At 38.6% G+C, this 72089-nt stretch overlaps 1 protein-coding gene across 1 annotated transcript; it reads right to left on the bottom strand.

Moving 5' to 3' along the window:
* Window positions 1–38808: 38808 nt before the first annotated feature.
* Window positions 38809–40517, bottom strand: KCNA10 (potassium voltage-gated channel subfamily A member 10). Its single transcript, XM_051998284.1, has one exon. The coding sequence runs from the start codon at window positions 40468–40470 to the stop codon at window positions 38929–38931; it is 1542 nt and encodes a 513-aa protein (XP_051854244.1). The 5' UTR covers window positions 40471–40517; the 3' UTR covers window positions 38809–38928.
* Window positions 40518–72089: the final 31572 nt, after the last annotated feature.

Here is a 72089-nt window from a genome sequence, read left to right as displayed (position 1 = left end):
CTTTTCAAGCCCTCTGTGGTGCAGCCAACCTGCTTTATTTTATTTATTTATTTTAAATAATAGCTTTTTATTTTCACTATTCTTTAAACAAAACTTTCTCTCTCCCAGCTCAGTACCTTTATGCCTGGAATAGCCTCTCTCTTCATCGGTCTTTTCTGCAAAGCTTAGATTGCACCACCTGCTATAAGAGGTTTTTCCTCATTTGCCAAGTTGCTAGGTTGTACCACCTAAAATTTATTCTAAAAAGTTTTTTTAATTATATATCTTCAGCTAGGCGATACAGTGGGATAGAATGCTAGATTAGGAATCAGTAGTTTGAATAATGCTTCATACACTTGAGAACTGAATGATCTTGGTCAAGTCAGTTAATCTTTGCCTACCTGATTTTCTTGTTTATAAAATGAAGTTAATAATAGCACCTAGTCCCCAGGATTATTGTGAAGATTAAATGAATCTATCTTTCTCTCATCAATCTGTATATATATGTATGTATACATGCATGTTTAGATATGCATATTTGAACAAATACATGTGTATGTATTACATTCATACATACATATGTATATAAAATACTATATACTTGAAAAAATCCAATGGAAAGATTTATCTTCATATATCATGTATATATATGTAATATATATGTATATAAAATACTATATACTTGAAAAAACCCAATGGAAATATTATGTATATATATGTAATAATGTAAGAATGTATATATGTAAAAATATTTTATAATACTAAATACATGTTAGCTTTTATTATGGAATTATATGTGTCCATGTTTTCCTGATACAATGTAATCTCCTTGGGGGCAGGGAGGATTTCAGTTTTATCTTTGTATCTCCAGTACCTGCCATAAAATAAGTATTTAATAAAGGCTTGTTGACTGATAGATCTAACAAATTATTTCACTATCACATTTCCCCCATTAAAGGAAAGGTAAAAATTTATATATCTCTGATCAGATAAGAAGAAAAGGGAATGAAACCCTGTAGCAAGAGATAGCTCATTTGTTATTGTAGTTCAGTAGTATTTAGTACTTAGTAATTTAGTAATTAGAGTGGTATTTCAGAGAAAACAGGAGATCTCTAACTTTCTTCCTAAATTTAAAGCCAAAAAGGACCTCAGAAATCATCAAGTCCAATTTCCTAGTTTTACAGTTGAAAAAATCGAGGCACAGAGAGGTTGAAGTGACTTAGTGTTTCTTTTCTTTTCTTTCTTTCTTTCTTTCTTTTTTGTTTTTTTTTTTTGACTTAGTGTTTCAATAAAGAGGGTCAGGAGGGATTTCTATTTTTCTGTTAAATGACATATAACAAGTTTACCCTGTTAGTAGTAGCCAAGCTTATGGGACAGGTGGCCCTCAATTGCTCCACACTCCTCTTCCATATTGTTTTCATTTAGATTATTTATCTAGGAATATGTCAATGGTTATATTTCCTTCTTGACTCAACCATTTTTATCAATCATCCCCATTTCTTCCAGACCCAAATTTCATGATTAAAATCAATTTCATCAAATTAGCAGAGACATGGTAAAATTAAATCTATATACAAATTCAACACCCAATGGTTTTGATAACTGCTACTTTATAATATAGTTTTAGGTTTGGTACTGCTAAGCCATCATCTTTTGTATTTTTTTTATTAATTTCCTTGATATTCTTGACATTCTGTTCTTCCAGATGAATTTTGTTATTATTTTTTCAAGTTCTATAAACTAATGTTTTGGCAGTTTGATTGATATGACACTTAACGAGTAGACCAATTTAGGCAGAATTGTCATTTTTATTATATTAGCTCAGCCTAGCCATGAACAATTTATATTTTTCCAATTGTTTAGATCTGATTTTATTTGTGTGAGAAATATTTTGTGTCTTTATTTTTCTTGGGTTTGTCTTGGCAAATAGACTCCCAAATATTTTATTTTGTCTATAGTAATTTTAAATGGAATTTCTTTTTCTATATCTTGCTAATGAACTTTGTCAGTAATATATGGAAATGCTGATGATCTGTGGGGGTTGGGGGTTTATTTTATATCCTGCAACTTGCTAAAGCTATGAATTGTTTCCAGTAGATTTTTAGATGATTTTCTAGGATTCTCTAAGTATATCATCAAATCATCTGCAAAGAGTGATAGTTTTTATTTCCTCATTACCTATTATAATTCCTTTAATTTCTTTTTCTTTTCTTATTTTGCTAAAGCCAACATATCTAGTAGGATGTGAATAATAGTAGTGATAATGGGCATTCTTGTTTCACCCCAAAGGCTATACAAATAATAAAAGCAACTCCCATCACTCATGCCTCCAGCAATCCACTTCATCTTTTACTAATCTCCTATTACAAAAGATTATAAATCTTCTGCTACACCCAGAATCCCAGAATTTGAGTCTCCACTTAGTCCACTCCATCTCCCCAAATGAGTTCCCACTAAAACACACCTATCTGACAAATGATCATCTTGCCTCTGCTTGGATATATCCAAAAAGGATTTTTGAACATTGGATTTTTTTTCTGGACATCAAGTCCAAATTTGCCTCTGCATTTTACACCTATTGTTCCTAATTTTATCCTTTGGGCCCAAGCAGAATAAGTCTAATCTCTCCTTTCATTCCATCCGCAGACTCTCAAATACATGAAACCAGTTATTATATCCCCAAACCAAAGTCTTCTATTTTCCAGGACAATCCTTCTATGTGGAAAAGGAAAGAGAAAATAAAGGCAAGGCAATGTCTTTCTGGAAATCCATTAGTACATCAACATAGTAATAAAGGAATAAATTTTTCAGCCAGTTAGACAGTTAACTCACAACTAGTTGTCCACATGCTAGAATACTAGAACATTGTGGAAGCTCCCACTTATTCTCATGGTCGCAGCTGCATGAACAGCTGGGCTTTAAACGCCCTGGCTCAGGGAACTGTTCAACCCTGTTCATCCAGTTCTCAAATATCCCACAAGTAAACTTCTACAGGACACCACCTGACAATCATAAATCTAGTGGCTAAAGTGGCCCTACTTGACAGAACTTGGTCGGCCTTCTAAATTCTGAAAACTGAAACTCAACCAATCATTGCCATTGGTTGTGAAGCCAACAAGAAATTGTTCAAGTCCTGGAAGCCTTTGGGGAAATACTCTTCTCAAAGGCTCCCTTCCTAACGATGACTCTTTTTAAGGGAACATTTGGGGGATTTGGGATCACGGAGCCATGGCACTCACTCTGAACTTCTCTGCTTCTTTGACTCTTGCCATCATTCCAATGGGTTTATTTTACTTTTATTTTTTTCAAATTTTAGGTCATTTTCCTTTCCCCTTCCCCAAGGACTCTTGTCTTTTTGTTTTCCAAAAGCATAACAGCAAATTGTATGTGATGGTGAGTTATGTTAGAAGCAACACTACAGGGGACAGGCTAATAGAAACCATACTAAGGAGAGACCATTATCCAGTGGCTTTTTTTCCTTTGGACTTTAAGCACTAAACAGAGGCACAAATGATCTAAAATTGGGTATACAACTGGAATCCATGTTCTGATCCTGGATCTTCTGTAAAATAATTGGATGACCTTGGGAAAATTCCCCTCTCTGGAGCTCAGTTTCCTCATCTCTAAAATGAAAGGGTTAGACTAGACTATAACTCTAAATCTCCCTCCAGTTTTGTGTCTGTAATCTCTATCAGGTTCCTAGCACTACCAAGTTAAACAGAGGTAGAAACATTAGGCAGAACAGATCTAGTTTCATCCTTCTCCTTCTCTCCCTCCCTTGTTGCTCATCTCTTTGGTGGTTTTTTTTTTTTTTTCTCATGCTAATGAGACTGAAGCAAAATGGTCAGAGAGAAGATTGGAAGGAAATTTTTTTTTGTCATGGAAATGTTTTGACAAAATGATGGATTGTTTTTCTGAGCTGTACAGTTTATTTTGTTCATGCTGCAGAAGGGAAAAAAACTGAAGAGGAACTGCATCAGATTGGGAAGTCACAAATGGAAGAAGACATAAACTAACTTCACTCTTCCACCTCCCCCCACCCCAACCCTATTTTCCCAAATGGGATAAGGAGAAATTCTGCAGGCATAGTTATTGCCCCAGCAGCTCTGGCAATACTTGGTAGCCTATGGTGAATGGGTTCCATTAAACCAACTGAAAGATCCAGAGTCAGGGCTATAGGAAGAATTATAAATAATTCTTAATAATAAGGTTAATTATATATTTTAGTAATATATAATTATATAATAATATATAATAATTATTATAAATAATTCTTTCTAATGCCTTTGTATATAGAGAGATAGTACTACATATGTATATAGTTCTCTCTATGTATAATTATAGAAAGGCTATAGAAAGATTGTTCAGACAATAAAGGGGATTTGTATGACATTCTCAAATATGTCCCAAAGCCTGTAAAACTTCAGCAACATGAAACATTCACCCAATCCTTTAGACTTTCAGAAAGAATAGGCCGTGAGACAAAAAAATTTGCCAACCTGAAAACAATCTTATAAAAAATGTGTGTTATTATTCTGAGACATAAAGTGAAAGCAGAAAGCTTTGGGTTCAAATGACTCCTCTGACATTTATAGCCTATGTGACCATGAACAAGTAAGTCACTCTTGAACCTTACTCAGGCAAGTACCTACTAAGCTCTAGATGAGTTTGTGAAGCAAGTTGCTTCACTAATCACCTCAGGCTTATCAGACACCCGGTTTGCTGAGGATTAATTAAACCGGTAGAGGTTATTGTCTGTCCTTTGTTCTCAAAGAGGATCATGAGATCAGGGAGATGATGCTATAACATGCAAATGAATTGGATTTGAATGAGAGAAGGCTGTGTGAGGTCACCCACCTCACTTTCCCCTCCAGATACAGTGGCCAGATACAGATCAGGACCACTGGATATGGCCCTCGATGCAGTGGGAGACCTTGGACCTTTGATGCTCCGATCTTTAATAAGTCTCAATATGACTGAGGTCATACCCCTTCAGTGATTAAGTCTAGGGAAGAAATGAGACTGAGAATGGCCTATTTTACCTAGTCATCAACCAAATCAGACTTGTAGAATTCTACAGCTGGAGGATCATAAGATAAAAGATAATCATCTAATGTAATGTACTCATTTAATAACTCAGCAAACTGAGGATCTGGCTAGGTTGAAGTGATTTCCCTAAGACTTCTGAACAAGTCATTGGTAGAGGTGAGACTAGAACTCCCCCTTTCATTACAACACAAAGCCTCCAGTCTCCATAGTTCTGGTCTTTGTGGGTCAGGGGAGGATTATGTGTGCCTACTGTGTTTCAGGTACTTTATAATCCCCATTTCATTTGATGTCACAACAAATCTGGGAGGTAGGTGCTATTGTTATCCCCATTTTATGTTTGAGGAAACTGAGGCAGTCATGGCAAATGACTTGCCCAGCATCACAAAGCTAGGAACTATAGAAATTAAATTTAAATTGTAAATTAAATTTGTTAAATTTGAATCTATTGTATCACCTGATTGCTTCTGAATGGGGTAACCCAAAGTGGAAAGAAGGGTAGGTTGAAGCCTAGCAAATACTATCACAGAAACCCTATAAGAGGTGGGATCAAGATGGAGAGAAGGGGCAATAGAAATTACAAAGTGGCTTAGAGTCAGGATGTCTCATTTTCCTGAGTTCAAATCTGGTTCAGAGACTTACTAACCTGTGTGATCCTGGCTAAGCCACTTAACTGTCTGCCTCAGTTTCTTCAAATGTAAAATGAGCTGAGGAAGGAAATGGCAAACTCTTCTAGTGTCTTTGCCAAAAAATAAAACTGAAACGGGGTCACAAAGAGTTAGACAGGATTTAAACAAATGAACAACAAAACTCTCATTTTAGAAAAATAATATAATACACTTTATGTCAAGCTGCCTTTCCAAGCCTGTCCTCATCAGGATACCTGCTTTCAGCCATACAGTTTTAGGTAGCTGCTAGCCTTCTCCTCCTCACCCTTAATTCCATGGCTCTTAGAAGAACTTTCCCTGGGGATTTTTCTCGTTAATCCCAACAACAACAACAGTAACAACAACAACAGACACATACACACAGACACATATGACAGTGCACACATTACCAAGCAGGCACAAGGAATCATGAAACTCTGGTGTACATTCTTTCTCTTCTCCCATGAGGGTGACACTTTACCTTGAAAATACCAACTGTGAATTATTTTCCATAAGACCTTCAGAAAAAGGGACACCTCCATAGAGAAGCTCCTCATCCATGCATCCTTCTCTTTCTCCTAGGAAGCTCCTAGCCATTGGAGAGATGGGTAGGATAAAGAGAGATATCAAATGAGCTTTAGTTTACCTTTATAGGTGTCCACCATTAACCCACTTCTGATCCTCCCTCCTCTTCCTTTGCCAGAGACTCCAGCAGAGGAGGGTAGGGATAGATGAATCCCAAGAGCGGTCTTGGCTAAATGAAGGAGTTGGACTACCCTAAAATTCTTAAAAAAAAAAAAAAATAGTCCCCAAATCATTCCCAATAAATATCAGATCCAGCAAGAGTTCTTAATATTTTTTTCATGTCATTGGAAGTCTGGGGAAATCTGAGTATCTCTTCTTAGAATTAAATACATAAAATAAAATGCATAAGATTACAAGGGGAACCAATCATATTTAAATATAGTTATCAAAATATTAAATCAAAGACAAAACCAAGGAATGCATTTCAAATTAAGAAACCCTGCACCAGGGGAAAAAAGCCAAAAAAAGCCAAAACAAAGCAAAACAAAAAAGATCCCACTCAGATCAGAATGAAGATAAATTCAAGACAGATCAAGAACTCAGTTTATTCAGTTCTTATCCTGGAGCTCCCTCTAGTGATATAATTTTAAATAGTATCATTTGGAGCCCTTTTGGAGACAATGGTCAATGAATTAATTCATCAGTCAAAATTATTTATTGAGCTCCAACCTTGTGCTTAATATTGTAAGGGGATTTAGAAAGCCCAAATAATCTCAGGCAAATTTCTTTTCATTCTCTCTGAGGCCATTCTCCTAACTGGTATTCAAGGTTACAAGTTAGGGTGTCCACAGACAGGTAATTCCTTCCCTCTTCAGAATTCTGAGTCTGGGACTTTTAATATTGTAGATTCTGAGCTCCCACTAATGTTTTCCCAATATGGACAAAATCCATCATCTTTTAGAACACCAGATCTCCTGAGAAGGCATAACAACAAAAGTTGGTACAAAATATTCTCATTAAATTAGGGACACATTCTCCCCTTGAACAAACAGGGTACCTTAGTAGAACATGCTCAGAATTAAAGTACAATGGTAAGTTAAATATATATATAAAGATCACAGGAAGCTAATGGATACATCCCAACCATTGGACCTAGAAATATTTTTTCCCCTTCATAGAGTCTTCATGAAGTTTCTTCTTGGTATAGTTTTCTGTTGGACTCTGAGGATTCTCACCTTTCTAGAATTTAATTGGGATTTTCTCATTCACAAGGAATCACAATCCTTGAAGTTGTCACCATCCCCAAGTGACTATCTTCCACATCTGTCTTTAGGTACTTCCTCTTTTGTTAACTACTATAGCTGAGGCACATACTTCCACCAGTTTTATTTGCTGGTTCCAGTTAGGATTTACCAAATGTATACGTTAATCTAAGTACTTCCTCCTCTGAATACTCATTAACCTAAAATCAGGAAAGAATAAATGCAAAAGAAAAAAAATGTCATATACTTTATATACAATCAGTCAGACTTGTAGGATCCTACAGGTGGAAGATCACAAAATAATAGATAATTATCTAAATCTCTGCAATCAAATAGCCCTTTCTCACTTAAAGCCACGAAGAAAGAGAAGAGTGGGCAATCCCTTTATATTCACACTCTGTACTGGTTTGCATCATCAGTTCTTCCTTCTCGAAAGTCATTTAAAAGACTTCCCTATCATCACCCAATACCACCTTCTCAGGCACTCATAGTCAGAAATAGATTCACTAATGTTTCTTAATTTATATGTATTTGAATTGGAAGCAGTAAAGAATACTCTAAGGACTGAAAAAATTCCCTTATTATGCCTGTAACTTTTCCAAACCTTAATTTCTTTATTTCCAAACAGAGCTACTTTATCTGCTTCATGGGTTTCTGTCTGAAGACATTAACAGTGGAAGATGGGCTTGTTAACTAGAATACAAAGAGCCTGCATGGGTCCATCAAGAATAAATGATTCAAGACTAATGTCATTTCCCTTTCTCGACAGAGCTACTAAAATGGTAGATGAGAGGAATTCTTTAGATAAAACGTACCCAGATTTCAGTAAAGTTTTTGATAAATTACACCATATTATTCTTGTGGGGAAGATAGAGAGATGATTGGATGATAACACATAAAGATGGTTTTTGTACTGGTGGAATGGCTGGATTCAGAAAGTAGTTAATGGTTTGATATCAATAAGACAGAGTTCTCTAGGGGAATACTTTAGAGAATTTATCCTTGGCTCTGTGCTTTTTAATATTTTTAGCAGTGATTTAGATAAAGGAGTGGGATGCCCATCAGATTTGCAGATGATACAAATTTAGGAGGTATAGCTCATAAATTATATGTCTGTCAGAATATAAATCTTGGTAGGGCAAAGACACTGGTCTGGGTCTAATAAGATTATATTTAAAAGGAATAAGTGGAAAGTACTTGGGTACCAAAAAACCAAAACAAAACCAAAAACAAAGCACCCAAGTTCATGAGTACAAGATGGTAAAGGAATAATTACAGTCCAGTTGACCTGAAAAAGGATCTTGGGGTTGCACTGGACTATAAGCTCAACATGAATCAGCAGTGTGATGTGGCAGCCAAACATAGCTAACTTGATTAGCTTGGACTACATTAAAGAAGGTATAAATTCCAGGGATAAGGGATGTAGTCCATGATGCTCTGCTTTCCTTAGATCTTGTCTAGGAGTATTGTGTTCAGTTATGAGCATCACTGTTTAAAGACATTGATAAGGTAGAAAAAAATATAGAGTAGAGAAATGAAAATGATGAAGGCATTTAGTCCATGGCATATGAAGATTAGTTGGAGGAAATGGGGACATTTAGTCTGGAGAAGAGAGGATTGGACTGAAGGATTGAGTGAGTGGTGGAATGATCAAGTATTTGAAGGGTTATTATGTGGGAGGAAGAACTGGCCTGGACTGTGAGTAGTGAAAAGTTTCAAAGAGACAAGTTCAGACTAGAGGTCAGGAAAAACTTCCAAAGGAACAGAGCCATCCAAGTAGAAAAATCAGCTGTCTCAGAAGTCACTTTCCCTCCTCATTTATGTTTGAGCAGAGGTTGTATAGCCACATTTTGATTGCTATGTTCCTTTGCTATGTGAGTTAGACTAAATGGTTAATAAGGTCCCTTCAGCTTTCAAATTTTATGATTCTGTAATTTTAATTGAGTCTTAGAAACTTTAAAGTGATAGAGGAATTTTAAGTATTCTCAATATTATTGACAATTATTATTTAATTAAAATTAATTTAATGTTAATTATTGCTAATTGGAGGAAAGAGAGAAATTAAGTGATCTGTTTACCATTATATGTGTAAGTGTCAGAGATGAGACTTGGATCCAGTTCTTGGAAGATTTAGTTGATGGTTGATGGTTTAGTGCTCCTTTCAACAGGGAAGAACACTCCAGCTATTTAAGAGGACAATTATGGGGAAAGTCCTTCCCACTGCAATCTTGAGAATGACCTGTCCTTTAAAGTGATGGAGTATCAGAGAAGCTTCAAAGAGGTTAATAATGATAACATTGGTAATGATAATTAGTAACATAATGATTAATAATAGATAATATCATTAATAATATGTGCAATAAATATAATAGCTTAATAATTAACTTTTATATAGGACTTTAAGTTTTACAAAGCACTTAATTGTATACTATTTTATTTAGTCCTCGCAATGCATTATTTTCTCTCTTGTACAGCTCAAGAGGTTAAATGATCTGCTTGAGGACAAATACAGCGAGGCTTGGAAAGACTTACATGAACTAATGTTGAGTGAAATGAGCAGAACCAGGAGATCATTATATACTTCAACAATACTATATGAGGATCAATTCTGCTGGAAGTGGATTTCTTTGACAAAGAGAATATCTAATTTAGTTCCAATTGATCAGTGATGGACTAATCAGCTATACCCAGAGAAGGAACACTGGGAAATGAATGCAACAAGAGAACTGTACAGTTTTGCACACATATATTGTATCTAGGATATACTGTAACATATTTAACATGTATAAGACTGCCTGCCATTTAGGGGAGGGGCTGGAGGGACGGAGGGGAAAAGTCGGAACAGAAGTGAGTGCAAAGGATAATATAAAAAATTACTCTGGCATGGGTTCTGTCAATAAAAAAATATAATTAAAAAAAAGGAAAGAAAAGAAAGAAAGGAAAAAAAAAGACCAGACTTGAAAAAAAAAAAAGATCTGCTTGAGGTTTTCATCCAACCAGTTAGATGAGAGTATGTGTGTATGTGTGTACTCATTATGTATACATATATAAATTTTGTATATCTGTATAAAATAAATATAAAGAATAAATGAAAGGAAATATAGCACAGTTAAATGCAAATTTGGTTAAGAGGGCACCAGCATGAGAGGAGATCCGGAAAGGTTTCATATGGAAGATGGCACTTGAGCCATGTCTTAAAGGAAAAGTGGGATTCTCTAAGGGAAAGGTGATAATATCTGCATCCTAAGCATAGGGCAAAACCAGTGTGAAAGGTGAGATGATGTAAAGAATGGGAAGGGCAGTAACGTACAGTGAGTCTGAAAAGATAACTCAGGTCAAAGTTAGAAAATTTTTAAAGGTTTAGCTTTTGCGGACCTTGGTTTTCCTTATCTCAACCCCCACTGTCTCTGACAAGCCCACAGCCAGATAACCCTGGAGTCCTTATCTATGCTGCCTCTTCCCCCATCACTGACAAGTCAAATTCCCGTCTTCCTCTCGGGATTCCAAGGATAACTCTGAGCATATGTTTTCTAATGTTTTTGACTTACATTCTTATTTAGATGTGTTCTACCCAACATCAATTGACAGTTACAGTTAGTATCTTCTTAATACAATTGACTGATCCCATGGTTAACATCTTAGTATCATTAAACCAATGAACCTCTATTAGCTTTTACAAAGGGATGTTTACTGAGAATGTGTGGCAAGAACAGACATTACCCCCCAATAAGCAGGGATACACTCCTGTCTATATCACCTTCTTCCCTAGGGCAAATGGGCTCATACTTAAATGAATTGTCATATAAAACATTCCCCACAACCTACCAAATTCATCTCCAAATTTCACATAGCTGATGGACAAGTTATTTCCTCTTGCTTGCAGAAAACATCTTGGTTTCAATCACTGTTGGGTTGGGTAAAGTAGGTCATGGAAGGCTTGCTCCTTTCAGGTATTGGCTACCTATGTCTTAAATGGGTTGTCCTGGAGAAAGTCCTCCCAAAGCACTTCTCCATGAAGAGAATTTGTTAGCCCTAAGCTCAGAGAGTTAAGGGAAACAATCTAATTTTCTTAAGGATTAGTTTTAGGCTTGTAGCAACTGGACAAAGTATTTTGGGGAAGGGTATACAGGGTTCAGTTTTAGAAGCTGTTCCTTGCCTTCCCAGGCATTTTCTTCCGGGGATCCCTTTCTCAGATGCTTCTCTTGCCTCCCATATGGTCCCTTTCTTCCTCAGTCCCTCTTCTCTGCCTTCTCTCCTGCTCCACCTTTTCTCTTCTGGACACTTCTGTGGACTTGCATTGTAAACCAGACCCTGCCAGGTGAGAGGCTTCTGTAGACAGAGGGAAGCTTCTCCAGAGTAGCAGGCCACCAAGTTGTCATGAGGTGAGTTATTACCTCAAGGTCCCCCACAAAGTCTGGGAGTTGCTCCCTCCAGGAGCTGCCTTGCTGGAATCCCCATGGATCTTTTATATATAATTCTCACTGGTATTATATATATTAATATAATATATATGATAGACAATTCTTCTAGAATTAGCATCCCAGTGCTGAAATGTGCCCCGGAGATGGAGTACAACCCATATCTGAGCAGAATTGCCCTCCATAACATTCCTGACTAATGCTACTTCTGGGCTCTGGGGACCAGACCCTCTGCAGTTAGGGGTTGGTGACTAGGACAAGAGAATTTGGGAATAGCTGATGAGGACTGAGCTGATGCATCTCCAGGCTCCACTTACTTGGCTATTCCTCATCTGAGACCTTGATATAACCAATCTCTTCCCCCTCTCCCATCTCCTTAGCATCAGAAATCCAGGTTGTTTCTTGGGCTAAGTGAGGACCCAGTGCCTCCTCCCCCTTCCTGCTTGGCTTTCTGTCCTTGCTTTCTCTGCTGGGCCCAGCCAGGAAACTTGAGAACTCTTTCCTTTCCCTGGGCTCAGTTTAGCAGCAAGACCAGAATAACTGTGTTCTCAGAGCTTTATTTTTAGGGCTTTTGAGAAAAGGAACAAGAAGCCCTGAGTTGGGGGTGGGGGGTGTCTCCTGGGTGGAAGGGAGAAAAAGACTAGAGACCTGGTAGCAGAAAGAGATGAATAGAGGACTGTTGGGGTGGGGGGTGTTGGGAAGGAGGGGGGATTTAAATAGGCTGATTGAACCAGGGAGCTCAGGTACAGCTGGTACAGCTTTGATCTCCAGTCATCGCTCCTCTCTTCCAAATTGTGGGGATGTCTTCTGAGATTTCTTTTTGGCTCTGAATCTACAAAGATCCTATGATCTATGCTGTACCATGTAACCCCCACTTCCAACAAGTAAAGCAATTTGGAGAGCCCTGTGTGATATGGGAACAAGTATGGATGCCAGCCAGGATTTTGGCTGGATCCAGACCAAGCTAAGAAATGCAATGGGTCTAAATCAAAGCTTCTTAAACTGTGGTTGTAACCCCATATGAGGTAACTGAATGTGAAGGTCATGAAATTATTGTTTATTATCAGTAAATATTTGATTTGTATACCTATCTTATACACCCATATACCCAGAGTCGTGTAAAAATTTCTCAGGTGAAAAGGGGTCGTGAGGAGAAAAAATTTAGAAGCGCTGGTCTGAATCACCACCCACTAATGTTTCAGGCAAGTAACTGCTGTCCAATAAAACATGTCCTGGGCATGTGACTTTTCTAGTAGATACTAGTAATGGTATAGATTTAGCCAACCATAAGGTCTGACATCTTCAGAGCATCTGGTTTAACCCATTTACTGGAAGTGTGCCCTTGGACTATGCTACTTCATGGAGTCTCAGGTTTAGATGTATCTACCTCTCTAGTCTCTTCTAAGTAATAGACCCCCTCATTTGACAGAGGAGGACACTGAAGTCAGAAGGGACAAATATGAGCCAAGATTTGGACTTGGGCCTTTTAACTCTGAATTCCCTCTCTTTTCCTCTCTTTTTCAGATCTATAAATCTATAAATGTTCATTGGGGAGTTTGTCCCAACCTTATAGAAGAGCTGGCCAGCAGCTCTTCTTTGACCAAGGCAGTGATGTCAAATACATACAGAAACTGGGTTCTGAAAGCATTCATAAGGATCCCTGTAGACTACATATTTACTTATTTTTAAAATGTAAAGTTACTATTCTATTGTATTTGTGTTTACTTTGTTCAGTATTCTCCAGCTGCATCTTTAAAAAATTATTAAAAAGTACCAATGGGAGATAACATGGTGTATTAATGGAAAGGACAGTCTTGAAATCCCAGTGTGGAAAGCCTTCCTTTACTTCTTGCAAGCAGGGGAAAGAACTTTGTGATTCCAAGTACTACCTGAAATTCCCTGTCTCTCTTCTCATCTTGCTGATATCATGTTACTTTTCAAGAACTAAGGGCGAACAACAACTACTATATGTGTTAAGGAAACTCTTAAATTTGTTGGACCTCAGTTTCCTCATTCATAAGATGAAAAGGTTGGATTACATGACGTCTAGGGATTCTGCCAGCTCTAAATCCGTGATACTCTGTTTGGCTACAGAGATTTTCTGAAATAAATGAATGCAGATGGAGAAAGCATCTGAACACTAGATGGCATCCAGGCTAAGGTATTTAGTAATATTTTCAAGTCTGTGTTAATGTGGGAAAAGAGAAGGAGAAGCCATCTCACTTAACCTACCCTGTTGGTTTTGGCAGTCATGCTGGGTTCATGAGTTTTAGAGGTCGCAGGTACTTTAAAGGGCATCCAGTTCAATTCTGTAAGTTTACAGATGTAGAAACCGAGGTCCAGATATTAAATTTGTGCCCAAGTAGTAATTGACAGAGCCAGTCTTTGAATGCAGACTCCCAATCCAAATCCAGGGCTCTGGTGCTATGATCTCCAAAGCAGGGACCAGGAGGGATCAGACCTTTCTCCAGCTGGCTATGGAATTGTCCCCATCATTAGGACACAATCCCTTTCAACATCCCACCCACAACTCCAAAAGGTCAGCCTTCTATGCCTGTGATGGAAGTGGTCCCTAGTCTCTCTTCTGAACTCTAGTATTCCAGCATTAGTTACCTATTGGACATCTTGAATATCCCTTTGCTGTTGTATAATTATTTTGCAGTTATATTTGACTCTTCATGGAGTCAAATTTTCTTGGCAAATATACTTAAATGGTTTGCCATTTCCTTCTCCAGGTTATTTTACAGATAAAGAAACTGAGACAAATAGGATTAAGTGACTTACCTGGGATTGTACAATTAGTAAATGCCCTTAAGCATCTCCAATTCAACACAGTCAATAAGGAACTCTTTACTGTTGTCCCATAAATCCACTTCTCTTCCAAACTTGCTTCTCTCTGTTGAGCATGTCCCTATCCTTTTAATAACCCAGATTTTTCAGTCTTGGTGTCGTTCTTGACCCCTCATTTTCCTTTATTTCACATATCCAAGTAGTTGCCAGATAATACATATTTCTCTCTTATTTGCCCCCTTCTTTCTACCTGCACAGATACCCAGAATTCTTAGCTAAGAAGCTCATTATCTCTCATTTAGACTATTTCAGTAGTATTCTAATTGGTCTCCTTGCCTCAGATCTCTCTCCAATTCATTCTTTACACAGTTGCTAAAGTGATTTTCCTACCATGTTATTGCTCTTTCTCAATAAAATCCAATGTCTGTGAATTGATTCTAGAATAAAATATTCTATTTTATCTCATTCTTTTTGGATTTCTAGTTTTATATATAAATTTTATAATGTATATAATTATTAGCATAGAAGTACATATACATATATTTAAGTACAAGTAAACATACATATATTAGTATGTGAGTAAATTTTAACTGATGGGGTATGCACTCACAAAAGTTTGGAGGTCACTGCTATAGACCGCTCCTTTTCTCTGGCCAACAAAGTCTAGGGCAATTCTCCAGCTATCTATAAAAGTGTCTCAGGTAGGAAAGTGGGGCAGAAGCTCCCCTGTCATAGCACAAAGGATCATGAGGGAATTATAGAATCATCCCCATGTCTGAGTTCATACAATGTAAAGGCAGTCATAGTTGGAGTGTGAAATTATTAAATGGGAGGAAATAAGGATTTATCAAATGCCAATCATGTGCTGGGCAAAGCACTTTACAATTATTAATTTATTTATCTTCAAAACATCTCTGAGAAAATGATTTTATTAATCTCATTTTTACAGTCAAGGAAACCAAGACAAAATAAGGTTAAGTGAAATGCTTAGGTTCATGTAGCTAGTAAGGTTGAATTTGAATTCGTTTTCCCCATTCTATACTCAATGCTCTATCCACTGTACCACTTAGTTGCCTTTAGCTGAGACTTTCAAAAGGTTTTTGAACATTTGCCTAAAGCTTGGGGAGTGTCTTTTTTCTATCTTTCTTCCTCCCTCCCTTCCTTCTTTCCTTCCTTTCTTCCTTTTTCTTTCTTTCTCCCTCCCTCCCGCTCTCTCTTCTCTTTTCTTTCTTTCTTCTTCTTTCTTTCTTTCTTTCTTTCTTTCTTTCTTTCTTTCTTTCTTTCTTTCTTTCTTTCTCCCTCCCTTCCTCCCTCCCTCTCCCTCTCTTTTCTTTCTTTCTTTCTCCCTCCCTCCCGCTCTCTCTTCTCTTCTCTTTTCTTTCTTTCTTTCTTTCTTTCTTTCTTTCTTTCTTTCTTTCTTTCTTTCTTCCTTCCTTCTTTCCTTCCTTCCTTCTTTCTTTTTCTTTTTCTTTCTCTTTTCTTTCTTTCTTCCTTCCTTCTTTCTTTTTCTATTTCTCCCTCTCTCCCTTCCTCACTCTCTTCCTTCCCTCCTTCCCTTCTTTCCTCCCTCCCTCTCTCCTTTCCTCCCTCTCTCCCTCTTTTCCTCCTTCCCTTCCTTCCTTCCTTTCTTCCTCCTTGCAGGGAAGTTATTCTAACATGAGAATAAGGTTGGAGATGAAGAGTGCCCATGTCCTTCTACCCTCAACAAGTGGGATGCAGAGAAGTCTCTACTTCAGGGATGACAGTGGTACAACAAGTGCTCCTACTCATGGATAAGGTACCATCCAGGCACCATTTATTTAATGATTCAGTGTTTGCAAAGCCCTTTCCATATATTATAGTGTGGGAGCTGGATTGACATGTGGTCTGCAGATGTGCCCAGTTGCTGACAGTTGAAAGAATTAAGATAGTCCCATCAGAGATTTGCTGGTTTCTCTTAAGAGCCAAAGCAAAGGGCAGTTGAGAAATGTGATCTCAAACAACTAGAGGAGCTAAGAGTCCTTGGGGTGATTTTGAAAAAGGCCCACAGACCCCTGGGGATGTATACCAGGTTCACATTCTTGGCTGGGGGAGAGGAAAGTGAGTTGTGTCCTTCTATAGCCGTTATTTTTTTTTAAGTCCACTAATCATCAGCTTTGCTTGTCTTTGACTTGGTCCTTGGCTTTCATGAGTGGGCAGCTGCTTTCTGGACAGATTTCTTCCCATCGGAAGATCTCCAGCCACCTGGTCACATCAGTGACGCCAAAGGCATGGGGATCCCAGACAACAAAGAGCCAGAGCCAGCCAGGCCCCCACTGTCTTTCCAGTCAGAGCTGATTTCTTTGGATGTTCATCTATGTTTACTATTAAGAAACTAGGAGAGTACAAATCTTCCTCCTCCACCTCTCGATGCACAGGCTTAGGTATTAAAAGAAGGATTTTGTTGGAGACTGTTCCCTACAGTCCTGTGCTTCCCCCAGTCTTATGTTGCCAGGTGCTAATGCCCTTGTGCCAGCACTCACCTGGCATTCTACCCATGGACAGATTGCATTCATAAAACCATAGAATATGAGAGTTAGAGAGAAACTCAGTGGTCATTTAGTGCACTCAATCATCAAACAAAAATCAACTTTATAGCATATTTGACAAGCAGTCAAACAGTGGTTTACTTGAATACCTCCAGTAACGGGGAACTCAGTCCTCAGTTCTACTTTTGAACAGATCTGATAGAACCTGTTTTTCTGTATGTACAATTAAAAAGTTGGTTTTCTGTGTTTTTTACTGAGTGCTCTAGTTCAGGGTCAAAACAAAACAAGTTTTTCAACATAACAGTCTTCCAATTACTTAAAAATTATTATGTCCTTTCCTCCTTACCCCTCTCCAAAAAATTTTTCTTTTGTCCTTAAGATGTGCCGGGTGCTGTGCTAAGGGCTGGATGATGTGAAACAAGTCCCTTTGCCCCTTAAAACTACCTTCATTGAATGATGATTCTACCAGTAGAGTTTATTTCTTTTGTTTGCTTTATCCTTTGTTAAAATAAGAGAGGTAATAAATTTTTGAAGAAGAGAGCTGACAAATCAAGCCTTTGGAATACATCTCTTTTATAGACTGAATCTTATTTGGGGTTCCTTACTTGGATTAGGTTTTAATAAGGGGAAGAGGAAGATATCATTTATTTGGTGTATGGGGCAGAAGTGGGATTTCCAAAGAAGAGGCAAAAAAGTACAGAAAGAAAAAAACTATTTCACAATTTTGCTAACACTTAAACTTTAGATAAATGAAGGTCTCACTGACTCATTCTGATGCCACAATGAGAGCAGTGAGATTGGAGGAATGGGTAAGAAAATGAGCAACTCAACAAGAACATGGATTAATGAATCATTAGATTTGGGAAAAAAACAGAAAAAAAGTAGCAACTCCAATGCCTGTGAGTGGCTAAATTTTAGAGAATTAAAGGACATGTGACATGTTACATGTTACCTACAGTGCGTAGGATATTTATGGAACTTTTTAACTCCTAAGAGGCAATATCACCTCAAGCTATAAATAGATTTTAAAGATGTTTAGATAGATGCATGAGTGTATGGTAGACCCATGATGGGTTACTAAGGAAACAAGGATGTTGGGAGTGTCCTTTCTTGCTGCTAAAGTCAAAACAATTGAAACTTTTCCCAATACAACCTTTCATCACACATGAAATTATGGTTCTGACCCAAGTAGGTAAATTTTGTATTTTTAGAAACATTTCATGGAAAGGTCCAGAATTACATTCTTACATGTTCCCTCACTTAGGGGCATGTAGACAGGGCAGTGGATAGCATGCTGGTACTAGAGTCAGGAAAATCAAAGTTCAAATCCGACTTCAAATATTTACCAGTTGTGTGACCTTTGATGAATCACTGCCTGCCTGTTTTGTTATCTGTAAAATAGGGATAATACTTCCCTAAGTTATTGGGAAGATCAAATGATATAATTCTAAAAAGTTAATACAGCACATATCATAGATGCTTAATTAATGCTTATTCCTTTTTCCTTACATCCATATTTTTTCTTCTCATTCTCTTCCATTTACTTGATTCTCTAAGACATTTCCTAAGCACTGGATTGTGCATGTCACTGAATTAACTATCCCATGGGTAATTGGGGTTAAAGGGATAACTGACATCTGCCTCCCAAGCTTAACTGTGTTTGATTAACAATTTATCATATAATTCAAAAGACCTGATTTGAATCTCATAATAAATTTCTGAATTTGTGGAATAAATACAATAATGATGCATAATAATGATGATGATGTAATAATGGCATAGATATTTTATTTTATTGCCTATAGCATGAATGTACTGCTTCTGTTGGCTGATAGTGGAAATGATCATGATAAATGGTCAATTAACACTTCATGCTGATAAAGGCTTTTTGATTTACAAAGGGCTGTCCACTTTGTGGTTGTCAGGATCCAAGACCACCTGTCTCTTTTTAGACACTTGTTTTCCAAAGCTAAGGTCCAGTAAGCAAACTGGGTCTCGAGTTTGACATAACAACAATCCTTTGTACTAACCTTCTGGAACTGATGGTTCCTGAGCTTGGGCAAGCACCAACAGACCCAAACATGAAACCCAACGATGAATGGATCTTTTGTCACTAGATAACCTTGCCTCACTGTAGCTGTCTTGTCTCATTACTGTTGCTACGCTACACTTTTTGATTCTTAATCTAGCCACAAATACCTAAATCATTTAGCCTCATGCTTTTGGTCTCCTATTAGAGGAAGCCCCCACACATATATCTATTTTCTCTCCCCCAATGGAATAAAGAAAGCTTTTTGCTTTTATGAGCTCTTTGGCACTTTTGGAGTTAACACTGGTTGCAAAGTCTCTGTGACTCTGGTTATTTATTAGAGAATTGACATAATTTACTTTCCCATGGGATAGGTCATTGCCTAAAATGTGTTCCTTCCTCTCCTCTCTCCCTTCGATGCAAATGTCATCATCTACATTTGGCAGATGAGAAAATGGTGGCAAGAGTACTTGATTTTTCCAAGGTCATTAGACAATTAATTGTCAAAGTCTGAACTCAGACTCTGGTCTCTTGACTGTAAATGTAGAGCATCTCTATCCTTGATTCTGCTCCTCTTATAAGGTCACTAGGTGGCTAGGTAGCACGTGAATAAGAGTCCTGAGCCTGGAATCAGGAAGACTAATTAAAAATCCAGCCTCAGACCCTTTCTAGCTGTGTGACCCCAGGCAAGTCACTTAACTGGTCTGCCTCAGTTTTCTTAACTGTGAAATGGAGATAACAAGGGCATTTATTGTTGTGTAAAGATCAAATAAGATAATACGTATAAAGTGCCTGGCACATAGTAAGAGCTTAATAAATGCTTATTTTTTTTCCTCCCTGGTTATCAAGATGGGTGGGTATTATCTGAGATTGGAACTTTTCTGAAGATCCTATAAGCATCTGTCTACCTGTTTCCCATCCTTTTTTCTGGGGGTTATCTAAATGCTTTTTCTTTCTGAACAGAGAAAGGCTCTTGGCCATCCTGGGCTGCTGGCTGATTCTGTGCTTGGAATCCATTGTTACCCAGCATTCCGATGAGTCAATAATCCATTTAAGGCTCAAAGAAGATGACAATGGAGAAAGACATTTCTAATCCTACAAAACTGGCACTCCAGCTCCAAGTTTCTGTTTCAAACCATTTCCTGACTACAAATCATTTATCAATCACCATCACCAGGGGAATGACAGCATGATGTTGAAGAACAAAAGGAAGACTTAATAGTTTGTCCAAAGAAAATGAATGAAGGAATGAATGAATGGAAAGGCTGGAGCTTTTTCTCCCTCCTGGCTTGCTTGGCTGGCCACTTCCTCCAGGCAGTATAATACAACAGAAAGAATACTATCTCCCCAGAGTCCAAGAAATTAAATTCAAATCCCATGTCTGACCCTAGGGTAGCTAGATGAAGTCACTTAACTTCTTAGGTCTGTTTCCTTATTTTTCAAATAAGGGAACTTTATTACTAAGGTCCTTTCTACCTCTTAAAACTATGATCTCATGTAAATAATCCAGAATTACACGGGCTCCTTGAGAGAAGGGATTGCTTTGTTTTTGTCTTAATGTCTCAGGTACCTAGAACAGCCCTTGGCACAAAGTGATCAATTCTTTTTTTTTTTTAAATTAAATCCACAGTTTTAGAACAAATGGCATTTAGTCTGTGCTTTCTCCAGAGCAGGTTTTGATATGAGAGAGGAAAAGGAGTATGAGAATATTGGAGGCACATAGGAGGTGGTAAAGAAGCAACACACGACGTGAAAGGAGGTAGAAGGGGAACAAGGACCTTGAAGCTTTGATGAATCTGTGATCTGATCTTTGTGGGAACTCCTTCCACTCATACAATTCAATAACCAACATTTCTTGAGTGTCTATTATGGGCCAGAACTGTGCTAGACCCCGAGAGCACAAATACACAAGGGAAACGATTCTTATTCTTAAAAAGTTAGAGTCTGTCTGTGAAGGCACCAATATACAAATATATTCAGGATAAATATAACTTAAATACAAAGTACTTAAGGAAGCTTGTTTGATTCCAATTCAGTCTTTTTATTTCATATCATTGGGTGAAATTTCTATCCTTCTTTGGCTTTCCATAATCCCTTGACAGAATTGGCTCATATATCTATGCCCTTCCTCCTGTTCTCTCTATTTTTTAAATTAAAAAAAAATTGGGGGGGGGGGAAGGCGGGGAGAAGCAATCAGAGTTAAGCCCAGGATCACAGAGGTAGTAAGTTTTTTAAGCCAAATTTGAACGTGGATCCTCCTAACTCTGAGTCTAAGACTGTATCCATTATACCACCTAATTGTCCCTGGTTCTTCTCATATCTTAGAATAATAGTGTAGAATTTCCATTACTGCTTCTCTTTCCCAAGCTTGACTTTCTCAGTAGAATATGAATTCTTTGAGCAAAGGGGTTGGTTTTGGTTTTTGCCTTGAATCCCTGGTACATATCATGGCACCTTTCACAGGCAGCTCAGTGGCACAGTATCTGAAGTCAGGAAATTCGAGTTTTGACATTTAATAATCTGATTCTGAGCAAATTATTTAACCTCTGCCTGCCTCAGTTCTCACATCTGTAAAATAGTATCTACCTACCTTTCAGGGTTGTTGTAAGGATGAAATGTCTAAAAAGTGCTTTACAGACCTTAAAGCACTATATAAATGCCAGTTATTGTTGTCCTAGTATAACACAATTTATAATCATATAGCATCTTTAGTGTGGTGCAATGGGATGATCACTGGCTTGGAGTCAAGGAATGAGGATTCACTTCCTATTCTGGTCACAGCTTCTCTGACTCTTGCCTTCTTATTTATAAAAAGAGAGGATTGCAGAGAGAGAGAGAGAGAGAGAGAGAGAGAGAGAGAGAGAGAGAGAGAGAGAGAGAGAGAGGATTGGACTAAAATATTTTCTAGGGTCCCTTCTGCTCTAAATCCATGATGACCAGGAAAATGTAAGAGTTAAAAAGATAGGCTTTTGAAGCAGTGACCAACTAAGAAGGATCATTGAAAGTACTTAGTAATTTTCCAAGTGCAATCCAAACCCATCTCCTCCAATTACTCAAGCGTGGATCCATTTGCAGTTCCTGACTCAGATTTCTCTGTGTCTCCATCCCTGTCTCTCCATTCATCTATCTCTTGGTGAATCAATACAACAGCCTGCAAATCCAGCGACTTGTCTAGAAAATAGGTATTTTTTCATCCACTTTATTTTTCCAAGGTAGATGGATTTCACTTCAAAGTTTCTGAGGTGCTTAACACAATTAGAACAATGTGATCTATAAATAAGAATGTTAGGAAACCTCCCTATCAAGGGGAAATTTTTTTCCCCCTCTTTTTGGATTCTGAGTAGGATATAATATGGGGAAAGGGTATCACACATTCTCTGGTCAAACCATATTATTTTATAGACTTGGAAACTGAAGCCCAGGGAGGTAAATCTGAAAGTCTCTGCCCCCTAAAACTAAGGAAGATTTGATCCTTCTGGAGGCAACACACTATTGAGGCTACATCAACATGAGCCCAAAGCTCCCAACATTTCCAGGGCAATGCCTGATCATGGAAAATGCTTGGAAAGGCCCAAACTAGAATAAAATCAGACCCCATTAAGGGGGTATTTTGGGTGCTTTACTTCCTGGAGAGACCAAAAGGAAAGGTTCTTCCTTGACAGCCTGGAAGTTCTCAGTTTCCCCTTATAACAGTGCTGGGATAGGGAAAGTACACATTAGCCTGCTGCAAAATGCCACCAGACATCATTTCCCCCTTGAGTTTCCTTCATTCTCACAGCCTGAATCCCAGCTGCTCTCCCATTTTATGTTCCCAAAGCAGAATAACTGGGCTCATATCCCAAAGACTTTCTCTCTGGTAAAGCGGAGGGAGGGTACCCCCCCAATCATTTTGGTAGCTTCAACTGCTTCTTGGTTCCCCATTTTGGAATCATTGATTACTGTGTAGGAAGGGAGGGGAGGAAAGAGTGGCAGTAGTGGAGGTAGGAATAGAGGTGTCTAAGAAGCCTCCGGAGATAACTAGAGTAGTTGAATAATAAACAGCTTCCATTTTCGAATCACTTGTCAGAGCTGTGATTGCCAGAGTCTTGGAGGAGCTTCTCTGACTAGAGACAAGTCAGGATGCATAGGAGGAAAGCTGTGGGGGCTATGGAGGTGAGTGATGGGAGTGTCTCCCACTTCTAATTCCTCCCCCATCTCCTGCTTCTGAACAGTTCCAGAGCAAACTCCTCTATTGTTGCTTCATTTCCTGCTTCTTTTTTGATTCTCTTTTGGAAGGGAGGGGAGCAAAGTTAAGGTCAGGAGTCACTTTTTTTCCTATCTATTTTAATTAGTTATTTTATTTCCCCACTTTGAACCCAATGACAATTACATCTTTTCTGTGCTCCGTGAGAATCAGTTCTCTTTGGGTGGAAAAAAAGGTACTGTCTCTCTTTTGCTTTTTTTATTTACTCTCAGATCCAAAAAGGAATTATTATCCCGTACCCATCAGAGCCATGACAAGAAGACTTCATTTCATGTCCTGTCTCGGCATCCACTAGGAAATCAAGAGCTGCAAGAATTTCTCACCAACTTTCCTATCACCATATAATGTCCCACTCCTCCTGCCTCCCTGCCCTTTTCGATTATTTTTGTTCAATCATTTCTCAATCACATTGAGATCTTTTTTTTTTTTTTAGCAGATATACATAATTAGTTCTCCATTTCTTTCTCCAGTTTATTTTATAGATGAGGTAACTGAGGTAAACAGGGGTAAGTGACTTGCCCAGGGTCACACAGCTAGCATATGTCTGATGCCAGATTTGAATTCAGGAAGATGTGTTTTCCAGACTTCAGGCTTGGCACTCTATCTGCTCTATCATCTAGTTACTCCTTTTTTTTTTTTAAACTTTCTACTCCAGAAGCAGTAATCAGATCAGTTTTTTCATTGCTACTAGAAAGGGCACAACAGTTAGCTGACTTATGACTTCACTCCTCAGTCCTGTGGACCCCTAGACCAAAGAAATCTCCCTTTCCTGGGTGGTCTTTCCTGACCACCACTTCTCTAGACAAATTGCCTAATCTCTGATTAGAAGCAAGTTGTTGGCCAGACCAGAACAAAAGCAGAGAACAGATGGATTCACGGGATTGACTGAGGTTGGCCATAAATGTAGAGGGCAGATTGTCCTGACCCAGCAGCTTTGGCGACTGGCCAGAGGAAAAGTTCAGTCTGCAGCTCCTCCATCATCCCTATATTCCCAAAGCAAAATGCTGGGAAAATTCCCTCCCAGATTTGAAGTAATAATTCCTTCCTTCAAGCCCTCAGAGAGTCTGAGAAAAGGGATGTTGTGGAGAAAAGAGAGACCATCCTATCACATTATACTTTGACTATTTACTTTATGTTGCTAATAAATTACATGACCTTTATCATTGTTTTTATTAATCAATTTATTTATTTGTATAGTCATTCATTTATTTTTATTTATCCATTCATTTAGCAGCAAGGATCCCTGACATATCAAAAGAAGGTCTCTCTTGATAGCTTCAGCTGTCTCTTGGTTCCTCATTTTGGAAAGGACAGGGACTTTTTCACTTTTGTATTTGTATTCTCAGAGCCTATCACAGTGCCTGGTACAGATCAGGCATTTAATAAACATTCATTTGTTCAGCTCAGGGTTTGAATAGGAAAGAATAAAGGAGATGATTTAAATATGTACTAAATTAGAGAAAAAGTGGTGTGAGACCATTCTAGAGTAATGTCCTTTGGGTAAATTTGTCATCAGAAAGGAGGAAAGGAAAAAAAATCCTCCCCCCAAATACACCTTGTTCCTGTCTTAAGTCAGAAGGGATCCTGGACATCATCTGGTCATATCCTTTTATTTTACAGATAGGGTAACTTAGTCCCTGTGAGGTCACAATGACATTCAAGATCATCTAGGTAGCAATCAGGGGAGCTAGCAATAGAATTCGGATCTTCTTACGGCAAATCCATTGCTCTTTTCAGAGCAACAACTGCCTTTCTTTTGCTACACTAGGGATCCTATAATCCCAAAGGGAAACTGTATAGTTGAGAACTCCATAGAGAAAGAAAGTTGTTTTTGACTCATTGGCTTGTTGTCATGGAGAAGATGACTCAGATTTATTTTGCTTGGACAAGTGGAGAGACTAGATATGGTAGCCTAATAGAAACGGGGACAGATTTAGACTTAGAGAACTTTAGTCCAAGTTTCTGTCCTGCTATTCTGTGATTTTGGACCAGTCATTTTTGTTATCCTGGGCTTCTTCTTTCTCATTTGTAAAATAAGGAAAATAAATTACATTATCTCTACAGTTTTCCCGGCTTTAAATCCAATGATTCCAAGTTTCAGAGAAGCAGATGTTGGCTCTTCCTAAAGAAAAACTTCCTAAGATTTAGAGCTGTCAAAAAGTAGAATGTATTACTTTAAGAGATAATGAGCTGCTTGTCATTGGAAATCTCAGGCAGAGCTGGATGAGCTTTGTTGGGTATGTTGTAAAAGGGATTTTTGCTCAGGTAAGAGCTAAACCAGATGGCCTTTGTGGTCCTTTCCAGCTCTGAGATTCTGTGATTTTATGATCTGGACAATTCAGTGCCAAAGAAGCCCTGCAGTCTGAATTATTCAGAAAATTGATTTAAAAAATAGTGGGAATTTTTTAGGGGGAAGAAGGTAGGAAGTGCAGATTTCTACAGCCTCAACATTATCTCTTTTCTTTTTTTTTCTCTCCGCCTGCAGTGGCCCTCTCAGAATTCATAAGTTTAGAATTCCTAATGAGAAGCTACGTCATTTTCTCCACACGACACTGACTGACACTTGGGTGATGGGAATGAAACATCACTCATTATCTGGTGACATTTAGCAGGCAGTTTTTTACCTCCTCTTCCCCTGAGATGCTCTAACCAAAGTTGATCAGATTCTCCTTCCCCATTTCTCTCCAGTCCCTGACATCCCTCAATCTGTTTTAATCTCCAACAGAAAATCTGCTTTCAGAATGGCATCCCTGAAAGACAGCAGTCACAATAGGGGGTGGGTGGAATTCTAGACCACCTTTCATCCTCAGTTCCGAAGCAACTGACTTTTCTGGCGTCTTAACTCTGCTTTAGCAAAAGCAGCCCCGATATTTGTAGGAGTTTGGCCTTGTGGGAAAAGCCTTGGGGAGAGGTGTCCAGTGTTGTCTCCTTACCCTGATATAGTGGCCAAATAGGAAAAATAAATCTGCCCACACATTTCCTGCAGGGCTCCTGGACACCTTCCCAGAAAGATTATACTTCTTTCAGTAGCCAGTTTGGTCCACAGCAAAGGTCTGGCTGCCTATTGTTCTCTTTAGAGGGAGACTGCAGGGTCATGGGAGATACCTGTCTAGCTATCCCGGACAATCCTGGACAATCTGATGACGTTTCTCAGATGATTAGGTATTCTGGAAGAGAAGGGAGAGGTACCCTAACTGAGATATAGAATGGAAAGAGCTCGAGGTGGAAAGGGGTGGGGAGGGAATCCCTCTCCTTTTTGAAGTCTCATTTGTTCAACTGAAAAGATTTCAAATATCTGCAAACTTCAGAGGTTGAGGACAACCTGGGGGTAGCTCCATCCTTTGCTCCAGAGAGGAGGATACTGGCACTGATTGCTCAGAACCAATCAGAGCCATTCTGGCTTAACAACAGCAGCTTGTGAGGGAGAGAAAGATAAACTGCTTGCATGTTCTTTTCTGAACTGCTGAGAGAGACAGATGTTTGAACCTCTGCCCTATGCACAGCAGAAAGGGAGAGACGATGGAGGGAGGGTATGTTTTGGGGGTGAAATGGGCACAAGTAATGCATCAGCTGACACAAGGCTATTTCATCCAACTTCTGCAGTAGCTGTGGCCACCTGCAGGGTGTAGCTTCCTCCAATAGAAATTCCCTTATATAAGGTCAGTTGTTTAAAAAAAAAAAGTTTGAAAAACTTATGTTTCATAGGCTTTTGCTTTAGAATTGGATTTAAGAGAATTTCAGTGCAGCTATTTTCAAAATGTGGCCTGGGATCTTCTGGGGGTCTCTGAGACCCCCCAAAAGAATCATAAGGTCAAACTGTTCTCATAATAATATTGAAAGGCTTTAATTTCTTACATGCTGACTATACATGAATATAACTCACATAAACAAAAGCTCTTTGGGATACTAAATAATTTTTAAGTGTGCAAAGGAGTTCTGAGACCAAAAAATTGACTTAATCTCATTTTACATATAAGGCAACTGAGTTGAGCTGCCTTGTTTAAGATTTCCACAGAAATAAGTAGCAGAGTCAGGATCCAAGCCCAGTTTTTTTATTCTAAACCTAACATGTTTTCTGTTTTGCTATAGTGCTTCTTATAAACCAAAGGAATCAGATCCAACTGCAGTCTCAAGGGCATAAATAAGGTCGTGACTGACCTCAATGACACAAACATTATTCAGGGCTGATGCTGTAGAGGGACTTTATTTTTTGGTCTTTCCTCCTCTGTCATGGAGCATAAAACCAGAGCAGCGACTATTTTTCCTTGCTCATCCTCCCCTTCCTGAGAAGCAGTTTTAGATACTTGGAATAATCCCATCCACTTGCCCCCAGAGATGTCTTTGAAGATTAGAGACAACGAAGTGGAAATGAGATAATTTTGTTAAGCTTCTAGGTGAGCATCCCTCTCTTTTTCTTCTCCAATGCTTAGTCAGCTGAGACACATACGACCAGATTTCCTGGGGTAAGAGGTGTGAGGTGAAAGATATTAAAATTTGGGAACTATCGTGTTTCAATATGTTCAGTGATTGAGTCTTGTTTGGAGACTTGTAATGACCAGCACATAGTAAGTACTTTCTTTCTTTCTAGAAAAAAAAGGGATGTTCAACACATCCTGACTCTTGATTGAATTTCCATGAGGCTAGAGGTTGAAATAAATGACATAATAAATATTTAGTACAATAAGTAGCATTTATAGAGTTAAGGTTTGCAAAGGGCTTGACTTCCTCTGATCTTCACAACAAGTCTATAAAGTTTGTTTTACAGATGAGGAAATTGACTTGTCCAAGATCACACAACTAGTAAAGTGTCTGAGATAGGATTTGAACCCAGGTTTTCTTGATTCCAGTCTCAGTATTCTAGTCACTGTGCCATCTAGTTGTCTCTAAGTATCAATCAGTAAGTATTTATTGAACACTTATGCGTCAAATAGGGGGTCTAAGGGAAGAGATACAAACTGGAGTCCCCCAGTTGGGTATTATATTTGAGTTATGAAGAAGGGAGAATTCTGTCTCTTATCAAAACTAAAAGACTCTGGAAAATTTCTTCCTGAAGAACTGAGATAGCGATGACAGAGTGTAATTGTACCACTTGTTAGGACTTGTGGACAACTACAGAAGGAACATATTGCAGAAATATGAGTAGCAAAGCTTTCTGGAAGCTATATCTAGCACATGACTGGAAATACTTAAAGTTGCACAGATCTCTTAAAAAGGACTGTTCTTTGCCATGTATCTCTATTTGCTTCATTGGGAATTAAATTAATTTTCTTCAATATGTAAATAAAAGGTTTTTTCTTTAGGTTTTGTGAACTGTCTGCTTGTAAGGGGAGCTTATGATAACCTGTTTAGTAGTGTCAAAAATTTTCTAGACTTTTCTCAGTGAGAACAATGAGTTAGAGAAGTAAGAAATATTTATACATATTTATACAATTATCTTGCTGCACAAGAAAAATCAGATCTCACTTCTTCCAGGGTCCTCCCTCACCCTAACTTCAGTGATGGAACTGATTTCTTCTTTCTCTGTCTTTCTAACCTTAACCAAACCTTATTCTCTCTCCTTCTGCCCCCAAACACCCAAATACATATTTTATGTTTTCTAGCCCATTTGTTGTTATTTTAGTTTGAATTTAATGATTTTTCCTACAATAGTCTCCCCTCTTCCTCCCTCTCATCTGATATCTTGGGCCTTCAGGCGTCTCCATGCCTCCTATATTATTTTTACATCTGGTTATAAATTGTTGAGCAAAGAGCTATGCCATTGTATTTCATTGTCTCAGGTTAATAGAGGTATTACTATAATCCCAGTCTGGCCAGGGACAGCATAATGGAAATGTAATTAAGCTGTAGAGATGCTAATGGTTGTGCTTCTATTAGGACCACTGGGGTAGAATTGTTTATCTCATAAAGATGATTCCCCTGAGGGAACCTGGGGGGCGTGGGAAGAAGGGGTAGAAATGCCTTGGATGCTGCTGTTGTAAGGTCTGAAAATGGCACCGAAATTGGGGATATTTTCAATGAGCCTACATCAGATCAACTCACATCCCAATAATATTTCTATTCAATCATTTAAAAAAAACCAAACCAATAATCTTATCCACCTTGACAGGTGAGAATGGCATACTTTTCTCTCAATTTAGGATGATGCTTTGTACAAAGTAATTAATAAATGCTTTATTCATTCATTCATTAAACTTAAAAATAATAGAGTAGTGACTTTTACCAGGGCCTTTTAAAAAATCTCAGCTCTGTTAAATATACTGCTGCTACTACTATTAACAATAATTAATTTAATAAATAAGATTATACATTACATTAATGTGATAATAATAAATATTATTAGAGGAACCTTCTCTTCATCTCAGAGTCTTAGAGGTGTCTACCACCCTGAAGTGAAGTGACTTGCTCAGTGTCACACAACTCTGTGTCTCTGAGGTTGGACTGAAATCCAGTTCTTTCTGGCTCTGATCCTGACACATTATCCATCAAGTCAGAGGTTTCTTCAACATAATAATCCAACAATAACAGCACAACAACAGCAGCAACAAATAACACCCTTAATATTGTCTTGTGCTTTAATAAAATAAAATATTTGGGAAATTTGAAATGAAATGCAAACTCCTTGAGGACAGGAAATATTTCATTTTTGCATTTATAAGCACAATCCCTAGCATAGTGTTAGTCTTTCTACCAAAAGGGAAAAGGGAATCAAAAAAGTCCTTGATGGAATGGGACCTGGTCTGCCGGGGAAACCTTCATGTTTAGGGCTCTTCTGAGAAAGATGATGAAGGGAATTCATATTTTAAAAATTCTGAGAATGGAGGAAGCTGGATGGTACAGTGGATAGAGCATCGGCCCTGAAGTCAGGAGGACCTGAGTTCAAATTTGATCTCAGACACTTAACACGTCCTGGATGTGTGACTCTGGGCAAGTCACTTAAACCCAATTGCCTCAGCAAAAAAAAAGGGGGGGGGATTCTGAGGAGCTTGTCTCCCATTGGGACCGACAAGTCAAGTCTCTAGGGGATTGGCTAGCTATGTCTTTCCCTTAATATTCTGAGGATACATTTAAAAGACTGGAAGTATCTTTTAATATTATGGGTCTGAGTTTGAATTCTGATATATTCTTCCCAACATCAATCACGTTACAGTATTTTCCACATATTGTTAAGTGACCCAGCAATTAGCACTTCAATTTCATTTAACCAATGAACATCAATAAGCTTTTCCAAAAGAATAATTATTAGACAAGACCCGAAGTACAAACTGTCCCCTCAATTTTGGGCCAGGCTCTCTCCATAATCTCCCCCTTGAACCTTGAGGAATATCGGATCAGACTGAAAGCGACTGCTACAAAGTATTTGCCTTACCTGGTTCACTTCTGAATTTGGCAGAGCCGTTTATTGGGCTAGGGAACTCAGCCTGAATGAAGGGACTTACTACTTTAGGCTCTACTGACATCTCACCCATACTTGATCTTCAGCAAACTTCACCATGAACTCCAAGTCCTGGGCCTCTAGCAAACCAACTCTTGCAGCCCTTTGAAGTTCACAGGATCACAATCTATCCACTTTTTCTACTATATCCTTTCACCTAAGAGCAGGAGGAACAAAATGCAAATAAGGAAGAGAAGCCCCATAGTTACAAGTCTGAAGGTGATCAGTAAATCACTAACTGTTTCAATTCTATAGTGTATGAACCAGGTGAAGAGAGAAAATATTTGGAGATGATATTTTTTGTATCTTGTACCTCTTTCCACCAGGGGAAAAAAGGAGAGTGATTTGGCTTTTTATATATACATTCAATTTCAGCAGTCAAGTATTTATTACAGTCTGTTGCTATTTTAAGTGATGGAGATTCAAAGAAAGGCAAAAAAGGGGATATTAATAGACAGATTTTCAGACAAAAAAATTAAATTCATTTGTAGTCATGAAAAAAATTCTAGATTATTATTGATTAGAGAAATGCAAATTAAAACATCTCTGAAGTATTTCCTCACATCTTTGACTAAGATGACATGAAAATATAATGATAAATGTTTGTGGGGATGTAGGAAAACTGAGACACTTGTGTATTATTGACAGAGTTGTGAATTGATTTAGTTATTCTGGAGAGCAATTTGGAACTGTGCCTAAAGGGCTAAAAATTATACATACCTTTTGATCCAGCAATGTTTCTGCTGGGGTCTATATCCCAAAGAGATCATAATAGAGGGGAAAAGACCCATATGTACAAAACTGCTTGTAGCAGCTCTTTTTGTAGTGGCAAGAAATCGGAAAGTGAGTGGATGCCCATCAGTTGGGGGAATGGCTAAGTTATGATATGTGAATGTAATGGAATATAATTCTTCTATAAAAAATTAACAGGCTGATTTTAGAAAGGTCTGGAAAACTTTACATGAACTGATACTGAGCTAAGCAAGCAAAAGCAGGAAAAACATTGTACACAGCAACAGAAAGATTTTGTGATGATCAACTATGATAGACTTGGCTCTCCTCAGCAATGCAGTGATCCAAGACAATTCCATTAGAGTTGGGATGAAAAATGCCAGAACTATGGAGACTGAATGTGGGTCAAAGCATACTATTTTCATCTTTTTGTTATTGTTGTTTGCTTTTTCTTTCTCATGGTTTTTTTCCCTTTTGATCTGTTTTTTCTTTTATAATATGAAAAATAAGGAAATATATTTTAAATGATTGTACATATATTACCTTTCTCAGATTGCTGTCTTGGGGAGGGGGAGATAAGGGAGGAATGGTAGAAAAAACTTGGAACATAAAATCTTGCAAAAAATGAGTGGTGAAAACTATTTTTACATATAATTGGAAAAATAAAATACTATTGAGAAACAAATTTAAACAAACAAAACAAAAGAGAAAGGCAAAAAATACTTCCTTTCCAAGGAGGCTTACAGTCTAATGGAAAAATTAGTACTTTAAAAATTGTATAGAAACAAGACACACACAGAATTAATTGGAGATAACCAACAGAGGGAAGCCATTTTTATTATTGAAGAATGGAAAAGGCTTCTTGTATATGACAGATTTTTAGCTGGGACTTACTTGACAGGAGCCAAGTGTCGGAGATGAGGAGAGAGAATTTCAGACATGGGGAATGGACAGTGAAAATACCCAGAGTTGGGAGATAAGAGTATTTTGTGTGAAAAACAGGAAGGAGGTTAATTTGGGTTACCAAATATATAGTAATGGGGAGAAGGAATAAAATATAAAAACAGTGGAGAGCTAAGACAATGCCAGATTATGAAGGCCTTTAAACATTAACCAGAGGATTTTATTTGATTTGATTCTGGAGGTAATAAGGAGCCATTAAAATTTGTGGAGGGTGTGTATGTGTGAGATAGAACTGAATTCTAGGAATATTATTGAGTCAACTGAGTGGAAGAAGGACTGGAATGATACTTAAGTCAGAGAAACTGCCCAGAAGACTATTGCAATTGTTCAGGTCTGAGGAGATTGACACAGTGATTTACATTGGTGGCCTTGTCAGAGCAAAGAAAAGAACATTGAGAAATGTTCCAAAGAATAGGACTTGACAACTGATTGGATATGAGGGGAAAGGAAGTCAGAGGTTGAGCGTAACAGCTACACTGTGAGCCTGGTTGACCAGTAAGATGATGGTGTCTTCAACAACAAAAGAAAAATTAGAAAGAAAGGAGGGCTTTGGGAAAAGATCCTGAATTCAGCTTTGGACATGTTGAGTTTAAGATATCCATGAGATTTCCAGTTGGAGATATCTAACAAGCAGGAGGCTGGGTCAAAAGAGGATAAGATAAAATAAGAAGGCTGGATAAGGAGATTTAGAAATCATTCGCATTGTGGAAATTTATTTCACAATTTTATATATATATTTGTAATGGCTTTTGTTTTTCTTTTTCTTCTGAATGGTAGAGAGAGAGATTTTGGAAGTGAAAATCAAATAGAATTAAAACTAAATCAGATAGGATTTCTGTATTAATTTTCTTTATTTTTATATCACTCTTTTCCACCCCATCAGATTTCATTAGTATGGGGAATCCCCATTGAGAAAATCTCTACGCAAGCAGATGGGCACCTGCTCTTCAACTTACCATCTTAGAGGGAGTTATCTGGGGGGCATTAAAGGGTTAAGGAATTTCCAAGGGACATATGGTCAGTGTTTGTCAGACTCACAACTTGAATCCAGCTTTTTCTAAATCTGTTACAGAACTTATCCTGACATATATAACTTATGTCAGATTACTTGCCTTCTCAATGAAGAGAGGGAAGGGGAAAGAGATAGAGAATTTGGATCTTGAATTTGAAAAATGTTTAAAAAAGTTTTATATGTAATAGGGGAAAATAAAATATTAAATTAAGGAAACAAAGCTAATAGTTGGAATATTATAAAACACATACTTACAAGTAGGGGGTCATTCTCAAGATACGGAGGTACCCCATACCTATATATCTCTAGGTGGGGAGAGAGGAGATAAATCAGAGGTGAGAATTCAGAGTATTCTTTTTTGTTTTGAGCATCTCTGACAACAGCCTTACTAACAGAGCAAAAACAAACCATAAATTACTTTATAATTATATAAAAGATGACTTTGCTGGCCACATCTGTATACATGTTAAAGACAAGAATATACCTGGACAATGGTCCTTGCCTCCCTTCGTGTCTGCCAAATTCTGTGCTGTTAATCTTTCCTGAAAAACAGGAGGCTGCATTCATCTCAGCACTCCTGATCTTGACTTTCTCCTCTGGCCTCCTTGCCTCCTCCCTTCCTTCATCCTTGCATTACCCTAGGACAGCATTAGGAAACATCCACAGAGAAGGAAAACTGAGCAGGAGGAAAACGATCTTGTACAGTGAGCTGTTCTCCCTGAGGTTCCTTTTCCCTCTTCTCCCACGTCAGGAAGAAATGGGCAGCCTAGTTCAATATATAGGGTAAGTGTTATATATAATATATGTATTATAATACATATAATATAGGGCAGATAGCCCAGGAAGGCCCAGCCTAGTTTAATATCATACTAAGGTCTAGGTGGGAGTTGGGTTGGGGTGTCAGTTAATTAAGAAAGCAGACGATCTGTACCTGGAGTCTCTGCTTACCTGGTATCGGATATGGGAGAACTGCAGGCATTGTTACAGAGTTAATCAAAGAGCTATCCACGGCTTCTCTCAGCCCTCCCTGATCTGCCTAGATGGAGTTTCTTGGGCTACTTTTTGCTCTCCTAGTTCAGTTCCACGCAGACCTGGGAGATAAAAAATGGGGTTTCTTTGCATAGTCACTCTCACCTTTGCCTTCTCTGCAGCATATTATCTCTATGTGCATGGCTATGTGCATGGATTCACAAAGGCCATGAGAGGCGATTATTAAGTTTTTAGTCTGAATACTCACATTTTGGAAATTGGCAATCAGAACCTGATTTATTATCTTTTTTATTATAGCTTTTTATTGATAAAACATAAGCATGAGTAATTTTTCAACATTGGCCCTTGTAAAACATTCTGTTCCAACTTTTCCCCTCCTTCCCCTCACCCTCTCCCAGATGGCAGGTAGACTAATACATGTTAAATATGTTAAAGTATATGCTAAATATAATATATGTATACATATTTATACAGTTATCTTGGTGTACAAGAACCTGATTGATTATCTTGTTGATTGTCTAAACTGATGGAGAAAATGTTCGTAATGTGTGAAACACTGAAAATGCAGCATTTGTTTTGGGGGAGCCTCTACCCAGTTTGCTACTTTTTTATTGGGGACTGATCATCCAACCAGCATCACCATTGCTTCTAGCCTGCTTTTCTGCTCCATTCAGAGTTATGGGTTAGTCTGAAAATCATCAGATTCGGTGCTCCTTCATATCATCCATATCTCTCCCTGCTTATCAGACCTTTCCATCATGTCCCTATCTCACTCCATTCTTTTCTTGCTTTCTTTTCTCTAAATTATTGTGTATTTTCAAGGTTTCAAAAGGCAATGCATTAAATGCTATGAAATATCCTAGAATTTATAGTTATTTATTGTTATTGTTATTGTACTATTATTCCCCTTGCCCAGAAGAATGTAAGCTCTTTGATGGCAGGACCTGTTTTATTTTTATGTGTACCCCCAAAACCTAGGACTGTGTTTGGCATATAGTAAGTATTTAATAAATGCTCATTGGCTAGTATTAACTTACTAATTTGATTCAGTGACTTTGGCTATTTGTGTGTCTTTTGCCTTCCTTAGGTTTTCCTCCAGACTTTCTTGCCTTCTTTCAAGATCCGCTTAAAATCCCACCTTCCCCAAGAAGTGTTTCCCAGTCTCCTTTAAAGTGAATGCCTTCTGTTGATTGCCTCCAGTTCAGATGACACTACATAAATTAGTTTAGATGCAACTACACAGTTGTCCATAGTTTTTTGCATGTTGACTCCTACATGATACTTCCCCCCCAAAATAGAGATTATCTTTTGCTTTTCCTTGCTTCTTTCTTAAGCAAGGCTTTACAATGACAATGAAGAACAAACATTATATTTCATCCTATTAAATGTAATGAGGGCAGGAATTGTGTTTTTTAGTTGGGATTCTTTTTTTTTTTTGTTAAACTTTTTTTTAAATATCCTGAACATTTAGCATAGTGTCTCACACATTATAAGCACTTAATGGATGCTTGCAGATTGATTGATTGATTGATTGGCAGATTCTTGGACTTTTAAGAAATTTTAAGAGACAAATCTTCTCATCTTTTAGGTAGAAGGCTGTGGGATGAGGAGATAATGGCTTGCCTAGTGTTGAGAAGGAACACAGTATAATAGATGAATGCTGGAATCAGAAATGCTATGTTGGGTATTTTTCCAGGAATGTGTTCAGTGACTTGTGACTATGGGGAAGGGGCCAGACGCACAGTATTTTCCCCTGTTCTTGTTGTCTAGGTTTCATTGCCAGTGCCAAGGTCTCTCTCTACAGTTTTAAAAGACTCCATGTTGTTCAGGTAGAGCAGTGTAATGTAATAGAAAGAGTTTCAGGTTAAACGTAGGAATACCTAGCTAGGTCACTTGTTCCTCTTCAGGCCTCTATTTTTCTCACCAGTCAATTGAGGAGATTGGATTAGATTAGAGGATCTTAATTCGGAGTCCATACATAGTATTTATTCCTAGGTATCTGTGAATTTGGATGGAAAAAAATCGCATCTTTATTTTCACTAATTCTAATCAGGATTTCTTAACCTGGGACCTATGAACTTTAAAAAAAAGTTGTATGTTAATATAATCGTTTCCCTACTTTATGGATTTAAAAACTATATTCTGAGAAGGGGTCCATAGGTTTCATCAGACTGATTGCCTAAAAAGGGACATGACACTAAAGGTCCAAGGTCCCTTCTAATCCATCCTTCAAACAGTTGCCAAAATAGTCTTTTTAACTCATGATGCTCACAACCTTTAATGACTCTCACAGTATGGTATCTTCACCTTTTTTGTGTCATAGGTCCCTTTTTCAGTCTGATAAACCTCATAGATTTCTTCTCAGAAGAATGCTTTTATATGCATACTATAAAACATATAGTAACATACCATATATAGTAAACATACTATAAAACAAGATAACCCAATTTTATGGTAGTCCTTTATAAAATTTTTTTTTTAATTTCACAGATCTCAGGTTAAGAGCCCTAGTTTTATTGCTTCTAGGGTAAGATGCAAATGTTTTAGCCTACCATCTCACCCTTTTCCCTCCTCCTCCCTGGCCCTATATGGCTCCAATTCTCCAAAATTGTTCCAACTTCAATCCCTGGTTTCACAATACTCCCTTTATTCTATTCTGCTTTCTGAATAAAATGGACTATCTTTGCCACTGACATGTTTCCACTCACCTCTGGACATCTACATATGTCACTCACTCTTTTGTCAACTCCATCTGTTAAAGCATTTCTTTTCAGTCCCAACTGCTGTTCTATATCTTCCATGAAGGCTTCCCTAAGTCTCCTAATGGAAAGAGTGTTTTTCCTTCTCAAGTTTTCAGAGCATTTTTTTTTCTGATTCTCTCCCTTTTCCCCATCCCACTACATGTAGTATATTCATATGTGATTTGGCCAGAAGCTCTGAGTGTCTTTCTCTCCCAGATTTATTTATTTAGATTTATTTTTCTTTTGACTAAATGAAAGAGGAGATTCTTTACCTCAATTGCTAGCTAGCTTTAATCATTGAATGGGTGCAGCCTCAGTCAACGGAGACCTGTTGAAGACCTTGTCTTAAGAAGGCCAAAGCATCCCATTTCATCCAGAGCCATCTCTAGTCATCCTGATCTATATCAGGCTGCCTGACCCAGAAAGCTCTGGAGGGGAAAATGAAGCAGGTGACTTTCCACAGCCTCCCTCACTTTAATTCAATTAACTTGCATGTCATGGAATCATCTCCCTAATGTGATGTTCCTCTTCTAGAACAAAGGACAAATAACAGCAACAATTACTTGTGTGTGTGGGTATACTTGTGGTTTTATTTCCAGTGGAATGTAAGATCTTTGAGGAAACATTAAAAACTATGGCTTTATCTTTGCATCTTTTGTGCCTATAATTGTGCCAATGCATACAGTAGGTGTTTATAAATTAGTAGAATTGAATTAAATTAAATTGAACTACATGGGATTAAATTAAATGAACAAATCTAGATTTCTCAATTTCTTCATTTGCCTAATAGGGCTAATAATAGCTACATTTTGAAGGTCAAAGGAGTTGATGGGATGTGAAAGTACTTTTTGAAAGGTAAAAAGAGACACTGATTATTAAGCTTCAGTACTCTGATACTTGAACCAAGAACTCACCATTTTGGAGAGAGCTGTCACCTGTGTAGATTGCAAACAGCTAAGCAGATGGAGCCTTGGGACTGGAGTAAGAAGACAAGAACTCAGATCTAGCCTCATACACTTACTAATTGTATGACTCTTAATATGTCACTTAGCTTTCATCTGTCTCAGTTTCCTCAACTGTAAAATGGGAATAATAATAATAGCTCCTACCTGCCCAGGTTGCTGTGAGGATCAAATGAGATAATATTTGTAAAGTGCTTAATGCAATGCCTGGCATATAGTAAGTGCTATATAAATGCTGGCTGCTGCTGTGCTGCTACTACTACTACTACTACTATACAACTACTACTAGTACTATACTACTACTACTACTAGTACTACTATTACTAGTACTATACTACTACTACTATACTACTATTACTAGTAGTAGTACTACTACTACATCGTCTTTTTCAATTGTCTCAGAGCCCCAACTGCCTGAACTATTCAATACTTTCTTCCAGAGAATGCCTCAAAGCATCATATCCCCAAGAAAGGACAAATACTCCTAATATTGGGTTAGGAAAAAGAACGATAAAAAAGATTAGGGCAGAAAAAAATCGATTATTTTATTCAAACAGCCTTAGGGAGGCAGATTTGGACAAGTAGTTACAGGAAATAAGCACTCCTTGTAGAATAAGTGGGAATGGGATCCCTTGAAGAGATTCAGGAGGTCATTTCCTGGATTTTTCCCCAGAACAACTGCCATTTTTTTTACTCAGAGAATCTGTGCTGCCCATTCCTGAGATGACACTAGCAAGAAGTTTGTCTGTTTCTCCTGGAATAGTCTGTTTTTCTTCATTCTCCGTCTCTCGGTGGTAGAAGTAGTTGAAATTGGAGACAATGACAGGCACAGGAAGGGCAATCGTGAGGACTCCAGCGATGGCACAGAGGGTACCTACAATCTTCCCCCCTGGTGTGGTTGGACACATGTCCCCATAGCCTACCGTGGTCATGGTGACCACTGCCCACCAGAACCCATCAGGGATGCTGGAAAAGTGGGATTCTGGTTCATCCACCTCAGCAAAGTAGACAGCACTGGAGAAGAGGATTACTCCAATGAAGAGGAAGAAGATGAGCAGCCCCAGCTCCCTCATGGAGGCTTTCAGGGTCTGCCCCAGGATCTGCAGCCCCTTGGAGTGGCGGGAGAGTTTGAAGATGCGGAAGACCCGCACCAGCCGGATGATTCTTAGGATGGCCAAGGACATATTCTGTTGGGCACTGGGCTCTGTCTCCTGTACCAGCTCTGTGATGAGAGTCACAAAGTAGGGGATGATGGAGATGATGTCAATGATGTTCATGATATTTTTGAAGAAGTCTGTTTTACTGGGGCAGACCACAAACCGAAGCACCAACTCAAAGGTAAACCATATGATGCAGGTTGATTCCACCATGAAGAAGGGATCCGTGAACATAGTATGGGAAAGGACCGTCTTGCTCAGGTTGAGGCTGGGGTCCCTGATCACTTTTAGCTCCCTTTCTTCCCGGAATTCAGGCAGTGTTTCTAGGCAGAAGATGGTGATGGAGATGACCACCACCAGAACTGAGACTACAGCCACACCCCGGGCAGCACTTGAACTCTCAGGATATTCAAAGAGCAGCCAGAACTGCCTGTGGAAGTCATTCTTGGGGAGTTGGGTCTCAGGGTCTTTGATGAAGCCTTCATCTTCCCGGAACTGGTCCATGGCCTCGACGCCCAATTCATAGAAGGAGATTTCATCAGCAAAGACATCAATGGGGACGTTGGCTGGGCGTCGGATTTTCCCACCTGACTGGTAATAATAAAGGATCCCATCAAAACTGGGCCGGTTCCGGTCAAAAAAATACTCATTCCTCATAGAATCGAAAAACTGCATCCTTTTTTCCCGATCACCCAAAAGGGTTTCGGGGAATTGGTCGAGGGTCTTGAGTTGAGTTTCAAATCTCAGGCCTGCAATGTTGATGATGACTCTCTGGTTGCCCTCATTCATGGTCACTGGCTCAGGCCCTTGTGGATCACTGTAGTCTCCTGGGAGCTTGGAGAAGACAGTTTCATGGCTGGTACCATCATTAATAAGGACCCTCCAGTTAGAAAGGAGACTGCTGCTGCAACTGGGGCGACCTTTTAAGCTGGCAAGGTCAAAGTCAGTGGGATACCCAGATTCTTCTAGGACTTCATCAGAATTATCAAAATTAACTAAAGCCACCTCCATCTCCTTCCAACCCGACACATCCATTCTATGAAAGTCACGGGAGAAGCATGGAGGACCTCAGCCTGTCTTGTCTCCTGATGACCTGAGGAGAGAGAGAAGAATACATTACTCAGGGACTCTGAAGGCCACAGCTTGCTCTCTGTTATCCATGTTTGAAGGCTAAATTATTTCTCTTAGACTTTAGGATATACCACATTGTCGTTTTGGTAGCAATAGACCACCTTATATTTACCCAGACCAGTACTAAAATCAGTTTGCATTTCATGAAATTGTCTGAAGAGATTATCCAGAAAGATGGAAGGTAATGGGCAAAAGTCATCTTGGGTATAATCATTTCTTGTGATAATCCATTAAGAAAGCTGTAAACAGGTCAATCATAGAGGACGTTATTTCATTCATGAAGCATTTGTTCATTCAATTAACATATATTTATCAAGCTCCTATTACAAACAAATCACCATCCTAGGTACCAGGAGAAATGCAAAGATTATAGAGAAGACATGACCCAGGTCTCATGGGGCTAATCATCTAGGAGAAGTAGCCTTAATGATATAAGCAATTCCATTACAACACAGCTCATTTAACATGATTTAGGATAGATGGATCACCTTCAGCACAGTGGCATATGGGATGAAATGCTGTTTAAAATCAGAAAAACATGAGGCTCAGTGTTCTCATTCATGAGATTCAAATAATACAATCTATAATACTTACCACACAAGTTTGTTCAATACTCAAATGAGACGATCAATTAGAAGCATTAAGTTCTTTCCTTTTTTGTTGGAATCTTTACAAACTGCTAACTAATTAAAGTTGATCGAATCTTACAAGAAGATGTTTTGGGCAGAACCTGAAACAAGGTACTAAGTAGAACTAATTAATACAAGGCTTGTGTTCACACCTTTACTCATTGGAGTTCACAAGTATGGGAGTTTCACAAAGTAAACTTTGTAACTTTATGAGTTCACACCTCCCTTGAAGCTCTTTGGGCCAGAGAGCACTATGGGAGAAAACTCACAATCCCTCTCTTGAAGGAGCATAAATAGAGCTTCAATGGGCCAGTCAAAGAAGTCCTTCAGAGTGAAGAAGCTACAAGTCGAGATTTCAGCGGAATTACGCCAGAAGCCCTCTCTCCGAGGCAAGGCAGAATATTTTCCACTTGGCTGGCTGGTGGCAGAAGAAGAGTTTTCAGAGGAAGAAGCTACGAGTCGAGAGTTCAGTGGACAACCAGATTCATCTTCATCTCACACCACTGTGATAGGTGGCTGGGCTCCTGCATGCCACCCACTGAGACCAAGCTGGTCTGAAAGACTCACCAGAAAGCTAGCCGAGCCCCAAGTGAAGGAAACAAGAGATTCATTCCATCTCTGTGCTGGTTGGAGGCAGAAGAAAGCAGAGGCAGAGGCTAATGGACAGAACCTTTGGATTTGGCGACATTCAGAGGGAGCTCTTGGAACCAAGCAGAGAGATAGGCCTCTAAGCTAACCGGGCTATATTGGAGATAATAAAAGATCTGAACTTTTATCACCTGGCTGTGTTTTGAGAAGAAAAAGCTCACCACACTTTTTGTTTTGTTTTGTTTTATCATTGCCTTCCAGAGACAAAATCAATGCATGCAAAATCAAAAGTTATGCTAGTATTTATGTCCTTGAAATAGGTAGCACTGTCCTGAGAAGACATTGAGCACAAGTCAAACTTTTATTAGAGATATTTTCTTTCATTTCAGGCCTGTATAATTTCATTTCAGGCTTTATACTTTTCAAGGTTTTTTGTTGGCATGTAGCTATCATTCAAAGTTGTCAGAGTTATAGAGAAAAATGTCTTGGATAGTCAGCAACTCTTTCCTGTTATTTTATGCGGGATCAATTATAATGTGATAGAACCATCTTTTGCTTGGTTGCAACTTTTTCAATTGTCCCCAAATTAAGATTCCCGGTATAAAATGTAATAATTCTGACGGTTAATTCTTTGAGAAGCATCAAGTTTCAAACATGTTCCAGTCACTGGGCTAGATGCTGGGGATATACATTAAAAAAACAAGCAAAAAAAAATAAATCATCAACTCTGAAGGAGCTTACATTCTAATATATATTTGAAGTATTTTGTGGATTTTAAAGAACTGTAAAAATGCTAGTTATATTATACTAGTTCCTCAACATAGTGTGAAATAGATCCTGGGTTCTTCAAGGTGATTCCAGCAAAGCCTATACTTTGACAGGCCCTAGAAAGAAAGAAAACATCCATTATGTTTTGAGATGCCCATGGCACCTCAAGATCAATTAAGAATCAATGAAATCTCCAGATTAGTTTCAATGCTTTTTAAGGAGAAACTTGGGGAACTTAACTTAGACTGTCCCAGGTCCCTAAAAAAAATGTTGCTTTCACAAGATATGAATGATTTGAACTGCATCCCTAGTTAAGCATGGAGAGGCTCACAAATAGATTGCCTTTATGGTGATTAAAATTTTGGCCAAACCACTTTCAAAGATCAGTTATAATCTAAGGTATCGAGAGATTGCAACCTGCCATGGTATTTAGGTTATCTCCCATGCTGTGGAACTCAAAATTCTTGAAATAGTGAAATATTTTGTAGATATCATTGACAAAATAATGTCCCCTCTAATAATTCAGTTCAATTCAAGTATCTATCAAGTTATTATTGCATGGCTTAAAGAGGGAAGTGTTATTTGTGAATGAATCTTATTTCCCATATTATAAAATCATTAGGGACAGGAATTATGTCTTATCTAAGCTCTCCCTCCCTCCCTCTCCCAGTTTGGGACTTGAAGGAAACTGACACTTATGGAATAGTTTACCTCTAACAAAAAGGCTACTTGAGTAGCCACCCTACTCAATAAACTCCAGTGGTTTCCTATCATCTCCAGGATAAAAGATAATATATAAAACTTTTGATGTGTGAAGAGTCCCCTCCTCCCTCACCTCTACCCCTTTTCAGTTTTCTAAACACTCTTCAAAGCAGTGACAAATGGTGTCTTTGTTATTCTTCAAACAAGACTCCATTTCTTGACTCCGGGCATTTTTAGGGTGGGTCCTCCTTGCAGAGAATGAACTCTCCCCCTCCTCCTCTTTACCTTCTGACTTCTTGGCTTTCTTCAAGCCCGGGATAAAATCTCATTTTCTACATACAATAAGTTTTTCTTATTTACTCTTAATGATGGTGTCTTCTCTCAGTTGATTATTTCCCAATTTGTCCAGTACACCGATTGTTAATACAAGGTTTTTTTTTCATTTTTTTCTTCCATTAAAATATGAGCTGCTCAAGAGCAGGAGTTGGAGGTTTATTTTTTCTTTTTCTTTCTCGGTTCCCAGCACTTAGCATGGTGCCTGACACATACTAAGTCCATAAGACAGCTAGATCTCTCCTTGGATAGAGTACTGATCCTGCAGTCAGGAAAACCTGAGTTCAAATCTAGCTTCAGATCTTGGTCACTTAAACTCTATTTGCCTCAGTTTCTTCATCTGAAAAACGAGGGTGATAATAGCACTTAAGTCACAGAGTTGTTGTGAGGGTTAACTGAGATAACAGTGCCTGGCACAGAATAGGTGCTATTGTTTGTATCCACGCTTTGAATTTGTCTCCAGTTTTCTGAGCATATTGATTTCCTAATAGGGATGCGTCCTAGACCCAACAAGGAACTTCTTGAAGAGAAGACTTTTTTTTTTTTTTACTATTGGTAAAGACAGCACCTTCTTAGCAAATTAGTCTAAGGGGACAATGAAAGAAATAATGAACTCCTAATCCAATAAAGAACACATTCTCTGTCTATCTATCTGTCTGTCTCCCTCCCTCTCTTTCTCCCTTTGTGTGAGTGTACTGTCTCTGTTTGTCTCTGTCTCTGTGTCTTTCTCTGTCTCTGTTTCTGTGTGTCTCTGTGTGTTTCCCTGTCTCTCTTTATCTCTTCTTTTCCCCATCTCTTTGTGTGTTTGTGTCTCCCTGTTTTTCTTTGCCTCTTTGTCTCTATCTCTGTCTTTCTCTCTATGTGTGTGTCTCCCTATGTCTTTCTGTGTCTGCTGTCTCTCCATCTCTCTCTCCCTCTTTGTGTGTCTGTATCTCATTGTCTCTGTCTCTCTGTTTCTGTCTCTGACTGTCTTGTCTTTTCTTTGCCTCTATCTTTCTGTCTCTCTCTTTCCGTGTGTGTGTGTGTGTGTGTGTGTGTATCTCACTTTCTCTCTGTCTCCTTCTGTCTGTCTCTCTTTTTCTGTCTCTCCTCTGTCTCTGTCTTTCTGTCTCTCCCTCTTGGTGTGTGTGTGTCTGGGTCTCATTGTTTCTCTGTCTCCTGTCTGCGTCTCTCTTTCTCTCTCTCTCTTCTCTGTCTCTCCCTGTCTCAGTTTCCCTGTCTCCTCCCTTCCTCTCTTTCAGTCTTTATCTGTTTAGGGTAGGGAGCGCTGAGAAGGGGGTGGGGGCGGGATAGAGGGAGGAAAACTACATAATTTCCTCTACTAAAGTACTTGGGCACTTTCTCTATATCAGAGCGTAATAAACCTCTGGTTTCGCAGCTAGTGGGAGTCGGAGGCGCGCTGGCACCGGGGTCTGCTTCTCTCTGGCAAGTCACTAAACTCCTTTGCCTCTCAGAATTTTAAGGACTTACAACGCACTTTCTCCCGTACAGCAAGGGGCCTTAGGAGCTGTCCCGCCGGTTTTTCAGACTAAGGAAAGTCGTTTTCACTCTTTGGAAATGACGCGCCTTAGGCGACCCATCTGGAACATAGCCAGACTTCTGCCCCAGCTTTCTGTTTGCATTTTAATGTGATTCAAGCACCCTGCGGGGCGGAGTTGCGCGCGGCCGTGGCGGTGTGTTGGGAACCTTTGCCAAAATCTCTCCCCACTCTTCCACGCAGCTGTCGAACCGTCCTCCCCAAAGCCAGAGCTCTTTTCTAGGAATGACTGTATTTCCGACCATTCCTTGGCCAAAAAGGGAGGCAGAGAGCAAAGCATTTTAGCCCGAGTATTCCCTAACCTAGGGAAGGACTGCTTGTCCCAGATACATCCCCAGCCTTAGCTGCAGCCAGTTTCACTTAAACCCTGAAGCCTGAGAACACCCCAGGGTATCCAACACCACCGGCCACACCCTAGTTTGAGCTCTAATTGGGAGCCATTTAACAGATAAGAGCTTCTTATTTCTGAATAGTACTTTATACTTTTCAAAGGGCTTTTTACGTCCATTATCTCCCTGGATGCTAAATACGGGAAGATAATCGAGGACTTCTAAGCTTCCTAGGCTATCCCTGCCTCCTATTTTCCAAACCAATCCCCCCCAAACCAAATTGGCAAACAGGTAAGTGGTGTCAGAGGGATGAGGGTGGGCTGGATCAGCGCGCAGGTATAGTCAGGGCTTAAAGGGTGTGGTCAGAGGTTAGAGCGGTAGCCCTCAGGAGCCAATTCTAAATTTTTCTTATTGTGGGTGGAAATTATATCTGTGCAAAGTGATAGATTGTTATAAAAATATAAGAAATGATGCTAGATAAGTCCAATCCTCTGTGGGGAGGGATGGGAGCCAATCTAAAAACCATGCTACTTTTTACGGCCCTCCCCACTTTAAACTCTGTTCTGATTTTTGTTTTATTTTTAATAGTATTTTCCAATTTTATGTAAAGACAATTTTTAGCCTTCATTTTTACAAAAATTTTCTCCCTCCCTTCCTCTCTTCCTAAAATGGCAAGCAATTTGATATAGCTTATAATATGTGCAATCATATAAAACATTCCCATATTGTTTTCTCTTCTGATTTTTAGAGAAGCTGTTTTTCTACCTTGGCTCTTCCTTTCGTCACAGAAAAGTCTCTCAATTCCTGCTTTTCTTCAATTATGGTTGAGTTGTGAGCAGCCCCTTTGGGATTTTCTTGCTATTTCTTTCTCCTCCTCATTTTACAGATGAGGAAATTGAGGCAAACAGGTTTAAGTGACTTGCCCAAAGTCATATAGCCAGTAAGTGTCTGAGGAAGTCAGGAAGACTGAGTTGAACTCCAGGCCTCCCTTCCCCCTTCCCTATTCACTATGTCCACTCACCTTCCCCTAACTAGTCTTTAGTACTAGCTCTCTGCATCCAGCACAGTCACCTGACTGTTCTCTGTAGAAGCATCCTTATTTCTCATTCCAATCTTTTGCTTTTACTATCTAACAGTCTTGTAATGTTCAAATCCATCTCTTTCTGTCTATACCCTTATCATCTTTGATAAAATGATACCGTGGAAATGGAGTTAAAAAGTAAATTCAAATTCTTATCCTTTCTCATCATCCCTGTGAGTTCTGGGTAAGCCATTACCTCCCTCGGCCTCGGTTTCCTTGTGGGTAAGTCAGCCTGGGAACTGAACCTGTGATATCATTAGTAAAGGGATCCTCCAGCTGAAGGAACTTCCTGTTTCAATTCCAATTGGTCTTTACTCAATCTTTTAGTCTTACAGAGTGGCCTAGAGCAAAAATGTCAAATGCCCACAAACACTCCCAGTTCTGGATCAACCAGATTGAAATCCAATTGGGCAATATTTAATAAAATCAATTAATGAATTAAAAAAGGAAACCAAATATGTGTGTTTGTCTAAGTCAGTATGAGGTTAGCATGCATGGAGCCTTATGTACAATTTGGCGGCCTCCATTTCTATTTGAACTTGACACCATTGAGAAACTAGATAACTGTTAACATGTGTCAGAAATAGGCTTCTTTAACCAGCGCTCTAACTATAACACTATCCTGTCTCAGCAAAATGACAAGTTTGGAATATGTAAAACCCTTGGTTGGGTCTTTTCCAGCTGTACAGTTATGACTTTTTTTTTTTTCCACAAATCTTTCCTGACTATTCGCTCTTTTCCCTAGCTATTCAACCTTGGGTATCTCATTTTTTTCTAGATAGCACAGTGGATAGAGCACTCAGGAAGATAAGTTCAAATCTAACCTCAAATAATTATTAGCAGTGTGATCCTGGGCAAGTCATTTAATTTCTGTCAGCCTCAGTTTCCTTAATCATAAAATGGGAATAATAATAGCACCTACTTCCCACATCGTCTTGAAGATCAAATGAGATAATATTTGTAAAGTATTTATCACAGTGCCTGACATGTATTGGATACTTAATAAATGCTTGTTTCCTTTTTTGGGAACCCTTTGAGGGTTTCCTATCTTCAGTTTCCTTATCTGTAAATTGAGACAGACATTAACTACAGAACTGTTGGGAGGATCAAATAAAATGATGCATATAATATTCTTTTGAATTACATAAAAGTCAATTTAACAATTACAACATTCCTGCTAATACTAAGACTGGGTCTTTGAAGAGTTAACTGTCTTGGAAGAGCTGAAGTTCATTGGAGATTTCCATTCACTTTGGTATTATATGTTTAGGATATTTTATGGGGAAAAATAAAAAAAAATCCAAGGTCCCCCTAGTTCTATCATTGGAAGATATTTATTTCTCTTTCTATGAGTCACCATTTTAAAAATAGCTCTTTGCATTAATATTTTATGGGAACAAAAATCCAGAAGCAGATTCCGCCCCCCCCCCCCCCGACTGCTAATTTGGGAAACTATCATCTGCTACAAATTGCATATCCTCGAGGGATAAGATACCTTAAAGCTGTTGCTTGATTTGTGGAGGAACCCATAGAGTGAGTCCACCAATGGGAATAGAGTCAGTAGATGAAAGCCAATTTGGTTGGTGTTCTTTTAAAGTGCCTGCCTTAAGTGATGCTACAGGTAAGAGTAATGAGGAGGGGGTGGGCCATCTGGGAAGGGGGGTTGGAGTCTAGGAATCCCCTGTTATGTGGTATTTGGGGCCTTTATTAGTATTTGTGATCTTCTATCCCTTCCTGAAAAGAATTAGTCTGAGCTGTATGTTATCACCATTACCAAAAAGCCTTTGAAAAGGATTTATATGGTGGGTGGCTATTGTCGGAGTCTCTGGTCTTTGCCCATATTCTCAGTTTTCATTATGTTTCCTTGTTGCCTGATGGGGAATGAAGAACAATAAATTGAGAGTGACTAGCAGCCCCTTAAAGGGGATTTTGTGTGTGTGTGGGTCTTTTGGAGAAGGACATATCCTCTTTTCCCAGGTAGGTTTGGAAGGACAAATGGGGCTGGGGCAAGGCACAATTTACTCTAACTAAAAGGGTCAAGCATCTATGGCCCTTATCTCTCCTTTTCCTACCCCGCCCCTCCCAAATTAATAAATAAAAGTAGCCTCAGAAAGAAAAAAATTATAGAGCTGGAAGGTACTTCAGAATCATGGCTAGCCTAATTTTACAGATGAAATCCAAGGTGATGGTAAGTGTAATGAGTAGAATTTGAACTCAGCACTTCCAACATTAATGTATTCCATACCATACAGAATAGAGATATATTGGAGTGTTTGTGCATGTGTGTCTTAATAAAAAGAAATCCTAGAAGCATGCTGCTAGAGATGTGAGCTTTGCAGGAAAGAGTTATAACCAGAGTAGACTCTGCTCCCTAATGTGGGAGACAGCATGCAAACAACCATGTAGAAACAAGATACATGCAACGTAAATTTAAGATAATCTCTAAGGAAAGACACTAAGGTTAAGGAGGTGTGAGAAAGGCTTCTTGCAGATGGTGAGATTTTAGGTGAGACTTGAAGGAAGCCAGGGAAGGTAGGAGCTGAAGAGAAAGAGGGAGGTTTTTGTGGACAGGACAGTTAAAAGATGGAACTAGCAATTGGGGCATTATTCCAGGATGCTGAAATTTTAAAGGGCACTCATAGCTTCTTATACTCCTTTAGTACTTAGGAATAACTGAATTTTGCACTTAGTAGGAATGATCATTCTAGTAGGAAGTCATCCATCCTTTCCATCCTTCCATTTCAGGTGTCCATATACCAGGAAAGCTCTTTCGTGGCCTGGGCCCATCCCACTCCCTTTTCTATCAGCCTTCCCAGAAGCTCCCAGTTCTGGTATCTCTGTTTCCCCTCCACAGACTTTTCACCACAAGGTCTGGGGTCTCAACTTAATTTGAGTTGAAAATTTGCTATGAGGAAATCTCTTGTGCTATTGACCCTGGACATATTTTGCCTAGAGTTGCTAATTCTCCTAGATTTCCTAATTCTTCTAATTTGCCCAGAGTTGCTAATACAGAGGAAAATATAACTATTAGGAATGTTAGCTTGCTAGTCACGTCCCTTGACAGATAGCAGTACAAAATGATTTGTGAGAAGGCTCCTTCCAACTGGGATTGGGACCTTGAAAAGAATGGATTGTGGGACTTTGTATTTTGCTACCATAGCTTTAGAGCTATAAGAGACCTTAGAAGTTACCCTTTCATTTTTTTTTCCTGAGACAATTGACTTGCCCAGGGTCACACAGCTAAGAAGAGTTAAGTGTCTGAGGTCACATTTGAACTCAGGTCCTCCTGTCTTCAGGCTGGTGCTCTATCCACTGCACCACTTAGCTGGCCCTTATCCTTTCATTTTTACAGATAAAGAAACTGAAGACTAAAGAGAGTAAAATAACTCATTCTGGCCCTCACAATTGACATGGAGCAAATTCGAGCCCAGACCCTCTAATTCCTGCACGAAGCAGCCTGCTTTGAGGGATCGGAAGTTATTGTAAGTTAGTTGTTACAAAAGAAAGCATATTTTGGTCCAAATATAGGCCACCTCTGAATAACAGAAACATTCCTAAAATGAGACCTCTTTGAAGAAAAAAAAAATAAGATCATAAGAAATGATGTGAATGTACACTGAAAACTATTACGCAAAATTACCATGCTAAAAAAAGTAACAGCAACACTGACCTATTTGGGAGAAACTGGTTATATTTTGTTAGGAAGGCAAAAATCTGCTGTTGAGAAATATCTTACAGTGCATCTAATCTAGGCATTCTTCATCTTTTTTGGTGTGTGTCATGGATGGAGCCCCTTGCCAGTCTGGGTGAAACCTGTGGACCCTTCTCAGAATCATTTTTTTTTAGTGCATAAAATAAAATGCATAGGATTATAAAGGAAATTAATAATCTTCAAATATAATTAACAGAAAAACCAAATTACTGGATCTCAGTTTAGAACCACTATTTTAATTCAACTCCCTCATTTTGCAGATGAAGAAACTGAGACCCGTAGACTTATCCGATATCATTTAGAGCTGTAGAATTTGAATTTAGGTCCTTTGACTAAAAGCCTGTGCTTTAACTATGTTGTTGCCCCTCTGAAAGTAAAATAATCAGCTTCTACCATATAAAAGTTCCATATCAAAGCAAGTGAAAGTGACCTGGGGAAAGGAGAAATATTTAGGATGGAAAACTAGGGTTTTTTTTGTTAAGGAGGAAGCATTGCATACTTTCACTAGCTCATATATCTTTCCCTCTGACTCCTTCCACCTCCCTCCTGAGTTCACCTTTTTTTAAAAAGGGAAACTGATACTCAGTAGGATCCTGATTCTTATATTCTCCTCCCAAAATATCTTCTTTTTTCTCAAGATGATATTAAACTTCACAGAATTGCCTCTACAGCTACAAGTAATGGACTCATAACAGAGAATAGAAATAAATTCTAAGTGGAAAGTTAAGTTTCCAATGGCTTAGCAAGAGGTAAATCTTTAAGTAAGAGGCCTCCCAGAGATCTTTTGATACCCACTTGTAGCATCCTCTCGAGACTATCAAATAGCAATCATCCTTTAGCTGAAGATCATTATGAGGCAATAGAATTGAAGTCAGGGGATGCAGATTCAAATCTCACTCTTTGGCACTTTTACCATGTGACTTCAGGAGATTTACCTCATATGTAAAATGAAGGGGGATGGAGTTGGACTCCATGCAAGAGAAGGTTTCTTATACTAGAGGTATTGTAAAAGCAGAAACTATAATATCTGATTCTGTGAAGATAGAAATGATAGATTCCCCTTTCCCTCCATAGATCCCAACCTCTAAAGGGAAGCCTTTCCTGAGCTCTCTTATTACTAGTGTTTTTTCAAGTTTCCTCAATCAATGGCTTTATCTTGTTCAACGACTAGAAAAACCTTCATTCTTTGCTTCTTTCAGCTTTTTCTCCCTTGCATTCCACTTCTCAATTTTTCCATCTGTGTGATAGGAAGGAGTAACCTTAGATCATTCCTGCCAAACTTTCCTATCCTCAGGGAGATGAGATTGTGGATGCTAACCCTAACCTAAATGCCTCTCCACTCCCGACTCTTTGGCCTTTGTCATCTGAAGATAGAGCCAAGAAATAGGATCCTTGGAAACATCAGGAAGTGAGCAAATCAGCAGCTGAATATTGGATCCTGTGAGGTGAACTGAATACCCTTGAAAGGGTATTACTGTTGAGAATATCACCATATTTCCACTCACTCAGATTCATGATCTGGTGGTCTCCTTGATTCTTCATTTTCTCTCACTCCCAATATCCAATCTGTTACCAAGATCTGGCAATTTTACCTTCTTAAAATTTTTCATATACGCCCCGTTCTCTCCTTTGACCCTGCCACCACCTTGTTGCAAATTCCCATCTCCTCATCCCTGGATTATTTAATAACTTGATGATTGTTGGGCTGTTTGCCAATAAGTGATGTTTTATTATTGTTTGTCCTTCCTTTTTGAAGAGGCCAATGACATCACAAGGTGATGTCTTGACTTACACGTGAATCAGATTAAATGAGGCAGAGTTGTGCAAAACTGTCAACCGCATTCTCTCTTCCGGACTCATTAAAGTCCAGCGGCAAAACAAGAGTCAGGGATGACTAGTGATGACCCGAGATGAAGTGGATGACCTTGGCGTCTTTGATGTCTGAACAAGTTCTAAGTATTCCCCAGCACTTTTTTCAGCTGCCTTCATGACCATTGGAATAAATTGTTCTCATCCACTCTGTCTGCCAGGAAATTAAGTTTTTCCTTTAATTCACCAGTGGGTTTGAGTCAGTTTTCCTCAACTCTTCAGCTGTCAAGGTGATCTTCTTAAAGTGCAGGACTGACCATGTTACCCCCAACTCGGTAAACTCCAGTGGCTCCTTATTACCACCAGAACCAAATTAGAAATCCTCTATTTAATGTTGAAAGCTTTTCATAGCCTTCCCCCCCATCACCCTTCAAATCTCCTTATAACAGTTAAATCTTCAATCTAATGACCCTGGCTTTCTTTGTACAAGACACTCATCTCTCACTTCTGGCCATTTTCATGGACTCTCTCCCATGTCAAGGATGCTCTCACTCCTCATCTCTACCTTTTGGCTTTCTTGGTCTCCTTCAAACCCCAGATGAAATCTCACCTTCTACAGGAAGCCTTTTCTGATCTCCCTTAATCCTAGACTCCTCCCTCTTTTGATTATTTTCAATTTATCCTTTATATAGCTTTTTTGTATATAGTTATCTATATACTATATACTATAAACTGTCTTTTAACTTTCTTTGTATCCCTAGCATTTAGGATGGTACCTGGCATAATATAGGTCCTTAACAAATATTTATTGACTGTCTATCAAGGGAGATAATATTTACATATTCACAACATACATATACACATAATATATATATATTATATGTGTGTATGTGTTTTTAGTCATAACCTACTTTTCAGAACTCCATTTGGGGTTTTCTTGGCAAAGACACTGCAGTGATTTGCCATTTCCTTTTCCAGCTCATTTGATAGATGAGAAAACTGAGGCACATTGGATTAAGTGACTTGTCCAGGGTCACACGACCAGCTGAATTTGAACTCATGAGGTTGAATCTTCCTGACTCTAGGTCTATCTGCTATACCACTTAGCTGGCTATGTATGTGAATATGTAGTCATGTGTATGCTTATGTATATATGTATGTATGTATGTATCTTATAAGACAAGTAGTTGGACACTAGCAATCAGGAGAAAGGCGGCTGACAGTTGGTCATTCCATTTATTTCATGCTTCTTCAGTACACTGGCCAGAGCTTTCAATGATCCAACAGGGGATCATTATTCTACCTGTGGATTCTTAGTGGCAGCTAGATGGCTCAGTGGATAGAACAGTGGGCCTGGTACCAAAAAGACTCCAGTTCAAATCCTGTCTCAGATGCTTATTACCCTGAGAAAGTCATCAAAATATTCTCAGCCTTAGCACACTTATCTGTAGAATAATGCTAATAATAGGATTGACATCACAAATTGTCATGAGGACAAAATCAGAAACATGTAAACGCTGCTATTATTTCATATGTGCATTTCACAAATGCATATTAAAATTCATTTTGTGTGGGATGTTATTCTAAATTATTGGGATTAAAAAAATAATCAATTCAAACTTTTGCTCCAAGGAATAATAAGTGATAAAAAGAACTAAAAAAAGAAAATACAAATAAATATGCTATAATATGGAATGTAATTAGGGTAAGGTAGCAGTGTTGGGGGGGAAGAGAACAAATTCTGAGGCAATCAAGGAAGGAGGAGGTTGCACTGACCTGGGTCTTTAATATATAGAGGTGTTGAACATAGTCTATGGAAATTCATGGGAACTGTCAAAGGCAGGACCAAATGCGGGAATACTCTCCATCTAGTGAAGAGTGTGTGAGGGATTGGAATAACTGAGAAGAACCGATTCAACCAGGGAACTTCTTTGGAAGCAGGTTATAAAAAGGAACCACATAGTGATTCCTTATGCTGTGGGACAGCTAGCCAGTTGGCAGGAGCTAAGGGGAAAGAGGCCAGAATGGTGACTAGCTAGTGCTTTGCCTCCTGATCTTAGTCTCTGTGTAAGATTAGGTTTACAATAAACTATTAAAGGAACAGTTAGTGATTACAAAGGAAAAATATTCTCTCCTTAGAATTCTTTAACTTTAAAAATTGCTTTAAAGTGTCCTTTTGAAATACACTACTAAAAAGTTTCTTTAAATTTAATCCTCTTTGAAGTGAGCAGATGGAAGAGAGCATTGTATACAGTAACAACAAGATTATGTGATCAACTGTTCTGGACTTGGCTCTTTTCAACAATGTGGTGATTCAAGAAATTCCAATAGACTTGGGATAGAAAGTGCCATCTGCATCCAGAGAGAGAATTGTAGAGAATGAATATGGATCAAAACATAGCACTTTCATCTCTTTGTTGTTGTCTTGGGGAGGTAGGGAGGGAGGGAGAAAAATCTGGAAGGCCAAGTTTTAAAAAAATGAATGTTAAAAATTATCCTTACATGTATTTGGAAAAATAAAATACTATTGAAAAATAAAAAACAAAGTTTAATACCCTTAATAGATGTTCATGAAAAGTTGAAAATTTGTGATTCATCAATTAATAAGCATTTATTAAGAATTTTCTAGGATCAAGTGCTATTTTATAAAAAGAAAAAGAAAAAAATAGTTCTTTCCTTTGGGAACTTACATTCTAATAGGTGAGACAATTTATACAAAAGTAAGTACATACCAGATGCCTGGAATCATTCATAGATTTTAGCTGCACATTCTGCCCAAGTGATTCATGAATTTGAAAGAGATTTCTCTCCTTGCCTCCTCTTTGGTGCCAGATTCTGATCATATAGACCAGGAGTGATAAATGCAGGCTATCATGGCATAAATTGATAAATTCATTTATTATAAAAGGTGGAGGGACTTAATATAAATAGAGATATTATTTTAAATTAGGCTCCTTTTTAAAATGGAATGAGATCATGTATGTGAAAACTCACTGTAACTAAAGCATTATAGAGATGACAATTATGATTTTGAGCATCTCTCCTTAGCCCACCTGTAGTACTAAAACAATTTCTGGCAGGGATAAGATACTATTCATAACATCCTTCCATACTTTCCTTGGTAGCATGCCTACCTATATATGTATGAAATGATCAGTAGCATACCTACCACTGGAATCAGGCTTTTGATGCTGATGGTGGGTGAACAGGTCATAGATGGGTGCGCAGGAGCTCAGGAAGCTAAAATAGGAGAATCTGAAATAGTTTTCCCCATCAATGTTTCCTGAAGTCAGAACCAAGGCAAAAACCTAAGTTCTGATTATCTTTCAAACTAGAATTTATTATAAATCTTATTTCTTCTCTTTGGGGGTGGGGAAAGGGTTTCCTAAAGGAAACTTTCTTCTTAAGTCTTTCTGGTCCATTACTTTAAGCTGACTATGTCCTATTTCAAGAATATTAGATGCATACTCTCTTCCTTGGTATCCTCTGTTCCTATGGCACCCCTTCCCCTATTACTTCCTTATCTCTTGACAATCTCTCAATCTCCCCTTTTTTAAAGGAGAGCTCCTTCTTCTTCTGCAGAGCTCCTTCTCACCATGCGCTCTGAATCCTGTCCTTTTTCTCTTTATGAAGAGTTTTGGAATGATGGATAGAGAGTTGACCTTGGAATCAGAAGCTGTGGGGGTCAATCCTATTATGTGCCTCCTTAATTTTTCAGCGTCCCAGGTAACCTTCTATAAGTTATAGGTGAGTTGTTAATCTCCATGGGTGGAAGAAGTTTCCACGTGGAGGATCTTGTATCCATAGTCAACCACTTTTTGTTTTTTCCAATTATTCTTCCCTTTGGGCTGTAAATAGGTCAGGATGTTATCTCTAGATTTTTGCCTTCTGGACCAAACATAATCTTATAGTTAAATATTTGAAGAATAATATATTCAGGCACTGTGCTAGGCCCCATGGGGAGATAAGGAGATAGCCTCTTAAGGAATAGACTAGTTAGGGAAGATAAGACTTATACAAGAATTAATAAGTAATTCAAGTTCTCTATAATGAAATACTAAATATGTTTTACAGCTGTAACAGAAAAGATTGAAGGTGAAGTTGAGACTGGAATTATCTGGGAAATTAATAATCCAGACTTTAGGAGATAAAGATGTAGAATGATGACAGCATTGTTTATAGATAATTTATCTGGCAAGAGAACATTGGATGGATTAACAGAGGAGGTTCTGATAGTAGAGTGAGAGGACAAAGGCCTGGCAATTGAGATCTACATTTTCTCTTCTTGGGAGAAACATTCTGTATTGTTTTATTTTTTCCTGAATTTATTCTTTTCTTTTCACCAGTGCACTTAAAGGCTTTTTCCAGAGTTGCCAGTAATATGCTTGTGGACAAATTGGATATATTTTTTTTCCTAACCCTAGTTCATTCCCCATCTGCTATTATGTAACATCTGAGATCTTTGCCTTTTCCACTATTTTTTTTAATACTTTAACTGGCCCTCCTTCAAGTAGGATTGGCATTTCATTCAAAAGAAAATACCCTGATTTTAGTTTCATTGTCACTATAATTTGCAAGTAACCATTTTCGATCATAACATCTCTTCTTTGCAAAGCAACTATGAATTAATCTGATCTTTCCTGAATTTGTGCTTCTGTTTTCATCAGTCCAGTGAAAAGATTCTTTCTAAAATTACCAGTGATGTGTTTGTGAACAAATTGGACTTTTTCTCCAATCCTAGCTCTTTTCCCACTTGCCATCATGTAATATTTGAGATCTTTGCTTTTCTCACTATTTTTTTTTGATAATCTAACCATCCTTTCCCTCTCTCCCCTTAATTAGAATCTGTATTTCATTAAAATGGAAACAAATATCCTAACCTTTGCCTCGCTTCCTCTGTGATTTGCAAGTAATTGTTATCTACCATATATCTCTTCCTTGTAAAACACCATCATGAATTAATGTGGACTTGAATCCTGACTCTGCTACTTACTAGCTGAGTGGTTTTGGGGTAATTAATGTATTTAGGCCTCTGTTTGCTCATGTTTAAAATAAGGGGGTTGGATTAAATGACCTCTAAGGGTTCCTTGGAGTGACTTATCAATAAGATTTCTAATAGACCAATCGTGTGAGGGTTTTTTTTTTTTTTTTTGGATAGAGGTCCTTGCTAGTGCCCACAGAGGTGTCAACCAACTTTATTTATCTGTAAGACCAGATCAGAGTATAGGAAAAGGCAGTAGAGACTCTAGCAATAGAGAATATAACTTGACTTCCAAAAATAGGTCAGGGATGCCCTTAGGGCTCTGGAGTACCTCCCTGGTCTGAGCTTTCACTGGAACACACTGGAATGGACATTCTCAGAGATGACATTTGGGAAGAGAGGAGAGGGTCAGGGATTCTCAAAAATATACAAGTTGAAATGGGCTCTATTCTCCTTTGGTTAGACATTTTGCTTTGAAGAGTGGCCCGGCTGAGGTCTTGACTCAGGGATCTAAGTATGGGGAAATGGAAAGAAAATTGGCCTGATTGAAACTTTGACTCTATCTCTTATCATATTGTGCAAATGGGACAAGTCTTGACTACATCTGTGACATAATTTCTCCTTGCAAAATTGGGAAGTTGGGGGTGGTCATCTGGATAGTCTCTGAAATCCTCCTTTCACACAGTTGAACATGTATAACTTGCATCAGATTGCTTACGATCTCAGGGAGGGAAGGAAGGATACAATTCAGAACTCAAATTAAAAAAAAAACTTAAATGTTAAAAATTATTTTTACATGTAATTGGGGGGAAAAGAAAATATTATCTAAAAAAAGGGAAAAAGAATGCTTCTTTCAGCTCTAAATTATATGATCTTATGATTCCCAAGTCAATAAGATAATGGATGCATCCCCAAATTTCCTACTTTTTTAAATAACCCACCAAGATTTATCATTCTTGAATTTACTTAGATCTGTTTAATTTCTCCTCACTGACCAGAGGAACTTTGTTCCCAAAGTCCCTAATCCTATAAAATTTCCATCCCTCCTCTCTAAGAATTCAGTCTAATCCATTTCAACAAGCATTTATTTATTCAGCATCTATTGTATGTTAGGGAGCAGTGGATAGAACATGGATCTGGAGTCAGAAATACTTGTCTTTCTGAATTCAAATCTTGACTCAGACACTTACTGCTGTGTGATCCTGGTCAAGTTACCTAACCCTGTTTGTCTCAATTTCCTCATCTGTAAAATGAGCTGGAGAAGGAAATGGTAAATCATTCCAGTATCTTTACCAAGAAAACTTCCAAAGAACTGAAATTAATTTTCACTTACTTCATATATATCTTGTGTATATTTGTGTATATATATATATATATACACACACACACATATATATATATATTCATTTATATATTTATGCACATCTCAATAGACTCTAAGGTATTTGGGAGCAAGGAGTATTTTCATTCTTTTCCCTTAAATCCAGTACTTAGTGTAGTGCCTGGCATCCGGTAAATGCATAATAAGTGCTTGTTGGCTTTATAGGGCACAGTATTGTTGTGAAGGTCAAAATTAGATAATATATATAAAGCATTTTAAAAACCTTAGTGTGCAATGCCAATGCTAGTTACCATTATTATAATTGTCATTATTGACTAATTACATTCTTTGGAGTTAGAGTACCTCCTTTCAATACACACACAGTCATTTGAAGAGGGAGAGGTTTTCCAGAACCTAGAGCAGATGACCCAAAAGGTGAATCTTGAAGGAAGCTAAGGATTCTAAGGCAGTTCCTTGGAGAAATGAGGGCCCAGGCTGAGCAAAGGTACTAGATTCCAACAGGACACCCTTCCATCGGTAACCAGTCCATTGGACTAATTTTGGGGTGACTGAGATTGACCCAGAGCAGTGGCCACATGGATGCCTAAGGGCTGACACTTTGCTTATAACTTATACTTATAACTTGCTTATAAGAAGCCATTTAGAGCTCTGAGTCATTTTCCTGGCAAGTCAATCAGGTCAGAGAACCAGAGTTGCAAAACAATAACTAGCCCAGCCCCGGGGACCCTAGGGACAATCACACATGACCCTAAGGTTCATTTACAGGCACAGACATTATTATGCCTAAATGGGACAAAGTTACTCCACGTTTGTCCTACTATAACTTCAACCTTCTTACAAAACTGCCTAAGTGACATAGATGCTCCTTTGAGGTTTATAAGATCTGCTTATATGCCTGCTAAATAGCACATGTGTTATTCTTCTTATTATATAAATGAAGACACAGACTTGGAAGTGATTTGGAATCATGGATCTTTGGAGCTAGAGAGGACCTTCTAAGGTTACACACACACACACACACACACACGAAAAAATGGGGGCCATGACAGGGGACATGACTTATCCAGAGTCACTCAACAAGTAGGTGGTAGAGTCCCCTGAATTTCAGGCAAATATGCTTCCTGTTACAGCATATTTACTCCTCTATCCTGTCACACAACTGGCAAAGTCAGATCTGGAACTCAAATCCGCATTTTCAGTTTTAATGTTCTCCCTTCTCTTCCCCAGGATATTTTGCTACTTTATAAAGCTAGCCTTGAAGAGGGGAGAAAAGATTGCCACCTACAGGATTCTCTCATTCTCCACCTCCAGGAGTAATCAGGGAAGTAACCCCCTCCTCCAGTTCCTCTACATGATTCTCCTGTTGGACTCTACCCCTGACCCCTACCATGCTTTTTTCTCCCACTACTAACCGGAGTCCCAAACTCTGAGCCATCCTTTCATATTGAATGTGTGTGTCGGATTAAAGCCTGACTGGCAGATACTTTTAGTTTTGGAAGCATGATCCTACTATTAAATGCCAGAGAATTCAAGAATTCTCTCTCTCTCTCTTTTTTTTTTTTTTATTTATTCACAAGTTCTCCCAAAAAAGAAGTTCTTTTCCTTTCTTCTTTCTCTCTGTACCTCATCCAGTCTCTCTTTAATTATAATAACAGACAGATATCAATCACCCCAGGAGGACTGTCAAGCTATCTAGAATCTCTTGCCTATTAAGGATAAGTTTCCATAGCCAAGTTAAGGTAAGTCAACAATTATATGCCAGGAACTGTGCTAATCTTTGGAGACACAAAAACAGACAAAAAACAATTTCTACCCACAAAGAACTCATAATCTAATGTTGGGAGACAATATGAAAACCACTATGTATAAAACAAGATACATACGAGATAAATTGAAAATAATTTCAGGGAGGAAGGCACTAGTATTAAGGGAAATTGGGAAAAGCTTCTTGCAAAAGGTGGGATTTTAACTGGGACTTGAAGAAAGCCAGGGAAGCCAAGAAATGGAGATGAGGAGGAAGAGAATTCCAGTCAGTGAAAGCACATAAGAGTCAGGTTGATGGAATATATTGTACAAGGAACATCAAGGTGGCCTGTACCACTAGATTATGGTGTATATGGGGATGGAGTAGGGAAGCAAAATATAAGAAGACTGGAAAGGTCAGAAGGGGCCAGGTTATTAAAGATGTTAAAGGTCAAGTAGATATTATATTTGATCCTGGAGGGAACAGGGAGCCAACTGGAGTGGATAGAATAGAAGGTGACATGGTGAGATTTGGGCTTTGGGGAGACTGTTTTGACAGCTCACTGGAGGAAGGACTGAAGTGGGGAGAGATTTGGGACAGTGACCAAAAGGCTGTTGCTGTAGTCCAGATGTGGGAGGATAAGAACCTGTACAAGGATGGTGGAAGTAATGGAAGAGAGAAGGATGCACAGAAGGCGCCGTTAGGAAGATAAAATCAATAGACTTTGACAACAGAAGGGATATTAATGTGAGGAGGAGTTGAGGCTGACATCTAAATTGTGAGCCTGGGTGACTGGGAGGATAGGGGTCCCTTCAACAACAATAGAGAAGTTTGGAGGGGAGAGGTTTAGGGGAAAAGCTTATTGAGTTCAGTTTTGGATCAATTGAATTTAGGATGTCTATGAGACATCTAGTTTGTGATGTCCTGTAGGCAGTTGGAGATGCAAGATGGAGGGATCAGTGGGGTGGTCAGGTCTGGATAAGTAAATCTGAAAATAGAGATGATAATTAAATCGATGGGAGTAGATAAGCTCATCAAGTAAAATAGAATAGAAGGAAAAGAGAAGAGAACTCAGGAGAGAGCCTTGGAGGGACATCCATGGTGGATAGGTGTAATTTGGATGAAGATCCAGCAAAGGAGAATTAGAAAGAGTGGTTAGATGGGTAAGAAGCTCAAGAAAATACACACACACACACACACACACACACACACATACACACACACACACACACACTAGAGACAAGAGAATATCAGGGAGAAGAGAGTAATTGATAACACAAAGGATATGAAGAGGTCAAGAAGAATGAGAATTGAGGGCACATCACTTCTTTTCCTCTTACTTTTTTCTTACTTACTACAGCCTAACTTCTGACTCAATCATTCAGTCATTGATCTTAAAAAATACTCAACTAGCCTTAAAAGCAGTCCAGGCAAGAATAACTCTGTCCCTACCCTCGACCTCTGCTGGTCTCAGGGAGAACCAGCTGCAAACCATAACCTCTTCCCTCCTCATCCTGTTTATTCAGCACCTGGGACCCAAAGGCAGGATGACCTTGACCATTTGAAACTATGAACATTATAATTCATCTGCCATCCATTATTACTCCTACTACTAATAAACTCCAACCTTCTGCTTCTTGTTTATCCCTGTATTATTCAATCGTCGGCAACCTCGGAGAAAATGATTTCTAACTGGCACTTCCTGTTCTGTCATCTTTATATTACTTAATTTATTCTACTTAATCTTATTAATCATCCTATTAATCCTATCTATTTTCCTACTTAATCCCATTCAAATCCCAGTCAACTCTGTTCACCACTTCCCCTGTGCCCTCTGGAATTCTCATTTCATAAAGAACAAACTTTCCCTTATCCTTGACCTTTCTCTCACACTCCCACCAACTTGATCTCAATGAGACCCAGCTGCTTCTAGACAACATCGCTTCTCTGGGTAATCTCCTTAGCAATGGCTGATCCTTTGTATACCCCCCTGGCAAACTGGGAGCTGGGTTATTTCTTGCTATCCAGTGCTATTTCCAGATTCTTCATTTGCCACCATTGTTGGGCCACTTTTCCTTTGAATTTCACATTATCAGAACTTAGCACCCTGTTCAAATCTTGGTGGGTATTTTATGTGAATCCAAGGTCATTCTCTGTCCTTCTTTTCCTTTCTTTTTCTTTTTAAACAATCAGAGTTAAGTGACTTGCCCAGGGTCATACAGCTAACCATCTGAGACTGGATTCAACTTCAAGTCCTCCTGACTGCAAGCCAGTGTTCTGTCCACTGCATTACTTAGTTGCCCAATCCTACCTTTTTTTAAGGAGCATATTGGTGCATTTAATATCCTCCATTCCTCCCCAATTCCTATTATTATTCTAGGAGACTTTATCCATGTTGATTTTAACCTCGAAATCCCTAAACTCCTACTTCATCAGTTTCCATAAATCCCAGGATCTATTGTTTTTCCTCCTCATTTCCACCTCCTGCCTTTCTGGCTTCTTTCAAGTCCCAGCTAAAATCTTACCTTTACTTTCTACTCTTCCCAATCTCAACTTGATAGATAGTTAACTACTTCAGATCCATACTGTCATCAACTCCCACATCCCCTGATGATTTCTTTTCTTATTGCCATTCATTTCTTGCCAAACATCATGCCTGGATTACGCCCACCATCCACCTACTCACCTCCTATATGCTTCTCTTTTGCTACTGAACAGAGCTGGAGGAAGTAATACAACTTTGCTGACTGAATACATTATAAATCAATGTTATCCAACTTCAACTGGGGCTTCATTGTAGCGAGGCTGTTCTTTTATTCTCTATTGATATTCCAATACTTCTATTCCAAACTTCTTTTCTCCAGTCTCCTATAATTTCCTTCCCTTCACTCACTCAGTAGAGAAATTCGTTCCTTACTTTAGACATTGAGGCCATTCACAAGGAACTCTATCTTTCTCTTTCCTCTTCATTTCTGAATCCTTTTGGACATGACCTCATACTCTCTCCTTTGCGGCAAGTTTCCTTCCTAATTATTTCATCATTAGATTGTGAGTTTCTTGAGGGTAGATCTTTTTCCTCATTTGATATCCCCATTTCTTAATACAGTGCCTGGCACATAGTAGGGACTTTGTGAATGCTTATTTATTGACTGATAATCTCTGATAATGAGGTGTTCCTTCTCCTTGCCAATTACACCACATGTGCCCTTGAATCTATCCTCTCCTATCTTCTTCATCAGACTGCCCTTTTAATCATCCCCTTTCTAGTCTTCGTAACATCTTCCTATATACTGGTTTCTTCAAATAAGTGCATTTTCCTATCCTTAAAAAGCCTTCCTTGGAAGAGAAGATAGAGAACATGGTCAGAAGTCAGAAAGATTTATCTTTCTATATTCAAATCTGGTCTCAGACACTTACTAGCTGTGTGACCCTGAGCAAATCATTTCACTCTGTTTGCCTCAGTTTCCTCATCTGGAGAAGGAAATAACAAATCTCTCTAATATCTTTGCTAAGAAAACCCCAGTGAGATTAAGAGGAGTTGGATACAATTGAATAACAACAAAAGAATCTAAAATTCCCTCAAGTTACGGACCTATAGCTTTCCCTTCTCAAACAACTAAAAGAATCTGTCTACAGTTATTTCCTGTGATCTCATTCCTCAGTCCCTTCTAATCTGTCTTCTGCTGCCATCACTCAACTGAAATATCTTGCTCCCAAAATACCAGTGATCTTATGACCAAATATGTGGTTTCTTTCAATCTGTGATGTCACTATTAACTACCCTTCCATCCTGGATGTTTTCTCCTTTTTGGATTTTTATGACACCACTTTTTTGCTACTCTTCCTTATGTATCTAGCGCTTTCTCTGAGTCTTTGCTGTGTTATAAAACACATCACACTCCCTAAGTTTAGATTCACCAAGGCTCTGTCTTAGGCTCCCTTATTTGTCTCTATATACTCTTTCTCAGTGACCTTATCAGTTTCCATGGGTATAATTATTATCTCTAGGCACATGATTCCCAGATTTATCTATCTAGTCTCAGTGTCTCCATTGAGCTTTATTCCCTCATTACTGCCTCCCAATTGGATGTTTCAAGTTAGATGTCCCAGAGATATCTCAAACCCAACATGTTGAAAATAGAACTTATGCTTTCCCCAAACCCACCTTTCTTCCCAATATTCCTATTCTGTTTGAGACATCACTACCCTTTCAGGCTCCCAAATTCATAGCCTCAACATCACTCTTGACTCTTCACACTCCCCCAATCCACATATCTAATTAGTTGCCAATTTTACCATTTCTCATCTATATTGCTTATTTGAGTATTTCTCATCACTCACACAGCCTTAGTTCAGGCACTCATCACTTCTCCCCTAGATTATTTCAGTTGACTCCTAATTGGTCTTCTTGTCTCCAGTCTCTCCCAATTCTGTTCTATTCTATACAGAACTGCCAAAGTTATTTTCCTTAAGGAAAGGAATGTAAGCTTAACTAAACTTAGTAGATCCCCTACTCAATAAACTCCAGGGCTCCCCAATTGTAGCTAGGATATATTAATATAAGTATACATTTTTCTGTTTCACTTTTAAATCCTTTAATAATATGTCCGTGGGTTATTTGTCTAGCCTCTCAAATTCTGCAATCTAGAACGGGCCAATTCTTTGTAGCTCACACCCAACACTGTACATATTTCATTGTTCCATTCCTTTCTTTGGATTTGAAGTCCCCTTTTCCTGATTTCTGCCTCCTCAAATGCTCTATTAAGCCTTTCCTTATCTATTCCCTCAAAGCTCTTCCTTCCTTCCTTCCCTTTCCCTCTCTCCTTTTTTTCTTCCTCCTTCCTTCCTTCCTTCCTTCCTTCTCCTTCCTTCCTTCCTTCCTTCCTTCCTTCCTTCCTTCCTTCCTTCTTCCTTCCTTCTTCCTTCCTTCCTTCCTTCCTTTTTTCCTTCCTTCCCTCCTTTCTTCCTATCTTTAACTTAATTACTCTGTATTTATTTTATTTTATTTATATTTATTCTCTAAATGCTTGAAACCAGTGATTGTTTCATTTATTGTATTCATGTCACCATGGACAAGCATAGTGCCTGACACATAATAGAAATTTAATGAATATTTGTTGATTGCTTGCTTTTTAGAGCCAGGTGAACGGAAGCAGGGCAGTTTCTCAGAAAAATCATTGACTTGATTCCAGAAGATCCAAATTATAGTTGTGACTGTACCAGCTGACTCTGTGACTTTGAGTAAAGTCTTTCTCCCTTTACATCATCATCCCCTTCTTTAAAATGGAGAAGTTGGTTTTTAGATGATTTCTAAAGTGTCTATCAGCTCGGGCAGCCTAAGATTCTATGACTCCAAGTAGAGTCTGGAAAGAGGAAAAGGTATTGATAACTCACCAAAAAAAAAATTCAGGATCAGAGGAGAATATCTTTTCCTCTTCAGAAGAAGGTGCCTCATGGACAGTTGAGCTCAGCTTTCTGTAGCAGTCCCAGAGTGTCTGTTGGTCTTGGGAGCAAACAGGAGGTTTGGAAGGAGCCTGCTCAGGCTATGCCTTGGATTCAGAAATCCTATCCTGCTGTGAAACAAGATCATGTCTCTGGCTGGAGGAAACTTAAGGGAGAGGAATCAGCTTGGGAAGGGGGCTGGGCTCTGTGAATGTTAGCAGGGTGGAAGTTTGTTGGAAAGACATTTCCTTTCTGGGGCCTAATTTTAAAAAATGGAGGTTTTTGAACAGAAGAGAAGAACGTATCAATAAAATTTATAGTTTAATTGCATAGATCAAATTCTAGACACTAGAATGTCCCTGAGCCTATATTAACTTCTCTTTCATATAGATATAATCTACATATCTATATAAGTAAATAAGTATGCACATATATTAAAACTAACAGTCATTGACTATGGTCGAGGGAGAGCCTCATCTACACACTCATTCCATCTAAGAACCTGTCCAAACCTGGCCACCTAAGCATCTAAATCACTTTTTTTTTTTCTGTCCCTCATAACAATGCTGTTACATTCCACAACAGATAGGGCTTTTGTTTGTTTGTTTGTTTGTTTTTTTGAGGCTGTTGAGTTTTTTTCCAAATACCAGCTAAATAGATTGTTTTTACATTATGGACCCTGCTTAACTGTTCTGGGGCATAAGATATGAGACCATGGCAACTGACATAAGCAAAAACTGGATTTGGTGGAGATTGGAATGAATTGACAGGGTGTTAGACTGACAGGTGTGAAAGAACCCATGATCCCTTTTGCTATCACATTGCTAATAGAATCTAGGTGTTTAATAGATTTAGCAGAGCCTAGACAGTAATGCCCCAGACCCAGAGAAATAGCTAGGGAAGGGATCTCTCTCCAAAGAGGGCTCAGAACTCTCATAATAGAGTTGGAAGAAATGTCAGAGGTCAGTTAATTTTTTTTATTATAGCTTTTTATTGACAAAACATATGCATGGGTAATTTTTCAACATTGACCCTTGAAAAAACTTCTGTTCCATCTCCTTCCCTCCACCCCCTCCCCTAGATGGCAGGTAGTCCCATACATGTTAAATATGTTAAAGTATATGTTAAATACAATGTATTTATACAGTTATCTTCATAAGAAAAATCGGATTTAGAAAGAAGATAAAAATAACCTGGGAATAAAAACAAAAATGCAAGCAAACAATAACAGAAAGAGTATAAATGCTATATTATGGTCCACATTCATTTCCCAGTGTTCTTTTATTGAGTGTAGCCGATTCTGTTCATTACTCATCAATTGGAACTGATTTGGATCCTCACGTTGTTGAAGATAGACACTTCCATGAGAATGGATGAAGCTCAGCTAGTTCAACACTTTCTTTTTGCAAATGAAAGAACTGAGGTCTAAAGGGTTAAATTACTTGCTGAAAATCTCACAGATAATTAATGGCATAGCTAGGATTTGAACTCCATGGCTTCTGATCCTAATTAGATCCAGTATTTCCCCCCACCATCATTCCACTCTGCCTCTTCATTACTTCTTAGAAATCCCCTTTTAAGGTCAGTCCTCTGAGATTGACGAATTTTATCTTCATTGTTTTCCTGTCACTTTTTGTGTTCTCTATCTCCTCATTGGCCAGAGCTCCATGCTGTCCATAGGCTTATCAGGTTCCCTGATTCTGACACCTAATTCATTCCCTCTCTATCTGTGTAAAACCTACTGCTCCAGACTTTTTCTCCCTTCCTCCATGGAAATACTTAAGCCCTCTATTCTCCAAAGGACCTGTATAGGAATGTAGCTACATGACCTTGCTAGGTGACATGTTTGCATTTTAATGAGATCCTTATGAATGCATAATGCTTTAATCCATAGGATTGCAGTTAAATGCGGACTCAAGTCATAGCAGATCAGGGCCATGTTTTAGGAAGGAGAGGTCATTAGCCTCAGTATCCCTATATGATAAGACTGAGAGTAGCAGGGACCATCTTCATGCATTGAGCATTAGTCAATGAATTAAACAAGCATCGAGAAAGTCATCTTGTTCTATAAGAGGGGAAGTAGAAAATGACCAAAATCTATTAGAAGAAAAATGCCTTCTTTATCTCCCAACCCTCAGCACATTGACATGGCTTTCTTGGTTCCCCTTTCCCCACGCCAGGATATCCATGTAACCTGGGTCAAGCCATCATCACAGGTGTTTCTGTCCAGGAGCCCTGCATAGCCCCAGTGTAGACACCTCAACACTACACCCAGAGCATGTGTCTTCTGGGTTCTCTTGATGACAGAGATTGGCACAATGGCTTCTCATCAATAGCTAATGTGCTGATCAATAAAAGATGTCCTGTTCCCTAAGAATGCCTTCTCCCCTTTTTCTTCCCCAATTCACAGCATCCTCTGGCTTTGCTCAATTTTTTTTCTGGGCTCTCATACAACTATTTTTTTGTCCTTTTTCTCCTTAGAGTCATTTGGTGGCCCTGTCCCCTGGAAAGCATGGGGGAAGGGGTAATAGATAAGGACTGTGGCTCTTAAAGGGATCAAGGATATTTGGATTTTATCCCATGGTCTATTGTAGAGGAGAGCAGATCCGGTAAATTCTGTTTCCCTCTTTAACTCTAAGCTTACTCCCAGCAAAGACAAGAACCAAGATCCTGATCTCAGGTCTCCCCAAGGAGAATTAATTTTAGGTCCAAGATGTGGCCCAGAATTAGTTCAGAGCCTACTTGAGCTCCTGGGTGGACCCAGAACCAAAGGAGGAGCAAAGTGCCATCAATTTAGAGTGGAGTAGGATTTTGAAGGCTATTCATTTTGATCCTTTGAACAGCTAAGTGGTGCAATGGATGGCCCTGGAATCAAGAAGGCTCATTTTTGTGAGTTCAGATCTGACTTTAGGTACTTACTAGATGTGTGTCCCTGAGCAAATCACTTGTCCTTATTTGCTTCAGTTTCCTCAGCTATAAAATGAATTGGAGAAGGAAATGGCAAAGCCCTCCAGGGCCTTTGCTAAGAAAGCCAAGTGTACCCAGCATCATACAATTAATGAGTGGTAGAACCAGGATTTAAACTCAGATTCTCTGACTCCTAAATCCAGCCTTTTTTCTATTATATCATATTATCCTGAGATACTTCCAGAAGCACAGAATAGAGAGAACAGAGAAAGGGATTGGAGAATGTGTTTAGCATCATTCCTCATGAAAAACCAAAACAGAATAAGTTTCATTAGAGTTCCTGTATTTTTGGTAGGCACTTCAAATGCTTGACAATAGTTTAAATCATCACCATGGCCAGGAACATATGAGAAGTCAAATGAAACAAGAAAAGAGGATATCTTCAGGTGGGATAAGCTATCATAGGGGAAGCTAACATGGTGGATTTTTGCCATTTGGCTGGGTATACCCTAGTTCTGCAAGGCTCTTTGTCTAGGCTCTTTGTAGATGTTCCTGACTCTTAAATATTGAATTTTTCTATAGGGAAGTCAATAACAAAGTAGAGATCATAGAGGATCATAGAGCTGGACAGGGCTTCAAATGACCTTGTCCAACCCTCCATTTTACTATATTTTTAATTTACTGATAACTTCTGTTTTTATGTTTCTCAACATGTCCCCCATTGCCCTTATCCAAAGAGCTATCCTTTAAGACAAAGAATAAAAAAGAGAAAGACCAGTTCAATATTACTAACCAATGTATCAACCAATTCTGACATTATGTGTTATCCATATCCATAGTTCCCTTAATTCTTCAGAGAGGAAGCTTCATTCTCATATCTTTTCTCTCAGTCCATGCTTAGTCATTATAATTTCACAGTCTTTTTTTGTTGTGCTTCACATTACATTATTTATATTTTTCCTTGTTCTTCTCTCTGCATCATTTCATATGTCTTAAAGAGCTCTGTTTGCATTTTATTCATTATTTCATAAAGCACAACAATTTTCTATTATATCATTTGCCACATATTCTTTAGTTGTTCTCCAATTGATCAGTCTCTTTAGTTTACAGTTAAGTGACTTAACCAAGATTATACATATAATTGTCAAAAGCAAGATTTGAACCCACCATACCTGACTCTAGTGAATACTCTTTCTGCTGTTGTTGCTCAGTTGTTTCAGTCACAGCTGACTCTTTATAACTCTATTTGGGGTTTTCTTGGAAAAATACTGGAAGGTTTTTTTTTTTTTTTTTTTTTTTGCCATTTTCTTCTCTAGCTCATTTTGCAGAGGAGGAAACTGGGGCAAACAAGATTAAGTGACTTGCCCAGAATAATACAACTAGTAAGTATCTGAGGCTGGATTTGAACTCATAAAAAGAAGTCTTTTTTGACTCTGAGCTTGGCCCTCTATCCACTGTGGCATTTGGCCACCCAACTCTACTATGATATATAATAAATAACTCTTTCTCTGTCTCTCTGTCTCGCTCTCTCTTTCTCTCTGCCCCTCTCTCTGTCTCTGTCTGTCTCTTTCTCTGTCTCTCTGTCTGTCTCTCTGTCTCTTTCTGTCTCTGTCTCTGTCTTTCTATATATATATATATATGTAGAGTTGTATATATTATAATATATAATTATATAATATATAGTAGGATAGGAGAAAGTTGCCTAAAGACAAACAGTGGAAGGTCATATGGTATTTAGTTAAGCATCATGGATATAAATTCATATATATACATAAAGCCTGAGAAAGGTCCCTCCCAATTCTGGTAGGCTCCAATGGGTTTTCATGAAGGTCCAAGAGAAATGCCAACTCAGAGAATGTATGGGATCTATTCAAGCATCCATAGGTTGGCAGTTCCTGGTGGTCCTCCTGTGGGCTCAGCTTGAAAGTTGGTCTTCATCTGTGAAAGAAGGAAAAGGAGCAAATTACTTTGCCTTTTTTGTGTCGATTTTGAATCTTCGCTTCACATCTTTCTAGCCTTGTCCTTGTTCCTGTTCCTACTCTGACTGCTTGGTTAAAAAACTGTGTGCTTCTAAACAACACAACCCCTTCCCTAGCCCAAAGCACATAAATGTGCACTGTCAGTGATCTGCCCCCTTAGTCTCCTCATCGAAAAAGTAACTGGTTATCTTTATGTACTCTATTCTCCTTCCAGACATTAAATGTCTGGGAGAATGGATGGATATTTTCTAATACCCCTCCTCTTTGCCTGTTGGAGACAAGTATGACATTTGTTTCACTCTTGTTAAGATACTGTAGCTCTCTGTATTTTCCGTCTACAGCTCATATATCTCTGGGAGATGGGAGGTGGCCTGGAGGCAGCTCAGGGGTTCGCCTCATGTTTCTGTGTCCAGGCAGAGTCCAAGGTCACAGGTCCCTGAGGCTTGGTCAGTTGAAGATGGGGACAGGACTTTTTATTGGAGAGGAGGGAAAAATAATGATAGAAATTAAATTTTAAAGCAGAGGTTTCAATAAAATATTTTATGTACACAGAAAATTTAAAAAGAAATGCACAAAGAAATTATTAACTGTAAAATTTAGTATATGTCTTAACTTATATATAATAGGAGTTCAGTATCCTCTTTATTATTCTTTGTTGGCTGGTGGTTATAAAATTCATAATATTAAAGAATTGTTTTAAAAGGCATCCTAAATTTCATCTAGATTCTAGAAAGAAAGTTTATCCTTTCTCTGACAGACTTGTCTCTCCCTGATGTTTTCAGGCAGCAATCTTGGTTTGTGCCTAAAGGGATGGCTATGGGGGAACCGGCAGGGAGGGAGGATTGCCACTCTACATTGGCTTGGCTGGACATTAGCCCGGGAGCTGGTTTGTATGTCAAAGTAACCTGCATTGTGATGTAGGGGAAGGGATGGGGAACTAAAGGGAGTTTGGGGGTGACCTCTTTTAAACTTTCAGAATGGAAACTCAGAATGAGACAGTTGTATAACTTGCCAAAATAAATCTCATCTAGCTTCTGGCTAAGCCCTAAGCCTGATGTTTTAGTAACTTGTTTCATTCTTGTTAGTAAACCATAAACTTTTCAAGGGTAGTTCTGTGAGTGATGCAAGAGTACTGGGCTAGGACTCGGGAGACCTGGATTCCAGTCTTGGCCCTGCAGCTAAAAAGCTAGCTTTGTGGCCTCAGGGCAAGCAGTTAAATTTTCTGAGACTTGGATTTTTCATGTTCAGTTGGAAAGAATTAGGTTCCCTTCCCTTTTCTTATATATATCAAATGAAACAGTAAACATGAGAGATTGGGTTTTTTTTTTTTTGGTACTTGTATCCCTGGGCTTGACTCAGTGTCTGGCACATAGTAGGCACTTAATCAATACTTATCAGTTGATTACTGTTTATAAAAGCTAGTAAGGAAATTGGGCTAGTATGGGGCATGAAGTACTGGGTAACGGATGGACTTTGAGCCAGGAAATCCTGGGTTTGATGCCATCTCTAATATATGCTGATAGTGTGACCCTGGGCAAGCCACCACATCAATCTCAATGTTTTATAAAATTCTCTGACTCTAGTATAGAAGGTACTAATCTGTATTTGAGGCAGGAGTTTCCTTATCTCAGAATTTCTCA

This window comes from Antechinus flavipes, chromosome 4, assembly GCF_016432865.1.
Source record: "Antechinus flavipes isolate AdamAnt ecotype Samford, QLD, Australia chromosome 4, AdamAnt_v2, whole genome shotgun sequence".
NCBI classification, from domain to species: Eukaryota; Metazoa; Chordata; class Mammalia; order Dasyuromorphia; family Dasyuridae; genus Antechinus; species Antechinus flavipes.
The sequence above is the reverse complement of the archived record's forward strand: the minus strand, read 5'-3'. Positions and strand labels throughout refer to the sequence as shown.

Coding starts and splice junctions, on each gene's coding strand:
- KCNA10 (XM_051998284.1), bottom strand. CDS start 40,470: ATGGATGTGTCGGGTTGGAAGGAGATGGAGGTGGCTTTAGTTAATTTT.